The sequence below is a fragment of the Arvicola amphibius genome, chromosome 5, assembly GCF_903992535.2.
Source record: "Arvicola amphibius chromosome 5, mArvAmp1.2, whole genome shotgun sequence".
NCBI classification, from domain to species: Eukaryota; Metazoa; Chordata; class Mammalia; order Rodentia; family Cricetidae; genus Arvicola; species Arvicola amphibius.
The window spans coordinates 73783437-73840473 of record NC_052051.1 but is presented as its reverse complement, the minus strand read 5'-3'; the positions used below and the strand labels follow the sequence as shown (position 1 = coordinate 73840473).

The following is a 57037-nucleotide window of genomic DNA, read 5'->3' as shown; positions in this document are numbered from 1 at the left end:
ACTTTTATTGGTCCTGTAACACTTTATAAACAGAAAAATTAACAAGTATTACAAAATTAACCCTAATGAATTAATAAAAAAAAGAAAAATATTGGGTACATACAAAAAATAACCTTAAAATGGTTTAGTCCTACAACAGTTTAGATGTCTTTTTACCAAATTCTTCAAAGTCAAGGGCACTAATACTCCCCCCTTTTTACCCAATAGCCTCTTCCTTACCACCTACATCGCAATCATATTGGTATTTGTTGCCTACTGAGAGCTGAGACCACTTTTGAGGCAAATGGAAAAACAAGCTAAGCAAAGGACCCGGGTCCTTTCCCTAGCGACTAAACTTCTATTCGCTATCCTTTCAAGTATTTTCAATGAAATAAGCCCCACCTGGAGCAAGCCTTGACTTTCATCATAAAATTGCAAAGTCAGAGCTACATAAGAGTCTGTGTTATTCCAAGCAAATTAAAAATGGAACATGCTGACAGGTGTTGGCCAAATTTTTGCAGAAGGCAAAAACTGAAAAGGGTGAACTAGCGTCTCGACAATGTGATGCCAGACTCCAGCCTGCAGCATAGCCCTCTAGCTGACTGATTATCCATAGAGAACCCTGGAAGTGCCCACAGGTCCTTTGCTCACGGGACTTCTCCAAACATGCCTTCCTGCTGTCCTTCCTTTCAGCCTGCCTGTCCATCCAAGTCCCAAACCCTCCTGTTGCCTGCACTTATTCCCTGTGACTTCCCAAAGGCCCTTTTAAAAGACCTTTTCAAATTCAATTTCTTCCCAGACAGCGAAGAGCTCTAGTTGCTGATACCAATCAGAATCTCCCCTGCGGCCAGGGTCTGCGTAGGTGAACACCATTTCCCAGTCTTATCATAATCCAGCAGATGCTGTTTGCCAACATTGTGATTACATACATAAGTATGTATCTATACATCTCCAACTAGCAAAAGTCTTGTCTTCCAACATCATCGAAAGCCAGAACTAAAGGGAAATTTAGAGGTTATCAGGTCCTGAGGATGCATCTTGAAGGACAAAGTGCCTCCATGTGATGTCGCAGGAGAGAAAAGAACTGCAGAGAAAACAAACACTTCAGATGTGGTCTCCAGGGTCCCGGGGCAAGATTCTTCTCGCTACAGGAAGAAGAGACCTCTGGCCCTCCCGCTGTAACACCGTTTTCACTAGTTTGGGCCCGCAAAGAACTTGAGTTGGTGACAGATCAGAACCTTAACAGGTCATTGCTAAATTAGAGCCTTGGGTGGTTGTGCAAATTTGCACGCTGCAAGGGCCATGGAGAGACCAGTCCTTAAAACTGCTTTCTAATTAACTCAATGTGGATTATCCCTGTCTAATGCGTTATTAATTACTCTAAACGTCAACTGCCGCTCATTTTCAGCACTCAGGAACTAACGCCGCAGCAGGTTGCCTAGGAGCTGTCTGCATCTTTTCTAAACAACTAGTGCCACCATGTGGACAAAAATGGGTAGCTTCTTAAGGAATAGGGACAAACCATCAAGAAAACAAAGCAATTATTGGATTTCTGGACTAGTTAAGAAGAAATTGTGTCGTATTATCTTCTCCTCCTTTGTCTCCACTTCTATTTCTACCCTTCTTACCTACCTTCTCTACCACGGCTTGCCTCTCTAGGAATCCTCCCACCCCATCCCACAGTCCCTACGAACCACAAAAAGCTTACAGGATCGAAATAATTTGCCCAAAAGCTCACACCTAGTTAGCAGCAGTGTTCCACCAAAGTCCAGGGTCCAACATGGAAATCCAGCATACTGTCCCACTGCTGCTGACTGCTCCCACCCCGCAAGAACGCCTTCTCCTAATTCCTCAAACGGATAAAGTGTGAGAACTGCATCTTCGTCGGAGACGCTGCAGACTGAAAGTGATGGACTGAGCACAAGTCTCTACTAGACCAAGTTTCTAACCTGGTGACAGGTGACCCTGTCCGAACCCGACAACATAAGGGCATCTTTTCGTCTCCATCCCATTTGGTTGCCAAGCATTTATCAATGAATTCAAATGTCAGACTAGGATGGAATTGGTCTAACCTTCTCAGAGCTAGTATTCATGTTTGAGAGCCCAGCATACCTATCCTAAAAATCGGAAAGCAGAAGCAGTGTGACAGGACACCACAGGGGAAAATCCTTTTGTTTCATGCACAAAATTGTAAGTCGTGCTCAAAGCCATCTTTCAGGCATGAGGTGTGGCTAAAATGGCTCCCAAGGCATCTCATGATGCATAGATCGGTATTTCCAAAATCTGGAAAAGTGCCAGATGAAGTGACAAACAACCTTAATATTGTATTTCATTATATCAAAATAGTTTAAAGGACCACCTGAACTCTAGTGAATCTTATTTATGCCACTTTTAGATTAAAAGTTACTGTCACGAATGAAGGAGGATGCAAGGTGAGCTTAGCTGTCGTTGTCACTCACAGTTCTCTATTCTGCTATCAGTGGGTGACTTCAATTTCGTCAGGCTTCTCTGAGTCTTTCCCAGTGCTCCAGTGCATCCTCACTCCACAACCAATCACAAACCAGAACTAACAATCGATATCATTAACACGTGGCAATGGTTTGGGACAGTGTTTGAATATCACCTGTGGTTTCCTGGAACTAAATGTAATCCTCACTGTGGGACATTAAAAGGCGAGGACTTTGGGGAGTCAGATAAGTTCCCTAGAGCAGAGATCACGATTGAATGCATGAGGAAAGAAGAGAGACCTGTTAGAAACACCCGCTGACCCACGAGCTCCTGTTCCCTGTGTTATGATGCTCTGGACCTTTCAAACTTCTTCAGCAAGAACTTTTGTACCTCTAGAGCCATGAGACAAAATCAACATGTTTCTATTATTGAATAGCTTGCCCCAGTATTTTGCTATAGTTATAAAACACTACTACAGAAATATTACACATATCATACCAGAAAAAATATTAATAACAAAACAATATATAAATAGCTTCGAGGACTCCTAAACATCTTCATGGCCTCATAATTATTCATTATTCTATCTTTGTTTTATAGAGACAACATGTAAGATGTAGAGAGTGAACTCAAGATGAGGTGGTTTCTGGTTACTTGGATTCATAATCTCTTCTCTCTAATAAAGACATTCCATGAGCTTATGAAATATGTCAGTAGGTGTACACGCCAAATGTACCGGCAAAGGTACCAGCGGTTATAGGGGTTAGGGAATAACCACGATAGTCCTTTATAATAAATCAGTTTTAATACAAGGGAAAATAAGGAAACTTACAGAACCAAGGGTCCAGCGGAGCAGAAGGTACACAGGGGAGAACCAAACGGGCTCCTTCCGGCGCCCCGATCCTATTTAAGGGGTATGCTACTCCGCTGGGGCAGCCACGCCCCTGAATGCAGGGATTGGGCCAGCTGTCCCAACATCTCCCCCTTTTGTCTAAATAAGACAGATTCAGAAACCAAATACAACTATATACAATGGGAACAGATCATATAAAATTACAAGAAGTAAACAATATCAGGCGAGGAGTATATAACAAAAAAATTTTTCTAATCACTCTACTTTGGGAAGTCTAAATAATCTAGAAGGTAGCTACCATTATCTAATCTTCAACCCCATCAAAGATCTGAGAAGGAGAGTAAAATTACCAAAGCAACCAGGAAGCACAAACGAGAAACTTCCAAAATGTGCAACACAAGACAGAGACAATTGACTACCTGGGCAACCACACGAAGTCTTGAAAGCAATGTTGAGGCAACCAACTTTGGCTGAGGCCTGAAAAAACCTGACATACCATTATACAACGGCAAGGAACCTTTAGTAGAACAATCCTATCCTGTCTTGGCAAGATAAGACAATTCTGTTTTATCCACTTATGGATATTTTGTAGTTTAGTCAGTAATGGAGGTATGGGCTTTTCTTTGCCCCAAGGCCAGTTCTGCCAAGTAGAAGACAAACTCCCAATGGTAATAAAACATAATCATAGCATACCGGGAGGAATCCCACATCCACCCTTTTCTGGCTTTCATGAGTATACACACACACACACACACACACACACACACACACACACAATCCCACATCCACCCTTTTCTGGCTTTCATGAGTATACACACACACACACACACACACAATCCCACATCCACCCTTTTCTGGCTTTCATGAGTATACACACACACAGAGAGAGAGAGACACACACAGACATACACACACGTGACATACATATTAACACAGACATACACACAGATACATAAACTATGGCTATGCTTGTTGGTCTAAGGGCCTCTGTGTTGATGCCTTGAGGCCCAATACTTCAGATTGTGACTGAATCTGAAAACAGGTACTTATATAAATCAGCATTCTCCAGAAAGGGGGGGATGGGGCAAGGGAAGAGGAAGAATGAGAGTGTGCCACACATGACTACTAACAAGATTGTGAACCATGAAGGCCCATGGTATGAATCAGTCTGAGCCTGAAGGGTCAAGAACCGGGAGCTCCAGGGTTCAAGAGCAGAACACGGAAGTCTTGGCTCAAGGAAAGCAAGTTTTCCCTCTGTCTGCCTTTGTCTTCCACTGTAGATCTACACATATTAGGGGATACCCAATGGCACTGAGGAGGTTGCCTTCTTCACTCTCTTCATTTAAATTCTAGATTCTTACAAATAAGCCCATGTTTTGCCAGCTTCCTAAGCATCTCTAGCCCAGTTACGTTAACACATAAAATTACCTATCAGGACTCTCTAGAGAGGTGATTCAGCTAAAATGAAGCCATAGAGTGGTTTCTAACATACCAGTCTCACTGCTGTCAAAGGAAACATAAGGCTGGAGACATGACTTAACAGTTAAGAGCACCTACTGTTTTTTCAGCAACTGGAGTTCAGTTCCCAGAACTCACCTAGGGTTAACTCAGGACTGCCTCTAACTCCAGCTGCATGGAATCTGATACTCTTCTATTGCCTTCTGATACCTGGATACACATGATATACACACATGAAGAAAAATAAATGTTTAGGAAAAACAAGGAAAAGGAAAGGGAACACTGTGGAGATGGGGCAGAAAGATTGTAAGAGCCAGGGATCAGGGAGTTTGCTGTGAGAATGTGTCGTTTAGTAATATCAGGAGCTACATCCATGAAATCTCACCAACAGGGCCACAGAAACATGAGCTAAACGAGTACAACAGCAATAGACATGCTAAAGTGGCTGGGGTGGCAGAACCCATGAGGCCCAGCCACACATCAAAGAATTATAGGCAACTACGGAAGACTGAGAGCAGGCAGATAGTCTTCCACAGGGACAAGCACACCAATTGGTTATCCAGTGCCAAATGGTCAACACTGAAAACATAAATACATGCATCATCATACAGACTGAGCAGGTTGTATTTATGTATTTAGGAATATATATGTGTACACATATATGTGTATGCATGTAACAACAGATATTAATGAAAAATAGAGGCTATGAATTTGAGAAAGGGAAAGGAGGGAGATAAAGGAGGATTTAGAGGGTGAAAAGGGAATGGACAAATGATGTAAATACACTATAATCCAAAAAAATTTTAAATAATGTTAAAAACACAATTTAAAAAAGAACCCTGACTTTGAAATAGTACAATGCCCCCCCATTATATTCTAGCCCTACCTCTTTCTACTTGTGTGAATTTTGGTATATTCTTTAGTCTCCCTAATGCCACTTTTTTTAAAATTTAAAATTGGAGTAATGGAGCTGGAGAAATGGCTCAGCAGTTAAAAGCATGTACTCATCTCACAGAGGACCTGGGGTCAATCCTCAGCATCTACACGGTGGCTCACAATCATGAGCAACTCCAGATCCAAGAGATCCAGAGTCCTCTTCCAGCTTCTGTGGGCACCAGATGCATGTGGTACACAAAAACGCACACAAACACACGCATACATATGAAAATAATAAAACAATAACTTTTTAGAAAACTTATAAAATTGGAATAACAACGTGTACCTGGTAATGTCCTTGGAATAATTAAACTAGTTAATATGGGTGAGGTGCTTAGCACACGGTTCCCCCAAATCTCCCAGGCTTCCTCAAAACACTCTCCTTCCACAGTCTCCTTCAGTTTGCTTAGTGGCAATAACACGCCTCAAGGAAAGCTCTTGATCAGGACCAGATCCAATTGACCATTTTTCTCCAGGACCTCACATCCAATCAGTCAGTAACTTTTAATCTTCTCAAAATCATGGGGGGGGAGGATATTTTACTTCTCTGGTACAAAGCCCCTGTGCTGCTTCTTCACCTTGATTAAATCCAACAGCAAAAGTCTCACAAGAGCCAAGAGCAGATCACCTCCTCGTCCCACGGCACTACAGCTATCTGGGACTTTCTGCAGGCCTCCAAAAGCCCAGGTACACCGTCAGTGGCAGCTCACTCGCTGAAATACCACCTTAGACACTCTGGGCTAGTCAGGGAGCTCCGGAAGGGGTGAGGGGATGCACACACACACACACACACACACACACACACACACACACACACGAGGAAGAGAAAGACTGCTGACGGCTCTCTAGTGTGTGTTCCCAAAGAATACCACTGTCTCACAAGACTGGAACTGTAAAAGGCCACCATGTGACCTCATGATAAACTATGTGAGAGGAAGTCCAGTCAGACAAGAGAAAAAGGGAAGCTATTGGGGGCCGGGAGGGAGGACTGACATGAGAATATTTAAACTTTTGGATTAAATAAAAATCCATTCTCGTAGGCTTCTAAGTGATGGAAGTCATGAAATTCCATGGACTACTTTAAGTGGGGTTAATTTAAGGGTTTTCTCTTGTTTTGTTTTGTTGGCAAGGTCCTGTTAAATAGCCTGAGCTGTCCTACAGTTCACAATCCTCCTGTCTCAGTCTTCCTAATGCTGGAACTGCGGGCATGTATGTGCCATTTCTACCGGGCTGAATTTAGGTTTCTGACCCTGAAAACCACCCTAAGTCCAAAGAAACAAAGATCTTTTCTTCTATCCTTGCAAGTTTCCTTAGCAGTTTTGAGTTCCTGGAAAATCACAGCAACATCACAAACTTTCCTTCAACCCAAGGGATTTCAACATTTTCCTTGATACTAAGGAAGTTCCTGCTTTAGTACCTTTTTCTTTAAAGAAGATAAAATTTGGGTTTCTCATTCCCCCCTCCCCTTTTTTTGTAAATGGCTATGAATTCATTTTACATAGTGATATGTTTCCTAAAGATATTTTGTTCGAGTATGTCATGTATATTTTGACCCCAATATCTCTCCCTTCCTCCCATCTCCCTGTTTACCCTTCCAGCTTTTCTCTCTCTTTTTCCATCTGCTTTTCCACAGCAAGCGGTGCTCATGTGTGTGTACATACAGACCACCTTCAAGATGTTTTCTACTACTGGATTCATTATAACGTTTTCATGTCTATACATCATTGTACATGTTTGCATCAGCCTGTCCACTGTCCTACTCCAGACCTGCTGGCCACCTGCCTGCTCTTCCCTACAGTCTCCATTCTGCCTTCATGCCGTATATCCATATTTGTACATACGCTGGATTCTGCATATGAAAGCGTATGATACTTTGTTCCTCCTTACCGCCTTCTCTAGTTACTCCTCCCCTTCCTTCAACTCTTTTCTCTCACAGTCCTTCTCTTTACTTTCATGTCTGCTCTATATATTTATTTTATATGTACATTCTATATATGAAAGAAACCCTAGTACTTGTAAAGACTCTATCTTTAGCCAAGCGGTGGTGGTGCACGCCTTTAATCCCAGCACTTGGGAGGCAGATGCAGGTGGATCTCTGTGAGTTCAAGGCCCTGGTCTACAATAGTTCTAGGACAGCTAAAACTGTTACACAGAGATACCCTGTCTCGAAAAAGAGAGAGGGAGAGAAAGACTGTCTCTTTAAGAACAGACACACTGAAGATTAACTTTAACATGGGTCTTCTGAAAAAAACAGAAGTCCCTTGCCTGCTCATTTATAGCAAGTCTATTTAGATGAAGCCAGGTACAGGAACACATGCCTCGAATCCTAGCCCCTGGGCTGAGACAAGAGGACACTGAGTTTAGGGCAAGCTGGGCACCATAGGTAGCTCAATGTCAGTCTAGGGTACAAAGCAAGATCCTGTTTCAAGAAAGCATAATCACCAAAATGCAAACAAAATTATATATGTACAAGAAAATTCACTGAATCACAGTGGCAATAACAACCTAGGTTGTTATTTGTTAAATCAATTCTACTCAAATTTTTAAATTGTCTATACTGCAAACACAAAACAGCAGAAGGATGCTATCTGTATAGAACAATCCCCAGGGGTTAATTGTTGGTGGAGGAAAAAGCATGGTGCAGAAGTTATGTGCAAATCTATGACTTTCAACAGCATCACTGTCCAGCCGTGCAAGAATCGCCAACTCCTGTTTGAATTTTTAGTTTTAATTGGCTTGCAAAATGGTCAATTATTAAAAAAAAAACCTCCAGAACTGGTATGGAATACCTCCTTATAAACTATTGGTCATGGAGATTTCCATACCCTCCTAAAAAAATACAGGCTTTTGCCATTCTTATTATTTACCCACCAGAACTTGATAATAAGGCTTTGTTGCTGAAGCTAGCGTACACTTTAACTACAAGGCATAGAGAAATCAAGCTAGAAGTGGGCTAGAAGCTCCCTTCCTACTGGCTAACTTTCAGGTGTCAGAAGGAGCTGTGCAGAGTTCGAGGAAGGAAGATGTATCAGTAGTCCTGTCCAGAGGTGAACCCTATGAACTACAATACCAACCTGCTTGTGCAGGATGCGCCCACTGGTGAAGAGTGTTACCAGTGGTACAGAAGTAATCAACCACTCTCTGATGCGATTTGAGGCCGGTTCCACAGGAAGAAATTCATACCTGGGACTAAAAATTCAATCAGAAGCCCACAGTTGAGAAGGTCTTTGGCTGAAGCGAGGAACTTAACGACAGTTGGTTAGTTAAATTGTCATGGGGTCAAACCGCCTCTTACACATCTGTGTTTAAGTCCATATACAAATAATACCCTTAGCCTTAATCACAGAAGCTTCTCTTTGCAGAGAGTAGTTAATGCAGAAGCTCATGACTGCTCATGGCGCTGAAAGGAAGTGAGGCCTGGTTGTCCAGTTCTATAGAAATAAGACATCCTGGGCATTCCTACTGCTCCCTCAAAGCCTTAGTGAACAAGGAAGAAGGGGCAGAAAAACTGCTTGAGCAGGAAAGGTAGGAAAACTGAGGGGACCCTGGCCAGCTCTAGTGAGGCAAGCATAGCTCTGGAAGGCCTTGTCCTTCTCTCCCATTCCCTTCACCTTGCTAAAAGCTGGGCCCCAAGGTCTGTTCCCTTATTTGGCCAATTCCTTGTCTCCTAAGACTGACTACCAAAGTCCAGCTATCAAAGTATTGAAATTCAACAATCAAAAGCCCCCTTCAGTACACCCAATTAACATGCCCAATTAAAATTAAACACCTCATCCTAACAGGAGATTTGCCCTTGTACCTTTATAAACTGCCATTTGCCTATGGGCCACATCATCTCCTTTCTATCCAGAGGCAGTCCTTTGTGTGTCATCCCCCACCCCCAGGACAAATACCCCTATCATCTCTCCCTTCTTCTCTTCCCCTTCTTCATCATTCTTTATCTCTTCTCTTTGTCTCTTATTCCCTGCCCTCCATCACCCTAGGGCAAATAAATACCCTTTGAATCAAGATCTTGGTCTTAGGGGTCCTAATCCGATACATTTCCTTTCATAGAGGGGCTGTGGAATGCTATCTTCTGGCCAAGGTACAGCCATTGCAATCATGATTCCACAGCATCTAATGTTGCCTGCACTGGGGATGCACAAGACTGGGCCTCTCTAAAGTCAATCATGAATCAGGGAGGGTCTCCTGTGGCTCTACCCCTCCTTGCTGCACTATTGGCTACTGGTACATTTTAGGAGTCTAGCGGTCACTGTCTTTGCTGATGAGTACACCAGAATCTAATAGGTTGTTTGAAACTCATAATCACATCTACAGTCTTGTTTAAAACCAGGAGTCAAAACAAAGCAAAACAAAACAAAAAGGCATGTGTAAACGGAGGCCACCCAGACCCAAAATAATCACACAGAAACTGTATTAATTAAAACACTGTTCAGCCTATTAGCTCAGATTTCTTATTAACTAGCTGGTATATCTTAAATTAACTCATTCCTATTATGTTGTATTTTACCACAAGGCTTGTGGTTTGCTGTAAGGTTCCATCCAGCATCTGTCTCCTTTGGTGGATACATGGTGTCTCCCTGACTCCACCTTCTTTTCTCCTCTATCTCTACTTAGAATTCCCACCTTGTTCCATTCTACCCTGTCATAGGCCCAAGTTTTTTTATTCATTAACCAATAAAAGCAACACATATACCAAAGGACTTTCTATACTATTTCCTCCTTTCTGTCCAAATAAAAAGGAAGGTTTTAACTTCAACATAGTAAAATTACATATAACAAAACAGGTATCCAGCAATAATTACAGCTACACTATTTTATATCTACTTTATCCTTTATCATAACTAAGGAAAACTATAACTATTTATTCTTCAACTCCATAAAAGACAACAGAAGGATATATTACCTAAGTTAACAGGAAGTGCATTGTAAGCAACTTCCAAAACTTAGAATTGATGGAGACATCTCACTGCCTGGACAGTCACCCAAAGTTCTTTTGTAATGTTTTGGCATATATCTTCATCGTACAGGCACATAGTTTCTGGCAGACCTTTCCATGAAGCTGTAAATTTGAAGATCTTTTATGCCTCCTTCTAGCAAAGTTCATCAGCTGCTTTCTTCCATGTCCTGCAAAACATCTGGTAATTCTCTCATGAAGTAGGAGCCCCAAAGGACCATCTAACCTTCTTTTGGCAAGCTTTTTTTGTGGGTCCTGTATGTTCAGTTCATATAGCATACCATCAAGCAGTCCAGGCAAGAGCAGTTTCTTGCCTAAATGGCTAGCAAACTCCATAAGGAGCCTCTTTGATATTCATCATTCTCTTGAAGTAGATTGGTGCTGCCAGGAGCAGATGAATCTCATTGTCATGAGAAGTCCATAAGTTCTTAAAACATTTTAAATGCCATATTCTGTTACTCTTTGAAAGGTTTGAAGAATACCTATCCATCTGAAATATATTTCTGTACATCTAGAAAACCTAACTAAATTACAGGCTTGGCTATTATAGGTGACTATTAACCTGTATATCTTAATTATACATTACATTTTTAAATGAGCCTCACAAACGCAATACCTTAATCAAGAGCAGAAATAAATATATAACAAAATTGACCTTAAATTTGTATCAATAAATGAAGATCCATACCAATGCAAAGTATTTATCTTTAGAGAATATCCCCGTTTAAATGTAAACAAACAATTTTTTAGTAAAACAAAGTTATATTCTATTATGCTGAAGGTTATCACACTCTAAATTCCTAACTACAGTCCTAAGTCTATCTCCCTAAGGCTGCTCACTGGTGTGACATAGCTTAGCTGAAGATCAGGTCCATTCTCTAACAGGGGATCAGGATCCTAGGGGAGATGCTTCAGCAGCAGGTTCGATCAAGGAGGCATCTCTCCAGATGTGCAGAGCAGAGCATTGTTCTTGGCCTCTGCTTATATACTGCCCGGTAGGCTTCATGGGGTCTGGAACTGTGCCTAGTTATCTTGAGTGAGTGATGTTGCTGCATTCTGGTTATCAAGTTCAGGTAAACAAACATTTTTAAACAATATTTGGGAATTTGGGCATAGTTCTCTCCAAACTGCTTCCTGCTTTTTGGTGGGCAAAGTATTCTGGAAGCTTGCAGAGACCTTTCAGGGGGTCTTGATCCATTAAATCATATTAGCCTGGAAGAAATCCACAGGTTCTCATCTTCTGTGGAAACAAAAGCAGAACCTCTTTTCCAAACATATCCTTAGACTCAAATTTGAAGTCAAGATACCTTTGAAATAAAAATGTTGGTTTAGCTTAGCAGCCTGTACAATGAGATGTCTGTCTGTACTTAGCTCATTCACAGTAAAAAAAAAAAATTCAAAGGAAACACAATACTATACATAATCCTGATTTTCTGTGTATATTCCATCTTTATGTGGCTTATTTTTTTCTCTATTACTTTTTCTACGAGTTTAAGATTTATTTTATTATCTTTACTCCTTTAATCTGACTGTCTGCACTCTTTTATAGTATAACTGTCTGTACTCTTTTTTCCTCTCTCTCTCAGGCCTATGTACATTTATCCACCACTGTGACCCATTTATAAGTCTTTTTCATCTGAATTTATCTTTATTGTGTGCATATCTGTAATTATTTTTTGACCAGGAGTGTTTTTTCTTTAAAGCTAAGCAGGTGTAGCTATGACCAACTCTGAGGCCCTGCCTGTTGGCTCCATCCAACACAACATGGCAGAGGTCTGTTCACTGCCTCTGAGAGCCATGCACACTGCCCCAGTTCCAGGGTGGCAGTAGTTGTCACCATTAAGCAGTTTGTAATACTGTGCTCACAGACCCCATTTAAGTGTCCAGCCTCCTGAAAGAGACAGAGTTATTCATGTAACTTGCATGAACCAGGAAGCCCTCCCATAAAGAAGCCTGGCAGCCTTTTCTGCCAATGCTGACTCAGGAAGACCTCTCTTAAAAGAGCTACAATGACCCTGCTCACTGCCAACAAACAGTCCATGCCAAAAAAAAAAATGTGGCTACCAAGAAGTTGCACTAAACTCTGTTTTTTGTTTCTAGAATTCATTTTCAAGCTTTCTTGGGTTTTACGTGGATGTAGTTGGCACACGTTGGCATGCCAATTTGTGGACAAAGGCTGTTTATTTATTTGCTGGCCACCTAGACCTGATAATATAATCACACAGAAACTATACCAATTAAAACACTGCTCAGCTTATTAGCTCAGGCTTCTTACTAACCAACTCTTACATCTTAAATTAACCCATTCCTATTATTTTGTGTTTTATCATGAGGCTCATGGTTTACCTGTAAGATTCCTGGGCATCTGTCTCCTTTGGCAGCTACATGGCATCTCCCTTATTCCGCCTTCTTTTCTCCCAGCATTCAGTTTAGTTGTCCTGCCTAGTTCTATTCTTCCATGCCATTTGCCCAAAGAAGCTTTATTACTCACTAATGCTAATAAAACATATTTACAGCCTACAGAAGGGAATCCTACATCAGGCATGAGTAGAAACAAAAGGACAAATAGGGAGGAGAGAGGTTGACAGAGATGACAGGGAGGGTAGAGAAGGTGGGGTTGAAAGCAATCAAAATGCATTATATACATGTATGAAGTTGTCAAGGAAAAAATTAATAAACTTTATTAAAAATGTACAACTCACTCAGGTAAAAAAAGGGGAAGATAGTGTGTATTTGCTTATATATGCAGACATTATCCCAGGATAGATGGATGGGAACTTACTCACACTAGTTGTCTCCTGAAAGGAGACAGGCTCCAGGCTGTGCCTTGTATCTTTTAAATTTTGAGAGCCTTAGATCAAAATTAGATCACCCCCCTCCCTTCTACCATCCAGTGCTGCATTTCATCAGAGAGAACACAAATTTCAATCTTGACCTCAGGGGTCACATTGTCTTTGTCCAACATGCTATGTCTTCTCCTTCCTTTATGCAGTAATCCATGACTATAATTCATTATCTTCTTGTTTTATCCAAGACAATTTTCCCCATTACAAAATTCTTAGCTTATTCACCATCTGCAAAACCTCTGCCGTGTGGCAACATAGTCAGGTCCCAGAGATTATTACTGGATATCTCTGGAAGTCATTTCTCAGCCTACATAGCTATCCTAAGAGAATAGCTAAAAGAAGTCTACTATTTATGAACTGCAGTGAATGTCTTACACAAATATAGGCTATTATTAACAGAGGAAAATAATAGGAGGATATATGAGAATTCCTTATACACTCTTCTCAATTTCTCTGTAAATCTGAACTCATATTTTTCAAGTCTATTAAATTAGATAATACTTAATGTGTAGCTACCATGTGACCCAAGAATTGGCCACCTGGGCATTGGTCCTAGAAATATAAAATTATGTTCCTGTAAAAACTTGTCTGCTAATATTTACAGCAGCTTTCTAAGTCATCTGCTGATATTTGTTATCCAGAAAATAATTCCAAAAGAAATGCTTTGGTTTTACCTTAGAATTTCATATATCCCATAAACAACTAATGTTGATGGAATCAGGCCATCCATCCCAAAGTGTGGAAATCAAGCATTCCAGTACATGGAGAAGGATCTTGAAGGAAAGGCTGGAGGAAATGGAAAGGCCAAGCAAGACAGGGATACTGGGAAGAAGGGACTGTTTGCCCAAACCCTGAGTTTCTACGTGCATCTCCAAGTTAGTGTGCTGGGAACTAAATGTCCAATACAACATTGTTGAGAGGTGGGACCTTTAAGGATTGGTGTACACATAAGGACTCTGCCTTGTAAATGAATGATTGTATGCTATCTTGGAAGTGGCTTCATTGTCGCAAGAGTGAGTTTGTTAGGACGCAAGTTCAGCCCTCTCTTACATTCCCTCCCTGCATACCATCCACAATGTTTTGTGTTACAGCAAGAAAATGCCAGATGCAGCACTTGAACCTTGGATTGCTCAGACTCCACAATTGCAATGAGCAGTTTTATTTATAAGTTATGCAATCTATGGTATTCTGCGATTGTGAGATAAATTGGACCAAGAAATCTATAAAAGTCCAACTCAGGAAGTCACCACTGAACCACTTCCTATTAAGTTTTGGGATCCAAGAGTAGAAAGGATCTGACTTCCTCCAGAACCCCTGGGAAGAAAAACCTTTCCAGTCTTCTGTCACAAACCTGCATGAGACCTGATGGAAGGGGAGTCACTAATGTCACACTCTTGGTGGATAAGGCTGAGACATCCCCACCACAGGCATTTCAGAACTGGGATGTAAAAGTGGCACAGGCATAGGTAAGAAAGGACCTCACACTCACAAAAAGTAGGAAGCAGATGTACAGACTAATGACCAGTGAGGAAGAGTGATGCCCATAGAATTTCAGGTACAATTTCCAAGACTCTGAGAGGAAATCAGCCAGATCTCTACCTACCACCCCTCAGCCATGATGTAGAAGCTCAGGAGCAACCAAGGATGAGGGACAAGGTGGCGAGGTGGACAATCGATGGCTGAAATGACAATAACTAAGCATTGATTGGAGTAATTTTTTGCCTTCATGTTCAAAGAAAATGTATGCATTCGTGTGTGTGTGTGTGTGTGTGTGTGTGTGTGTGCGTGTGCGTGTGTGTGTGTTGAGTGAGTAGGTGCATATCATGGTGCACATGTGAAGTTCAGAGGAAAACTTCATGGAGTTAATGATCTCCTTCACCTTCGTGAAGGTTTAGGGTATCAAACTAAAGTCACCTGGCTCATGCAGCAAGTACCTCTCTTTACACACTGAGTCATCTGGCCAGACACAAAGAAAATTTCTAACACATATTCTACTGGCTTATCAAAATGAAGCAACTCATTTTTCTGCAAAAATGAACTCTATCTGCTTGGAAATTTCATACACGGTCATCCTCCAGTCCCACAGACTCTCCATCTGAGTATTCAAATAAGCATGGAACAAAAAATTATGTCTGGAAAACACATTTAGACATTGTGTCTTGTCATTAGTCCCTAAACACGACTATATAACAACTATTGACACAATACATTCTACTACATATTATACATAAATAGAGATAATTTAGCATATAAGGAGGATGTAAATAGGTTTGTGCAGGCACTACATTATTTTATGTAAAAGATTTGAGTGTCCCAACTTTGTTACTGATTGGGGCCATAAAATTAATCTACACAGATATAAACAACCATGGTATGGGACTTTTTTATTTTTCTACACAGGAGGTATAAATACATGTAACAACAACTCATTAAAGAAAAGATTAAAATATGACAAACAAGACCCCAAGTTCAACAATGGTGGCATCAAGCATCATTTTCTTCACACAGCCTTGATGGTTCACAAGTCCCTTTGATGTGACCGAAAAATCCTTGGCTTCCCATGCCTTTCAAAGTCACCGAGATCATACTCCCAATTCCCTTCACATTCTCCTCCCCATGAGCTCCTGGAGACCATCAAAGAGTGGATACATCAAAGATGTTCTCAATACACCAGCCATCATCAAGATCTCCGGATAAAGAAAAGTCAGCATTTCCTGGGGCAGCCTCTTCCTTCATCCTGAACATCCTGGTCATAGAAGATGTCATTAGTCAACTACCCCAGTTCTCTGAAGAGTCACTTTACAACACAGAAACAATAGGGAGGTGTGACCCAGTTTATCCATATCAATCTATTCACCTCCCCAGTTTTTTTCATTCAAATATACCACCTGCAGGATTATTTAATATCTCTACTTAAAGGGACTCATGTTTTTAAGTTGAACTCAGTTGCTTATTTATTAGAATTATTTTAATAATATCAAATGATAGTAGCAGAAACAGAGTGGAATGGAATGGAATGGAATGGAATGGAATGGAATGGAATGGAATGGAATGGAATGGAATGGAATGGGCTCTCTGTTAGACAGTGAAGGTAGTCAATACAGACAAAAGTGTCCAAAGCCCTGCCAGCACCACACATACCTTCTCCCATCCTAAACAAAAGGACTGAATGAACGTTGGCAATGCATGTCGCTGTTAGCATTTGCCTGATAGGAATTTGTGCTCGCCTGCTGCCACCTTGCAGGCAATGGAAAGCCATTGTGTGCACTACAATAGGGTGTTGTGAAATGTAAAAGAATATGATGTCTGAGAATCCTTCCAGTCTGACTCATATTAGCAATCACTTTGTGTCTTTGCTGTCCAGCTGCCCATTCAGGACCAAGACCAGCAGGTAGCAGGACTGAAGCACCCGTGGCAGATGCAAGACTTTTCCTGATATATTAATAGCCTGGTTGTTTACAGCTCTGCAGCTGCTGTTTATCACTCCGCAGTGTGCTCAGTGGCTCTTCCTCCTCACCTGCTATTTGTCTACATCTGTCTCTGTGTCTCCGAGGAGAACAAGAGACCAGTATACCAGGTCACGTGGGAACCAGCACTGAGGAGTCCTAAGTCTTTGTGTTTGTTGAGGGAAAGACCCCCTTAGCCTCCTCTTTTCTCACCCCTCATGAATTGTGAACTTCTAAACCTAGGCAACTAAAAGAATCAAGGTATCTGTCTAGGATTCAACTTGAGGATTTGAACTAGTCAACCGCCTAGAATTTTAAACCATCAGCACTGTGTTAGGCAGAGATCACGGAACACAATAATGTGTTGCTTGCAAGGTACAGGTTAGCTAAACAAATGGCAAGAAAACTGCTGCTATTGAAGAGAAGAAGGCTAAAGGGCATGAAAGGAGCCTTAAGAAATGCAAGCGTTCACGGGGCTGACCTAGGCCCTCTGCACATGTTACAGTTGTGTAGCTTGGGCTTCTTGTGTGACTCCTAACCGTGGGAACAGGGACTGTCTCTGACTGTTACCTGCTTTTGGAACCCTTTTCTCCTACTGGGTTGCCTCTTCCAGCCTTAATAGGAGAGGAGGTGCCTAGTCTCAGTGCAGCTTGATGTGCCATGGCTGTCTGATATACATGGGAGGCCTGCCCTTTTCAGAAGAGAAAGGAGGAGGAGTGGATGGTGGGGGGTGATGATGGGAGGTTGGGGGAAGGACTGGGAGGAGAAGAGGGAAGAAGTGGAAACTGTGACTGGATTAAGGAAAATTAATTAATTAAAAATAAATAAAAATTTAAAAAAGAAATGCAAACTTTCAGAAAGATTAATAGATGATCACATGAATCCTCTTTCCCAATAGCCCATCACAGAATCTATGAAAACATCCAACGGTAAAGAGATTTTTATTTTACTAAAAGTTAGGATTAAAAGCTTGTCATGTTCCAGAAACTCCAGAAGCAGCTGCTATATGCTAGCAAAATGATGGGTGGACACCATATGCCTTTGGTCACCCAAGGATTCCACAACTAAGCCATAGATTGTGGATTAAATAAAAAAACATTTCTTTCTGATACTTTAAAAAGCCAAAATTCCAGAGGAAGGAGTTGGTAGCTTTGCCTTATGAGTCTCCTTTTCTTGGCTCTCAAGTATTGCTATTTTGTCTTATTGCTGTTTTATTACTCATCTCTGGCATCTCTCCATCTTGCTTCTCATAGGTATGCAAGTCATAGCACATGAGGGCTTCACCTTTACCTCCTTAATTACTTCCCAAAGGCCCCATCTCTAGAGCACACAGCTTAGTCCACAAAGCTGCTCAAACCCACTCTTCAATTTTTCCAGAGAAAGCAGCTTAGAAGGAAAACAGGGAAGGAAAAGAATGAAGGGAAAGAAAGAATGAAAATAACCCTAGTGTCTTATGACAGAACTGAAGCCAACTATGAGCCGCAGTCCAGTCCCAAGGATACCATGAAAAGAGAGGTGATTCTGATTAACAGAGTCACTCAAAATAAAAGTGACGTGAGGAATGAAGCTGATTAAGCAGGCTCAAGGGCAGAAATCACACAATCATCTCAGTAGAGGTAGGGAAAGCTTTTGATGAAATCTTACATTCCTTTTTAACAAAAAACACTTAAGAGACTGGTAATAAGACAGGCTAAATATGGCATGCCTGTATACAAAGTGTCCTCGAAGCATTTCTACTTTTATAAAATCAATAACAAGACAGGAATTGTCTTGACTGGTTTTGTGTGTCAACCTGACACAAGTTAGCGTCATCAAAGAGGAAGGAGCCTCAGTTGAGGAAATGATTCCATGAGATTTAGCTGTAAATAAGGCATTTTCTCAGTTAGTGATCAGGGGCGGAGCGCCCAGCCTATGGTAGGTGGTGACATTCCTAAGCTGATGGTCCTGGGTCCTATAAGTAATCAGGCTAAGCAAGCCAGGGGAAACAAACCAGTGAGCAGCACCCCTCTATGGCCTCTACATCAGTTCCTGCCTCCAAGTCCCTGCCTTGCCAGTGATGAACAACAATGTGTAAGTATAAGCAAAATAAACCCTTTCTTCTCCAACTTGCTTTTGGTTATGGCATTTGATGGCAGCAATAAAAACCCTAAGACAAGGGTGTTCATCTTCTCCATTCATATTCAGTATAGTGCTGGCATACATCATTAGCACAATAAGACAAGAGAAGGAAATAAGAGGGACATACAGATAAAGACAGATGCTTAAAATAAATCCCACACTAGCTCAAAATTGAGTATATTAGAGGGTTATTTATTTACGGGTAGACTCACAAATTACAGCCCTCTGCTCAAAAGGGGAACAGCAACCAAATCCCACAGCTGGAAGAGAGGCCAAACACGTGCTTTACATTGGCATATATAGTATAAGAGGCCATGCCTGAGTGGGCAGGTAACTTAAAGGCTATTGGCAGTAGGAATTCCTACAGCATACAGGAAATAAAGAAGTAACCATATTTATTTGCAAATGATATGAATCTCTTAAATGAAATATCCTAAAGACTCCAAGAGAGATCGTATCTGATAAACACCTTCCGGAAAATGCCAAGATGCAAAATCAACATACAAAAATCAGCACTCTCCCTATATTCATATAACAAGCATTAACCCTCCACCACAATCTAAAAACATACCTTGGAATAGATATAACTAAGTAAGTGAAAAATCTCAATGACAGCACTAAACATTATAGAAATAAGTCAAAAAGCACATTAGAAAATGTGAAGATTTCCCGTACATATGTATTGAAAGAATTAATATTGTAAAAATGACTGTACTGTTGAAAGAAATCCACAGATTCAGTATAATCACCATCAAAGTCAAAATGCCCTACAGAGAAGAGAAAACAAAATCTTAAGTTTGGCTTTTCCCTTGCTGCTGCCAAATTGCACGGAAGTGGTAGGGTGTGTTAAAGATTCTGCCTCACCCATAATCTACCACTATGGAGGGGGACGAAATTGCTGCTACGAGTGTAACGAAGGTCAATACTGCTCTACAAGAGATGCTGAGACCACTCTCATCCACAATTGTCTCATATGTGGCATATGCGAAGCTGCCAAAGCCTTAGATAAGTGCCACACCCATCTCTGTGTTCTTGAATCCAATTGTGATGAGCATACATATGTCAAGTTGGTGGAGGCACTTTGTGCTGCAAATAAACCTAATTAAAGCTGATGGCAAAAAGAAACTAGGGGAATGGGTAGGTCTCTGTAAAGTCGACCAAGAAGGAAAACCACAAAAAGTGGTTGGTTGCAGTTAGGTAGTGGTTAAGGACTATGGCGAAGAATCTCAAGCCAAAGATGTTATCAAAGAGTACTTCAAATACAAGAAATGAATAAATAAAACTTTGGCTCATTTTAAAAATATACCAGCCAGTGGAACAGAGGTTGGTACACACCTTTAATCCCAATACTCAGGAGGTAGAGACTGGTGGATCTCTGAGTTCAAAGCCAGCCTAGTCTACAGAGCAAGTTCTAGAACAGCCAGGCCTTCACAGAGAAACACTGTCTCGAAAAATGAAAACAAAAACACGATTTCTAAACTCAAATGGAAGCACAAAAGCTCCTGGATAGCCAAAGCAAGCCTAAGTACACTCTAGCTCTCTGTGATTACTTTTTTCAACTAGTTGCCAACTCGGCCTCCTGACCCAAGGCTGATTTTATTTAATTATTGCAAATGCAAACTCAAGGTTCAGAGTGTGAGCTAATATCCCACGACATTTCTTCCTTTTGTCTAAATAAAAAGGAAAGGTTTAACTCTGACACAGTAAAACTATATAAATAAGAACAATTATCAAGTAAAGATTACAATCACAAAGTCCATTCTGTTTGTATTTGCCAATTTGGAGATACTACTCTATTTTCTATTCTATCTTGGTGAGTCCAAAGTTTTATACCTAAACCACTTTCTGTCATAATTTGTATTACCAACCTCAAAACATCTTTTTAGACCTTAAAATGTTTTCTTAGGTAAGCAACTCAAGTTTTATGTTTCTCAACCTTATAAACTTTATATCTCTTTTGTAAGTTTCTTTTCTGAATTTGGTAACAAGGAAAATTGTAAAACTATATCTATTCTCCAACCCTATCAGAGACACAAGAAGGCTACAACGTTACCTGAGGAAACAGGAAGTGCAGAGCAAGCAACGTCCAAAACTATAGAAATGACAGAAGCAGCTGGTTTCCTGAACAGTCACCCAAAGTTCCTCTGTAACACTGGAGATTGTTCTGAAAAGTTATTGGTAAGAGGAGTCAATAATATTGTAATCTTTGACCTACTAATTTCCCTTGAAGGAATCAACCTTTAAGTCACAGTGGAACAATGATTTAAACACAAAAGTTCATTATAAAAGCAAATATAGTAGAGATGACCAGACTTTGACCTTAGAGAAGTAATTAATTTACCATAGACGGCTCAAATGTAGACAAATGTATAGTCTTCAACCTTATTCTCCAACATTCTAAGCACAAAGGAAACCTTTTATGCATACATTTAGTTATATAAGCAGAAGCCATGTTAAGAGATGCAGCTAAAGCTTCCAAATTGTTCCAGCTTCCAGCTGTTTCCCAGTTGTTAATCCTTCGTTTTCTCCATGGGTTATATGATTCTTGTCACTTCCCTGCTTGGTTCTAGGGGTTTCCCATATGAAAGTGCACATGTCTGCTCCTGACTGGAAGTAACTCCTGCCTGTCAGTGTCTAGTATTCACCCCTTACAAAGCTCTTTCCCTGCTGCAGAAACCAAAAACAGCCAGTGACCTCTCTCAGAAGGAAGCCCTTAAGAGACATGCCAGCACTGCCCTCAACACTGAGAGGATTATGAATCCAACAGCATTTTATCCCCTTCGGAATCGTCTTTAAAGACAGCAGTGTCTGTACCCACTGTCTCTCAGAACATGAAAATTCTTTGTTATAAAGAAATTACCTTTCTGTGTTGTTCACTAAAGCAATATTTAGAAAGCAAGCTGCACTGTTCTAGTAAGAGTTACAATGAAAGGGATTATTTGGGTGGATAAAATGCTGAAAGTTCAATTTAGGATTGAAGATTTTGCTCTAGTATTAACAACAGCAGCTTATGAAAAGGGAAATATAGGCAGGGCTTATGGGAACATGGAAAGAGCATCCTACTGTGGCTGAAAACTGGAAACTGAATGTGGTAAGAATATACACACACCCCACAGACTCTGCCATGTTTCTAGAAGCAAGCATTTGCGATTCACCTAATTTTACCATTGCAATAAACATTCTAGCCTGTTCCAAATTTTTAAAAATTTTGTACCACCTCCCTCCGCTATTTATTTAGTTGGCTAGAACAAAATGCACACTCTCTATAAAAAAAAAATAGCATAAATCAGTACTAGTTTCCATGTCTATCCCAATAAAAGACTTCTGAGTTTATATTATATCTGAAATGTTTGCAATGAAAAGATACAATTACGGGAAATGATATTATTGCAGGAAAAAGGCACATTATTTCAGCCGTGTTGTGGGTAACTCATGGACACGAATTCTAAATTCATCACCTTTTGGGGACAAATTACAAATCCTAACCAGCACTGGCAAGATCCCTTCTATTCTTCCTACTCAAGACAAGTCCTGCTGCCTTGTGCAGATGGTCCCTGCTTTCACTGTTTCAAAGATAGCACCACAGGCAGTCACTGGAAAACCACACACGTCACATTCTGGCATCTGGGAAGTGACTCTGTGTATAAGAACACTTGCTATGCCAACATGAGGGTCCAAGTTCATTGCCCAGGGACCACACAACAGAAGGCAGCCTCACATGGCTGTAGGTGCCTTTATCTCCAGGAGTGGGGAACAGAGACAGACTCCTGGGAGCTTGCTGGCCTGCCAGGCTAGCTCAAAGTGAGCTTCTGGTTCCGTGAGAGGCTTTGTCTCGGGGCAATGGGGCAAGAATGATAGCGAAAGGACACCTGACATCTTCCTCTGGCCTCTGCACCCAAAGGCACTGACATGTACCACACACGTGCACACACACCCACAAACATGCACTCACCATTCACATACACATGACCCACACCACACACACACACACACACACACACACACACACACACACACACGCCATGGGGCTATAATCTATAATTCAGACACTTCCATTCTTCAAACTGAATCAACCAATAACTTACCAAAACCTCTTTTGTGTTATGCAGCTATCCATGTTGAAAATTTATTATGAGGGTTCCAATACTCTGAAAGACACAACAGTATTGGACCAGTGGGTCCCAAACATCCTGCGAACCTTAGACTGACTGACAGAACACAGTTTATTCCATGACGAACACTGGGAAGAAGCACACTGAATCACGACGCAGCCACGCAGAGCACTTTACAAGTAGTCGGATGCAGTTCTGATGTGGACTGGGCAGAGACAGGGGTTCTCATCTTACTCAACTCAGCAGTGCGTGAAGGAACGTATGCGTTGCTAAAACTAACTCAAAGGAGAACCAAAGAATGGAGGCCACCAGAGAAACGAAGAAAAGAAATGCCTGCCTAATAGATACAGGCCTAGTTAATATCCTACAAGGATATCAACTTCGGGTTTGGATAGTTGGGTTTTTTTCCCTAGGATGGCAAAAGGCTGTAAGTAAATACTAGCTTCGATGTCTGGTCTCTTAGAAAATATCACTAATAGTAAAGTCACAGTCCTCTACTATAAAATACTAAATAGTTTTAAGTAAGTGTATCAAAAATTATATAATTTACTTCAAGTTTTGGTTGAATTATTTTAATGTTAGTAACTTTTAAAAAATATGTCCAGAGAGGAATGTACCAGAAAGTGTATTTTTCATTTTGCTGAATGTGACCCTTGATTCCATCCATTCAAAACTCGAATTTCTCCCCACTATGTACCAGAACACTAATTCAGCTTACAGTACACATATTTAGATCAGACAAAAGCTATTCATTCATACCAGACCCATAACTCACAAGAAGAGCAGATACTCACATCCTCCAGTGGTTGTATTCTTGCCCTCAAGGAAAGCAGTTAATTGGATCAATTTATCATCTTAATGTGGCTGGATGAGTTGGGACAAAACTAGGGGGGAAAAATTAGCTCTGATATAATGGAAATGTGCTTGCTCACACACTCTTCCAAATAATAAAAGAAGGGAGAGGGAGGGAAGGAACAGGAAGAAGGAAAAGAAATGAAAAACAAAACAAAAAACTCACCAGAGATTTTTTTCCTTGATTGTAAAGGGGAGAGAACGTGGTCACAAAAGCCTCCTTTGTACATTGTGATTTGAAGAAGAGATTCTTATACCTCAAAGGAGTAAGGTTTGCCAGAGACATCTCATGCCCTGGGCAATTTGGGGAACTTGTCCTCTAAGATGTGACATTACTGTGGTTTGGGTGCTGTTTGTCCTCTTGAATTTACACTGACCTTAATCCCCGTTGTGAGTTTCCAGAGACACAAGACAGTTAATTCACCTGTGGTGTGCAAAGGCAGAATCATTTGGGTAGAGCCCTTGTGACTGAATTCTGGGGTCTTTATGGGAGCACAATAAACTAGAAAACCCAAACAGACACATGGAAGCTCTGTCGTTTGCCATGTGATGCCATTTGCTACCTTTGGGTTCTGCCAGAAAGGTAGGCATCACTGGATATGAATCCTCAAACTTCTGGAAGTGAGAGTTTAAAGATTTTATTTATTTATTTATTTATTTATTTATTTATTTATTTATTATGTATACAGTAGTCTCAGTATTCTGTCTGCATGTATGCCTGCAGTCCAGAAGAGGGCACCAGATCTCATTACAGATGGTTTTGAGCCACCAAGTGATTGCTGGGAATTGAACTCAGGACCTTTGGAAGAGCAGGCAATGCTCTTAAGCACTGAGTCATCTCTCCAGCCCCTGATTTCCTTTCTTATATTATCTACTAGTAGATCAGAGTCTACTCTCAGACAGGACAGTTGCATGAGGCAAAAACTCAGCTCCAAAACCCATTACTACTCTCTGCGGTGTCTCCAGGAGCCTTCCTGCATGTGTCTGTGCTTCCTATGTTCCCTTTGTCACCCCACCTCAGGACTTCACGATCACTTTTCCCTCCTTTGCTCAGAGAACTTTGCCTCATTTTGGTAGCTATGGAGAAGGGTGTAGAGGAGACAGGAGAATGGTAGGGGCTACCCTTTATCTTACTGTGTGTAGGATGCTTTTCCATTGTCCAAAGTCCCTTTTGAGGAATGTTCCTTGTGGTGCTTCAAATAGGAATGTCCCCCATAAACTCGTGTTTGAATGCTTGGCCATAGCAAGTGGCACTATTAGGAAGTACGGCCTTGTTGGAGTGGCTGTGGCCTTGTTGGAGGAAGAATGTCACTGTTGGGGCGGGCTTTGTAGTCTCAGATGCTCACGCCTGGCCAGTGTGTCACATTCAGTTCCTGCTGCCTGAGGATCAAGATGTAGACTCCCAAATACCTCTCTCACACCATGTCTGCCTTCATGCCACCATGTTCTCCACCATGACCATAATGGACTAAACCTCTGAACAAGTAAAATGTTTTTCTTTATAAGAGTTGCTGTGGCCATCATGCCTCTTCACAGCAATAGAAACCCTATATATTCTCCCTGCATGATACCCGTCCTGTAAGCTAGGAGAGTGTACTTCAGCAGAGTGTACTCTCAGCCCCTCTCCCAGCTTCAACCACATCAACTTTATCGATGCTGGGAAACAAATCAAGCTCACTTCATCTTAAGGCCCTGGCAGCAGCTGCTCCACTACCTGGGCCCCTCTGCTTCAATAGCTTTCCGTGAGGAAAATACACAGAATTTTAGTTCAGCTCTTAAACATGTTCTTCACCCATCACTGAGGTGACAGACAAGTGAGTAAAGTACCTACCTCGCAGGCGTGAGGACTTAAATTCAGATCCCCCAGCATCCACAAAGGAGGAGAAAAGCTGGACGCGGTGGCGTGTGCCTGTAATCCCACCACTCCAGGCACAGGAACAGGAGAATCCCAGGGACCCCGGCCAGCCCCTCTAGACCTACCAGTGAGACCCAGAGCTAGTAAGAGACTGTCTCAAAAAATAAGGTGAAATGTGAGGGTGGAGACATGGCTCAAGCAGTTGAGAGCATTTTCCATTCGTTCAAAAGGCCCAAGCTTAATTCCTAACACCCATATCAGATGCCCTCTTCTGGTTTCTGTGGATATGTGCACCCATGCGATATATATTCATAAAAACTCACACACAAACACATAAATAAAATAAAAATAATGATAAAAAAGTAAGGCTAGAGCAATTGACCCATCATTGACCCCTGACATTCACATCAGTGAGAGAAGGTCTACACATACACACACACACACACACACACACACACACACACACACATGCACACACATGTGCACTCACACACACATATATACACACACTACACTCTCAGGGTTTCCTGAGACTTTCATATGAGTTTCAACTATTGAAATTATCTCAGTTGTTCTGTCTGTCTCTTCACACACACTGGTATGAGTTTTACGGAGAACTTATCTAGGTTATTTGTCTACCACCGTACTTCCTGGGCTTTAAGGAATACCTATACCTTCCATTTGCTACCTGTTACTGCATAATAAATTATCAAAAATTTAGACACTCAAGCAAATACAGGTCTCACAGCTTCTGTAGGCCAAGAATTCCACTTCCAAGATGGCATACTCACAAGGCCTGGGTAATCCTCTGACTGTTTAGAAAAACTAAGCTCTTCATCACATGAGCCTTTTCCTGAGCACTGTTCTGGTGTCCTCAAGACAAAGCAAGAGCTCCCTTTAGGATGAGTAACTATGAGAACAGTTCTCTCTCTAGTCTTCAGTTCTGCACGCTAGCCCAGGGGGCCCCCTTCTGTCATTTCCACACTATGCGAATAGTTATGTGAGTCAGCCATTGTCATTGTGAAAGGGGTTTCACATGGATCTAAATGTCATCTCCAGGGATGCCACACATAGGTATTATTATTATTCAATGATACATTTGACAGATCCCAAAGAAACCCAGGACAACTCTCACTCAGTACCTGTGGCTCCTCACACCACTTCTCAACCTACCCCCTACCCTGAACCTCTTCAGTCCAGGGGCTGAGCTTTGCTTCCCCCAGCCCCTTATTCCTATATAATCCAGCAATGTTGACCGTGCACTGTCTTGGTCCTTTGGTTCTTGGCTTCTCTCTTGATCTACTTGCCTTCTCTCCTCTTTTCTTTTCTTCCTCTCTTACTCCCCTGCCTCCTTTTAAAAAGAGACTGAGTTTTCATTTCCCAGCCACCCAGACCCAAATAATCAAACAGAAACTATAATAATTACAACACTGTTTGGCCAATGGATCAGGTGTATTCCTAACTAGCTCTTACATCTTAAATTAATGCATTTTTATTAATCTATATATCACCACAGGCTGTGGCTTGCCAGAACATTCTAGTGTCTTTCTCCTTCAGCAGCTACATGGTGTCTCCTCAACTCTGCCTGTTTCTCTCTCTCTCTCTCTCTCTCTATATATATATATATATATATATATATATGTATATATATATACATATATATATATATATATATATATATATATATATCTGTCTCTTTCTGTTTGGATTTCCCACCTGGCTTTACTCTGCTAAGCCATTGGCCAAAACAGCTTTATTCATCAACCAATAAAAGCAACACATATACAGAAGGACATCCTATATCACCTCCTCATAGCTCACTTCAGTCTGTACCCTTTCCGATGTCTCTGACTGTATCTCCCTCATACCAACAATAAAACCTTCTCTTCAACCATATCTACGAGCAGGCATGTCCTCACTTTCATCCAATATTAAACTATTAAATTATCTTAATTTTATAATTTAACACTTCAAGATATCTTATTTTCAAATGTTTGAGAAATACTCTTACTATGTCAGGCCTATTGCCTGGATGGAGTATCCTATTTTCTTTATAAAACAATGTTTATTGTATTTTTACTGTATTATTATGTAATTGGATTATTGTAATGTTTGTTTGTGTATGTGTGCACACACACGCACACACACATGCACACACACATATTCCACAGCACACGTTTGGAGATGATAGGACAACTTGAGTCTTTTCTCTTCTTCTACCACGTGGGTCTGAAAATTGAACTCAGTTCACCAGGCTTGATGGCAAGTACTTTTATCCACTAAACTACCTCATCTGCATCTCCTCCTTTCATTTTTTAAAAAGAATGAAAAAAATGACAACCTATGCATGTTATGGGACTATCCTTTTGTACATGTTCAGCTTATTTGTAGGACAATCAAATGGGGCATATTCAGGTAGCAGCGTCTTAGAGAACCTGAGCACTGGGGTTGCTATAAACATCAGGACCCTGCTCATCAGCACATCTGGTTCCTCTGTCTGGACAGGTCTTCCCAGTCAGCAGAGTGTATTCACTAGGTCTCATCTGAAACCACTTCAACCATGAGAAAAATAAACAAAGCAGATTTTATTCAAATGTTATAGATGAGGTCACCTGATCAGGATTCAGTTTTACTGATAAGCAAAACCAGAAGTGCAACTTTGGCGTTCTGATTGTTCTGATCAGAAGACCAACTCAGAAGGAAATGTGTCTAACATGGACTGGATTATATTCCAGAAATCAACTACATCATCTCAATGGCTTCAAACAAAAGAATTGCTCACGTAAATCCAAAGTAGGGGCTGACCTTCCAAGGTGACTCCTCTCCACACAAGGCAAGGACTCACCTCTTCCTTCTGGAAGACTCTTCATGGCCTCCAGGGTTGTGTTGGTTAATCTTGACTGTAAACTTGATCCTTAGGAAACTAGTAATGATGCCATGAATTAGAATCTCAATAATCTTCTGAGAGGGGATGGTACTCTGGAAAGTGGGGTCTGGATGGAGAAGGTTGCTCATGAGGCTGAGAGGCCTGGCCTTACGGTCGGTGTCTTGTTCTGACCCTTTCCCCTTCCTCCCCCTTCCTCCTCCTCCCTCCACTCCCCGTCTTCTGTACCATGAGCTGCTCATCCTCTGCTCTGCAATGCACTTCTTGCCATGGACTTACAGGTCTGAAACAAGGAGCTAAGATTAAATTTTTCCTGTTTAAGTTCTTTCAGACATGTATTTTGGCCACAGCCATACAACAGGAGCTAATAAGGTGATCAAACATAGGCAGCAGAGCGGAAATCAAATGTGTTAGCCCCAAATGCCAAGCATCCGTCTCCATCATAGCTCATGAGCCCTTTCTCACAGCTATCCATACTTGACTGCAAGCAGACAGAGATGTGTAAGTTTCTTGTGTCCAGGGCACAGGTGAGCTCAAGACTCTCTATGTACAAAAAGTCGTAAAGTATGTACAGGATTTATAGAAATAAGAAACTACTCTTGAGGTCCCTCAAGAACACTTAGAAAAACAGTGTGAAGAAATAAACCCAAAAAATCTTCTGTTTTTGAAAGCCTCTTGCTAGTTCTCTGTGTTCTTTTACTAGTTCACCTTGACAACACACCTGGTTAACGGAGACACCATCCCCTTTCTCTGGCTTAGGGAGATGAAGATTGATAAGTAGCTAATGTGCCCAGAAGTGACACTAATAAATTGTCGAGGATTGGCCCCGACAAAAATATCTCTTACCTGGGTAGGGGCATGCGAATTTTAGAAATACAAGTAAAGAATATGAAGATGCATAAAAACAATAAGACAGAAACTGTAGAAGAGTACCGGGAAGGTGTTCCAATTATAACTGAAATCCTGAAAATCCCTGTGTTTATTTTTCCACAGCTTTTATACTCATTGTAAATGGCGGCGGCGGGGGTGGGGGGGGCAATAAAAAGACTTTATTAACATGATACAAAGGAAAACTCAGTCAATCACTTTAACACTCTGAGATAGCAAATCATTAGCATCCTGTTGTCTAGGTAGCGAAGCTGGAAGCTGCTTTAAGCTGAAGACAGCCCCTCCCCAGGTGACCTCATAGTTACAAAAGAAGGAGCAGAAGTACACTGGCATAGCCTGACCACCTGTCAGGTTGGCATGGAGCTACTTGAATGAGATGTTTCAATGTTAAAAGAACCAAGCAATCACATCCTGAGTTGGGGACCTGCAACTACACTGGTTGGTCATTTTGAGTGAACTCCAAACTATCTGACCGACAGACAAGGTGAAAATAGGCCCTCATTTTAGGGCCTCCACAGTAAATGGAGGAAATCTGATGCCCTTGTTCTTTCTTTTTCTTTAAGTGCATGCATATGTTTGTGTATGTGTGTACACACATGTGCATGTGCATGCCATTGTGTACACGTGTGGTTCAGAGGATAACTTTTGGGAATTGGTTCTTTTCTAAAATGGAGGTTCTGGAGTTCCAACCCTTAGCGTCAGGGTTAAAGGTGTGCTCGTTACCCACTGGGCCGTCTGACGCTCTCCCTGTCTCTTGATTTTGTATAATGACCTGTTTTCCATCCCTTCAGGAGCTTGTTTATGTAAGTGGACGAGGCAGATGGTGGAGGAGGATGTGCAGAGAGTAACGTCGGCAGGCTCCCTTTACTTCTTACACTGTAGGACATGCTCACAGACGCTTCCGTGTAACTCTTTACACATTTCATGCCTTAACTATTTCAAGGCACGTTTTTTTTCTTTTTTCTTTTTTTGGTTTTTCGAGACAGGGTTTCTCTGCAGCTTTTTTAGAGCCTGTCCTGGAACTAGCTCTTGTAGACCAGGCTGGCCTCGAACTCAGAGATCCACCTGCCTCTGCCTCCCGAGTGCTGGGATTAAAGGCACATTTTAAAGGGCAGACTGAGTCTGAGTGGTGACAGATTCTTACGCTGGAAAGAATACGTTTGTTAAAATGTCAGCAAAAATGGACAAAAATGCGGGTTGTTAGTATTTATTGCACTATTATTTCCTATATAACTTTAAACCATTTATTTACGTGTATTTACTTACCTTACCTAGCAACGTGAATGTGAGATGAGAGAGTTGAAGCTTGCAAGTATAGATTAAATAACTTGATCTAAAGTGACAAGATTTTGTGTGTGTGTGTGTGACAAGATTTATATATGGGAAAAACTGGTTTTGAAAGCACACATCTAGTTTCAGGATGTGCACATGTGACCCTGCAATACCCTCCCTATCGAGTGGAGAAGATGAGTCAGATCTTCAGATGAGGGTGAAAATCTTTTGGGCATCTATCCCAGGGTGTCTGTTACAATTCGTAGATTCCATTTAAACTGGGAATTCAAAACAGCTTTCCCGTGACAATGCCAGAGAATGGGCTAGTGCAAAGGCAGCAATTGTGAAGAAATTTTTCATGCATCGATGAGAGGAAGAACTACTTGATTAATTAATGTAGGGTTCTACCTATTGGTAGGAGTAGGGGGAGAACTGTAAAAAGTCTGAGAAAATATAATTTTGGATTGTTGCTATCCACGCTGTTGATGCCCCCATCACCATCAAATTTCTCTTTTTAACACACACACACACACACACACACACACACACACACACACACACACTTCAATTAGTTCAGAATTGCAAGGCGGGGTTGACAGCCGCAGAGTGGAGGACCGCGGCCAGGGGGCGCCCTCACCCCCGGGGCCGCTCTGTCTCGGGACGGGCTCCCCTCCCCTCCCTGCTCCTAGCTGGCTAAGAAGACGGAAGCAGCGACAGCCGTGGCTGGGGCTGAGGCTCCGGCCGTCGGCGGACGCGGCGGCTGCTGCCCTCGAACCCGGAGTCTGGCGTCGGAATCACTCAGTCTCTGAGCGCCGCGTGTGTTGGCGACCGGGAGCTTTCCCGGTCGGCTGTGGCGTCTGTGCGTGGACGAGCGGTGAGTGAGCGGCTTCGAACTTGGGTTCCGGCGGCCTTGGGCCCGGGAGCGTCATCCCGGCGGCTCCCCGCGGGACGGAGACGTGACGCCGCGCGCCCTCGCCTGTCACAGACCGGCGCCGCCCTGCCCTGGTCCCCGCACGGGTCCGGGACTCCTCTCCTCTCCCCTCCAGTCTGGGTGGCCCCGGGATCCCCGTCTAGGCGCGCAGCCGCCTCTGCCCTCGGTGCCCGGCGTCTAACAGGTGCCGGACGCGCCCGCCGCCCTCCCACAGGCCAAGGACGCCCTCGTGCCCTCGCCGGGACTGCACGGCCCCGGGCCGCTCTCGCTCCAAAGTCCTGGCCGGGCCCCTGGTCTAGGAGCCTCTTCCGCCGATCCTGTCCCTTCCCGGCTCACTGCATCCCACTTCCTCAGCCCGGCTGATCCTCACCCCGTGTTTTCCCTGCCCAGGGAAGGAAATCGCCCGCTGGATTTTCCCGTCTCTTCCAGCTTAAATTAAAAAGAAAATAAATAAAAAACCCTTCAAACTTCCAGAGTGCAGGGGGAAACTTTTTGTGTTCCCTGTTAAATTCTATAGAAGTCCTAAGCCATTAGTTAGAAAGAAAAAGTTCGATGACAGCAATGTTCCCTCCCCACCCCTGCGCTCTAGCGATTGTTCCAGACGCTGTGTGGATAAAACTGTTCCTAGTATTTGACTTCAGGGGAACTCCAGCTGAGACTTAGACCATCGTGTGTGAACCGAAAGCACCTAAAGCTTGGATGTATAGGATTTGCGTGTGTCTCTGAGAGCAAGTAACTAGCCTGCTGCACAAGTCTAGAAACGAGAACAACTTGTCACATCCGAAGTGTAGGCTTTGTGACTTGAGCTGCTGGCATTTCACACCTCCTTTCATGAAAGGAGCTTTTTTTTTTTTTCCTTTTGGGGTTTGAGGTGGAGGGTGGAGTGTAGACGGTTTGGTGTCATGTGACTCAAAGAAAGTGTTTGAGCTATGGTTGTCCACATGATGCATACAAGAATCATATCTGAGTTTCAGCCTTGATGCGCTGTATATATACTGCTTCAAAATTATAGCCTTGTTTGTCTATGATAATAAATTCTGCTGCTAATCAATTTTGGTCACTTAGTTTGTATAAGAGATTGTCCAAAAATCCTTAGCTTTTCGAGGAGCAAACAATGCCTGGATAAGCAAAATCACTTTGAATTTGAGTTCAAAACTAAACTACAACCGTCAGATATTTTGTAGCATTTCTTAACCACTGTACCCCATTTTCAGGTCTTTGTATTTTAAGAATGAGTTTGTTATTGTTTTGGTTTTATGTTGTTGTTTTTCAAGACAGGGTTTCTCTGTATAACAGCTCTGGCTGTCTCCGAGCTCACTCTGTAGCCCAGGATGGCCTTGAACTCACAGAGATCCAACTGCCTCTACCTCCCAAGTGCTGAGATTAAAGGTGTGAGCCACCACCACCCAGTAAAAATGGGTTTTTAAGGACTCGGCACACAGTAAAGAAATTTGGGGTTTGCTTTTACATAATTATTAAGTGTGTTCCGGTGTGTGTATACTGGCCTTCATGCCTAAGCTCATGTGTAGAAGTCACAGGATAAGTCACTTCTCTCCTTCCACCTGGTGAATCCCACCAGGTGAGTCCCTTGTAGAAAGTTAAATTGTCAGTATTTTCTTTTATGTGGCTTTGATTTATGAATTACATGTTTACTTATGTGTGCACCCCAGCTAACATTTCCTAGCATTGTCTTTGTGGGTCACCCTGCCCTTCACATAAGACACCTAACTTCATTGTCTTTGATTATAATATATACCTAGGTACAGATTTATAGATACAAGCCATGATTTCTGGTAAGGCTCATTTCATTACTTACTCACTGTGTAGTTGAGGTAAGTTGGTAATGGTTACCTCTGTGGCACTTCACTAAAGTGCGCCTTACTAGATTCTCAGCAGCAAACAGGATTGTAGTCATGAGGTACAAGATAAAGAATGACATTAATTTTATTCTGCCCCCTCTATCCTGGAGAAAGTCACCCAAATAACTAAAAACTATGCTGAGAAATACTTTGTAGCAAAGCATAACTTACTCAGTGAGTCTGGAGTCTGCTTTTGTAGCAGCTCACGGATTGCTCAGAGCACCGTGTTCTACACACACACACTGTATTCTCACCTCTGTAGCTGACTCAGGACACTTTTCCTTCTTCTCTAAGTGTTAATAAAGACAACTACTCACTGTTGGGAAATTAGCAATGTGGCTTTGTTACTTAAGTCATTGCAACACATAAAAGTAGAGGTAAAATATTTTTAACTTGCCTCAGAAAAGGTAGCTGTGCTTGTTGTAGCTTAACTTCCCTAGTAGTAATCAAGTTTGAGTCTAATTACTACACTATGTGTTAAAATATTGCAGTATATGTTAAACACACATACACACATACAGATGCACACACACACACACACACACACACACCTGTGGACCTTCAAGGTGTATGTATTATCTGGAGTATTTGGAAGACATAGAGCTTCTCTGTTCTTAAAGCATGGGAAGTAATGAAAGCAACTTGATATTGGTAGTTTTTTTTTCTAATAATGCCCATGGTGTTTTATACCCTAAGAGCGGATATGTATGTATGTTCATATTTGATAAACCCACGAGTTTAATTAGGGTTGCCCTCAGGACATAGGTAACTTAACAGTGACTGCACTACTGCGGAAAATGTCCCTCCAGCAACCTTTAACTGCAAGTCAGACCTTGGGAAAGGGTGGTGCTTTGTGAACTCTCCCCCACCTTGGCAGTGGTAAGGGGGATCTTTATCTTTTTAATTAATTAATTCTATTTAATGTGTATATGCCTCAGGTGTGTAGCCCACGGAAGCCAGAAGAAGGTATAGATCCCCAGGAGCTGATAAGTGGTTCTCAGACTCTGCTATGGATGCTGGATCCGAACTTGGGTCTTCTAGAAGAACTGCACTTGTTCTTAACTGCTGAGCCATCTCTGCAGCTCCCAAGGACGGGCCTTGAACAGGTAATGGCTGCTGAGAGGGTTCAAGAATGCCACGGCCCCCTTCTCGCCTTCCTTACGTTCTCTCCTCGCCTTTGCCCATGGATGCCCGTACAGGTTTTAAGAACGCACTGCAAGTGCGCTCCTTCAGTGGAAATTCTCTTAAATTGTTGCTGTCAAGCGTGTTTTACTATGAATGTGTAGTTCACAAAAGATCTCTTTAAATCAGATGGCACTCAAGTCTTCAAGTAGACAACAAGAAAGCAGTATAGGGCCTGTCCGTGGCTGAATTTTAATTTGAACATTTGGCAGGAAGGGCAGTCTTAGTTCCCTCAGGTTCGCCATACAGATACAGCTAGCACTGTGATATGTGCTGTATAGCTCAGCAATGAATATCAGTATCTCAGAAATTACTACGCAAAGCAGAACAAAACAGACAAAGATCTTAAAGGCCTGTTCTTATCAAGGGTGTATAAAATGGACACTCTGGTACATACTGTGTGGGATGGAGATTTGAAAGCCTTCGATATATACTGGGTAAACAACGTCATGTATCAGAAAATTTTGAGAATTGCATGCTCTTCTCCTGATAGTCTACTTTAGAAACCATGACTAAAGAAGCAGAGGTAGGATGCAGTCCGCGCAGAGAGGCACAGCTGTCGCTCGTCTTCCATATAAAGGCAGTAAAGGCGAGCGGTCTAACACTCGATCTTTGCCTAGTTCTGCTGCGTGCCACTGTTTCTCATTCTTTCCTGTCTTCCAGTCAGAATGGGCCTGTCCTAGGAATTCACGTTAGAAATGGCAAGGCTTTAGGAGGTGATTTCAAGTTTTCAAAACTGTATCAAAAATAAAGTAAAATGGTATGAGGAGTCAGGTGACTTTTTGGAGTTAAATCAACTCAGTGTAATAACACTGGACAGCATTTAAAAAGAAATAAATCTTAAATTATTTTGTCAAACCACAGATAAACATAATGTAGTGCAGAAGGTTCCAGGGTCAGGTAGACTTGTGGTTTGATTTCACTCTGCTACTTAATTGGTGATCTTAGGCAAGTTGACCTTTTTAAACTCTATGGTTTCACTCTAATAAGTGAAGACAATCCTGTGTAAAACTGTATGAAATAATAACTTGTTCTGACTGCAGCTACAGCTCTCAGTGTTCAGTGTGTATTAGCACATGTCGTCCTAGCAGGAACTCTAGATGGAACTCTCACTAATAAGAGAGGAAACTGAAGCACAGGGTTATCCGCTTTGCCCCAGTCGTGATCACAAGACTAAGAAAGGCCTAGGTGCGGACTGCCTAGCCCCGAGGCTGCACTGCACCACAGCTCTGCCCCTGAAACCAGAGCTCTGCACTTCGATGTTTTGGTTTTTCTGTTTTGTTTTTTATGATTTATTTTATTTTCTGTTATTTTTACATGCAAGTCCAGGTGCATAGAGAAGCCAGATTCCCCTAGAGCAACCCCGCATGGGAGAAGGGCTCCAGCTCAGATCCCCTGGAAGGGCAGGAGCTCTTCACCTCTGAGCTGTCCTCCAGCCCCCTCCTGCTTCTGGAGGAACCTGTCAGACAGTGACCGAAAGACTTGGGGCATCCAGAAAGGTGTTTGTTTCTAGGGGTGCAAAGACTGTGAGCCCTGTCTTTATTTCCAGTTCAGGGGGTTGAACCTAGAACCTCACGGTGGCCAAGCAAGTCCTCTGCCACTGGGCTGTTTCTCAACCCTCTTTTGACCGTTTTAAAGCGGGCTCTCACTAAGTTGTCTAGGCTCATCCAGAATCCATCCTTCTGCCTCAGCTTCCCTAGTAGTTAAGATTACAGACCTGCCCCCACCAAAACCAACAGAGAACTCCTTTTGTTGTTGTTGTTAAGGGTTTTATTACTGTTTAATAACATTTGTGTACTGCTGTGTGAGATGCGTGTAGGTGGCACCTGTATAGAGGTCACAGGACAATTTATGGGTTCCAGAGATTAAACTCAGGTGGTCAGGTTTAGAGGCAAGCACCTTTACCCACTGAGCCATCTCACTGACCTGGTAGCTTAATCTTCCAATTGGCAAACTGGCAGACAGGATTTTTATGTAGACAGGCATGGGGGTTGTTGTCTGCTGCATTGACTAGAGGTTTGCATTCTAGAACTATAGTTTACATTAGGAATTTCCTCAAGGATAATTAAGCTAAAGACATGGCTGGTTATAGGTATTATAAGTTGCTTTTAAACATTCATATCTCATATATGTAATATAACAGTTTAGAATGTGAAAGCATCTATTTGCTCCTAATACAATAGTTTTCCATAGGCAAAGACACCTCACATGTTTTTCCAGTCACTAGCAGTGAAGCATGGTCATTTGATCTGACACTTTTAAATTCCATTCTTTCTATATAATAGAAATTGCCATGCTGAGCATCTAGAAATCCGCATGGAGTTTAGGATCAGAAGAAGAAACAAAGTTCTGAGTGGTCCAGATCACACACGCACCCAGTACTGCTGTTCCCTGCAGGCTGTACTCTTCAACTAAGAATACCTAACGGACCTTTGATTACGTGAAAACCCTCCTCAGTAGATGTTTAGTGAGCATCTACCATTAAGTGGAAAACTCTTGTGCTGGGCATGGCAGTGAACACTAACTTCCCGATCTCAGTGTAAACAGATGCTAGGGCGTTGTAACTGAAGGGCTTTTCTTTTCCAACCTTCCTTTCTCATTGCATAGACCGGGAACTTTCCTTTGTATTCGGCATAGGTGATTCATAAACATTTTGAAGGAGGGAATCAGATAACTTACCATGAAGTGGTAGTCATATGAAACAAAGCTCAAACACTTTAGAAGTTATTTGTAAATAATATTAAAACAGTATTTGTGGGCTACTAGGTGACTTGTATAGGTAAGCTATGTGTTTGCATGCTGAAGCATTTTTTCTCGCTTTGTGTACAGATTGACTGATAACACAGCTACTATGAGTCTGTTAAACTGTGAAAACAGCTGTGGGTCCGCCCAGTCCTCAAGTGACTGCTGTGCCGCCATGGCCGCCTCCTGCAGTGCCACAATGAAAGATGACAGCGTGAGTGGTTCCGCCAGCACGGGGACCTTCTCCAGCTCCTTTATGGAGGAGATCCAGGGGTACGATGTGGAGTTTGACCCACCTTTGGAAAGCAAGTATGAGTGCCCCATCTGCTTGATGGCGTTGCGGGAAGCAGTGCAAACACCATGTGGCCACAGGTTCTGCAAAGCCTGCATCATCAAATCCATAAGGTATTTGATTTTAAGAAAGAACAATGCTTATAACAACCAAATACAAAGAGCATGTTAGAAACAGGCCATCCCTAGAGTGGTGGTGGCAAAGGCCTTTTTTAATCCCAGCACTTGGGAGGCAGAGGCGGGAGGATCTCTGAGTTCGAGGGCCAGTCTGGTCTACAGAGCAAATTCCAAGACAGCCAGGGCTACATAGAAAAAAAACCTGTCTCAAAAGAAAAAAGGAAGGAAGAAAGAAAAGAAACAGGTCATCCTCAGAATAGGCAGACAGAAAAGGCTGCTCCGAAAAAAAGAAGAAAAGTGAGTGAGTTAGGGGCCTATCCCAGTTTGTGCTGCAGTATGAAAGGAAGCTCCTGTGTTTCCCATCCCTTACCAGGCTAGGCTTTGTTTTTTTTTTTTTTTTTTTTTTTTTTTAACCTCTAGCATTTTTCCCTTAAACAATTGATAACTGATGCGTTTGGGGTTTTTTGTTTTGTTTTTTCTGCCTACAGCACTGGAAAGTAGATCCTTGAGACTGAGATGTTAAATTGGCTTTCTCTAGTTACAGCAATAGTGCCTTCCTCACAGTAGGTGTTTGGTATATGAATGCTGTAACTGGGTTAAAATATACAAGACAAAAAGATCCTCATTCAGTTCCGCTAGGTCTCACCTCCTGGGTTTCCATTACCTTCACACTGACCAACAGACTGAACCCTCAAATGGATTAATCCACTGAGGAGGTCAGAGTCCTCATTGAGTTCCAGACACATCTCCAAAGCTGTTTTGAGAATTGCTGCATTAGGGACCAAACTGCAATGATTCCTAAGTAGACTAAGGCCATCTTGGGATACTCAATGGTCTATGAATTCTTACCTTTCAATTTCTGTACCAGCTTTTCAATAAAACTCCATACTTGGGGCTTGAATTAAGTAACAAAGGAGCAGCACATTTTTTTAATTGAGGGGAAATGTGTTGTCTGGCATTGAATTAATAGGAACTGTAGAGGATAAGGTTATATTATGTGTTTGTTTCCCAACCTTGGCGCTGTTGATATTTTGAGCCAGATGATTCTTTATTGAGGCAGGACATCTTCCGTTAGACCCTGAGCTTCAAGCCTGCTGTGTGTCCACTGGATGCTAATAGTACCATCTTCAGCCCAGCCTGTGAGGTCACAGTGTCCCCTGGGGCAGTGTTTAAGGCTCATCCTCCTGTCCCTGTTTTAATGTAGTATAATTAGGTAAAATGGTAGCACATGTGGCCTGCTGATTTCTATAAGGGAGAAATGCACACTGTTTTATCAAGTGTCCAGGAAGCTAGCTCGCTAATCTTTGTAGCAAAATGTTTTGAAAGTTGTAGGATAGTGATAAGAGAAACAAATCCCACAAAAGGAAACCTGAGGCCTTAGTCCTGTTTCCCTCGAAGCTAGAAATGACGGAGTACTATGGTTTTAACCTCTTAAAAGGAACTGCTGTAAAGTCTTCACTGACTATCATTCAAGAAATCAAAATGGGTCTTGGTCTAATTCATTTTCTTTTGGGTTTTCTAAAACTGTGGGTAATGGTTTTAGATTTACTTTGTAAAGTTATTACTTTCCCTTAGATATGCATGTTTTACAAGGTTTGTTTTCACTTTCTATGTTTTAAAAGTATTTGATAGTTTATTATGTAATTTTTTTTTTTTTTGAGACAAGGAATATAGTCTTAATTGTCCTGGAGCTCCCTGCGTGGGTCAGGTTGACCTTGAACTCACAGAGATCCCATACCTGGCATGCATTATGTAATCTGAAACAGAACCCATAAAGATCAGCTCTGTCTTTCTTAGTTCTGTGCTGTTTGACAGCAGATAGCATGTCCAGTGTTGAAGAAACGTTTCAGTGATTGATTAAGGCTCCCGTGGCTTACCTGATTATCACATTTTGTGACACAAGACTGAGACATCTCTGGATGGCTGGAGAGATGGCATCTACTGCTCTTGCAGATGACTCAAGTCAGTTCCCAGAACCCCCAGCAGGTAGTTCATAACTATACCTACAGCTACACAGGATCCAATACCTCTGACCTCCATAAGCACCTGCATTCATGTGCACATACCCCCACACAGATACAGATACATAATTAAAAATAAAATATCTTAGAATGATATTTTGAAAATCAAAAAGTTCAAAGGGAATGGCAGACCCCCAGTTTTCTGAGGCTGATTTTTCCCACCAAACATGAGGGGGATGTAGAACACTGGGAAGTCCACCATAGAAGTCCTTTAGCTCTGCTGTAGTTCACCCTCGATATGCAAATGACATCATCCTTTTGTGGCTCAGGAGATGGTGTTATCATAGACCTCATTTCAAAGCTTACCAGAAGCCTCAGACAGGTTCTGCTAACCGGTTTGACTTCTGGTTGTAACACTATGAATGTGTTGCTAAGACTGTAAGCCGCGTAGTCTGACTTAGTGGTCGATTGTAGAGGTGTTACAGAGCACAGACGGCCAGAAGTCTTTCCTGGCTGACCTTCACTTCATTTTTATGCCAAACTATAATTTTATTCAGTGTTTTGCTTATTTTCTAGCTGGAATTTATCCTACAATCTACAGCCCATCTGCTTTTGATAAATAGTGCAGCGCTGGTTTGCATTCATTTCATAAGTGAATTCATAAACTCTACAGTGCACTATGATTCTGGTGTTGCTGTGAAATATAATGCATGTCTTGTTTCATAAGGAGAGCTGCAGTCAGTCTTCCAAGGTGAACGTTTCAGGCTGCTAACTCTAAGTTCCTGCTTCTTTTAGGGATGCAGGGCACAAGTGTCCAGTTGACAATGAAATACTGCTGGAAAATCAACTGTTTCCTGACAATTTTGCAAAGCGAGAGATCCTTTCCCTGACAGTAAAATGCCCAAATAAAGGCTGTTTGCAAAAGATGGAACTGAGACATCTCGAGGTATTAAGGATGTTTTCTAGCTGTTGTCACTACACAGTGTAGTCTCTAGAGCATAACGACTTTGCCCTGTTATGTGTGTGTCATTATAGCAGATCAGGATGGGTGAATAAATTATTGCCATCATCAAGTGTAAAAAATAGAAAATGTTTTATTCTTTCTACTTTGACTTTGTCCCCACAATAAAATAAGTCTGTGCTCTTGGGAGGTTTTCAGATTAAGCACATCTACAGTTCAGCAGTTGAAGAGCTCCTTGGTTGCAGATTACATCTTAACCTAGCTTCATTCCTCTCACTTTGAAATAAGAAACAAAGTGTCTTACAGCCACCGTCTCGGCACCTTCGTCTTACTTTCTCTATTTTTTTAAATTGCACATTGTTTTATTCCCTGGATCAAATATTCATATAGTTTATGAATGTTTAGGGTGGGTTTCAAGTCTGTCCCTTTTATTTTGTTCTTTAAAAAAAAAGATTTACTCATTTCAGTGTGTGTGTGTGTGTGTGTGTGTGTGTGTGTGTGTGGTATGCGCAGGTGCTCATGGAGGCCAGAAGAGGCACTGGATTCCCTGGGGTTACAGGCAGTTGCTTACAGCCCAGTGTGGGTGCTGAGAACAGAACTCTGGTCTTCTTGAAGAACAGCATTCCATTTTAACCAGTGAGCCGCCTCTTTAGCCCTTTTATTGGGAGTTATGCTTTGTTGTGAGCCATGCCACGGTGGGCTGCCATATGTCTGGAACTACTTTTATGGGGTGAATACTGCTGTGATCCTAGCCATGGCGGGTTCGTGTTCCAGGGTAGGGGCGTGAAGATTAAAAAGGTTGAGGAATCACAGTGACACAGGATAGTAACAGGAGGGCAACTTAGCGAACACTGAATGCTGAATTTTTCTGAGTTCAAGTTCTGAGTTAGCCAGTGTTTATTTTTCCATGCACTTTATACCCCAATACAAAAGGGGGACAAAGGCAAAAGACTGCTTCAACTGATACAAAGGACAGCCAGAACAGTTACTTGCCTCAGTGCTTGAGACATCAAGCCATTAATTCATGAGAAAAGCATTCTGTTGTTTAGGCAGTGAGCCCACCCTAGACCAAGTATCCTGAAGGCAGCCACACCATAGATCAAACCTATTTCAAAAGAAGTAAATTCTCTGACCTTTGGTCAGGGTGGAGTGGATCTACCTGTATGGGCCATATTAATGTCCAAAACACCAAGCAACCACACCCTAGGTCAGGGTGTGTAGACACAGTGGTTGTCAACAACTTTGAGCAAGCTCAAACTCTCTGACCTTCAGACAAGGTAGAATAGGCTCACATTTTAGGGCCTCCATAACCCTTTCAGCACAGAAAAAATTACTAATCTGGAAATCTAACTTCTTTCCAAAACTTCTCTAACTGGAAATTTAACTTGAGACTTTTTATTCCTTTTATAAACTTGACATCACAATTATTGTTTGAAAGACTTTATTAAGGCCTCCCTGCTGTGAATGTGGTCTTTAGTTACTGCCCATATTTAGTCTCTATCCTGTGATGATACTCTCTGACCAAGCAGTTTAGAGTAGGACAGGCTGCGTTTGGCTTATAGTTTCAGATCGTAATCTGTTGTTGAGGAAGTCAGGCCCAGACTCCCTCCCACAGGAACACGATTTCCTGGCTAGCTCAGAGGCCCTTACTCAGCTAGCTTTCTTATACAGCCCAGGACCACCTGCCCACAAAATGGTGCCACCCACAGTGGGCTGGGCCCTCCTCCATTAGTTAACAGTTAAACAGTCCCCTGTAGACATGCCCAGAAGTCAATCTGATCTGTGCAGTCCGTTAATTGAGACTCCCTTCTCAGGTGACTTGTGCTATGTCAGATTGACGGTTAAAAGTAATTCTGAAAGAAAAAAATTGTTTTCTTAGAAAAGATTATCTTTAGAAAACATTTTTAGGGTTTTCAGATACTAATCAATTATTTTTCCTTTATTATAGGATCACCAAGCACATTGTGAATTTGCTCTTATGAATTGTCCTCAATGTCAGCGTCCTTTCCAAAAGTGCCAGTTTAATATGCATGTTATCGAGGATTGTCCCAGGAGACAGGTTTCCTGTGTAAACTGTGCTGTATCCATGCCATTTGAAGAGAAAGAGGTATGTACTAACTTAGATTTGTTTGTTACATTTAAAGTACATATTTGAAGGGGTTAGCATTAAGATAAGGATGTAAATAGAAAAATTAATTTATATTATCAGGTTTTGTTTTGGATTTTTTTGTTGTTGAATTCACTCTGTAGTCCAGGTTGGCCTCAAACTCAGAGATCTGCCTCCCAAGTGCTGGGATTAAAGGTATGCTCCACCACCACCCAGCTGTATTATCAGTTTTTAAAAGCTAAATTTTAAGAAAGAAATGAAGTTTCAGGGAACCCAGGGGCTGTAAATGTGGAGTTTATATTTCCGTATCCTTCGAAAGCATTAGACTAATTACTGAGAGTAAACAATGAACAGGAGCTGCTAGGAAAGATACCTGCTGCTTTCCTCCCTGTCCAGGAATGTTAGTGAATGGTCTGACGGCAGAGACTGTGGAAGAGCATACAGGCTAGTTTACAAAGGAGTCAGCTATTGCATCTGTAAGAAAGAATTTATTAAATACAGCAAAGTGTGTTCCACTGGTACTAAGCCATTGGCTCCATTCACTTTTCAGTGTGTATATTGCCCTTCAGTTGAAGCTAACCTTTAAAAAGAAGAAACAGTATGGTGCCTGGCAGCATCATGATGGGAGGGCAGTTGTTCCCATCCAGCTGGGTTGTAAAGAGGCTAATTAGTTTCACCCTATTGTTTCAGTGTTTGGGTGACATAGAAGCCCTACCCTTGTACTCTTTACTAAAATAACCTGCATTAGTTTATCTTCCTCTATAACTGATGCTTAGTTACCTCCTTAAATTTATACTCTTCTAAATTTGTTTCTTATAAAATTGAGCATTTTATATTAAGTGTGTTGATAAAAATAGTCAAGAAAATTGTTGGGCGATGGTAGCGCACACCTTTAATCCCAGCATTCAGGTGGCAGAGGCAGGCAGATCTCTGTGATTTCAAGGCCAGCCTGGTCTACAAGAGCTAGTTCCAGGACAGGTTCCGAAGCTGCAGTGAAACCCTGTCTTGAAAAACCAAAAAAACATAAAAATAATAAATAAAATAGTCAAGAAAATTCAGCTAACTTGCTAATAATAGATATGTAAAATCTCAGTCATAATTGGAACAGATTTGGTGAACTGATGAGGAAGGTTTGTCTCTTTTCAGCATATCTATTAAACCAGAGTTACTGTGTTCTAGAAAGTGGGACTCCTTCTTCTGAGAGCTTAAGTACCAAAGCCTGTGCCCTAACACCTTTTGATTGATGGCTTGCTTGTTCTAACATTCTGGAAAGAATTGTAATTAGCTTGTTATGCTGCTGCTGAAACTTTTGCCCTTGGAGAATTACACCAGCCAGGGATATCCATGCTACACCGGGGTACTCTGCTTCAAGTTCAAAAGGAGTCATCTCTGTTTTGCATGCTAACAAATTCTTTGAAGGAGATTGAAGACTGAGTCTCATTAGCTAGCAAAAATCTCATGTTGAGACTGTACATAAATGTTCTTCATTTGCACACAGTGAAAAAAATTACTGTAAAAATTAGTCTTTTTACGTTTTCAGACTTTCTTATACATTTCTTAATTCTCTCATACAACTTAGATCCATGATCAGACTTGTCCTTTGGCAAATATCATCTGTGAATACTGTGGTACAATCCTCATCAGAGAACAGGTAGGTGTCTCTTTTGCAAATTACTGTGTCCTTAAGAGCTTAAAGAAGTGCTACAGTTTTTTTTAATTGAGAATATAAAAAATAAGGCAAAATCAGTATATGTTGAAGCATTCTGCTGTACAAAAAGTATATAAGTTAATGTAATTGAATAAATATTTAAAAGGAACAAAAATTAGTATTTGTAGATGCTTAAATCATGGTGGCTGGTGTACACCTTTACTCAACACTCAGGAGGCAGGAGCAGGTGGATCTCTGAGTTCAAAGCCAGCCTCATCTACATAGTGAGTTCCTGGACTTCATAGAGAGACACTTCTCAAAAAATAAAAAATAAAAGGATTCCATTTGGCTAGGGATGGAACTCAGAGGACTAGAGACCCTACCTAGTGTGCCCAGCACAGACAAATAAATCAAAACTGAACCAAAACAGATGAATTTCAAATAAAAACAATTGAAAGTGAAGGGGGCCCCACTTAAAAAAGACTCGTAGAAGAACACATTTACACATTGGCATGAGGCCTGGTTGTCCGGAGGTTAACTGAGAGAACAAGGAAGCAGAAGAAAGCTCCGGCTCAGCAGCACAGTGCCGTGCAGCATCAGCTCCTGCAGCATGCAGAGGGCTTCCAGCACCACTGCAGAGCATCACCAAAGGCAACAGTTGTCATAGAAAACTGTCATACTTTAATTGCTAATAAAGAAAGGAAAATTCCATCAGATTGCTCTCTGTTGAAAGTTAGGTTGTTTACCACAGAGGATGAATATTAGTCACTAAATCTGTGGGAGCTGGAAGTCTAGTGAATACCTCACTGACTGCCTTACTTGGTAAGACGTTGACTAAATGTTCCCATGTAGTCTGTTTGTAGTGCTTTTCCCAAGAATCCTAATTTGAAGGTGTTAAACGTTTTGCTTATGAAGTCATCTTGTACCCCTGGTTTTCTTTTTTGTTCTCAATTAATATTTAAAGGAAACTATGCTATGCTAAACTTATAAAAGCTCAATTTAATAAAGACAAAAACCATAGTGAAACTTCAGAAAAACTGAACTTTGGTCCACAACTATGGCTCAATTTCTAGTGAAAATTGGACCCAACTTTCACATGACTTCTTTCTTCCCTCTTTCTGTCTCTCCTCCCCTTTCTCTTCCTCCTCTTCTCCTTTCCTTTTCTTTTTCCTTTCTGTACTGGAGTACACCCCAGAGTTGACGCATACTAGGTGAATGTACTCTACCAATAGTGAGCTGCCTCTCCAACCCCTTGGTAGCTTTCCTGTGTTTGGTTGGTTGGTTCTGGTTTTTTGCTTTTTTATTTTTAGCTTTTGAGTTTGTTTGTGGCTGGGTATGTAGCACTGGCTGGCCTGGAACTCACTGTGTAGATCAAGCTGGTCAGACTCAGCAGCCCATGCCTCCAAATGCTGGGATTAAAGGCATGTACCATCACACCCTGCTCCTTTGGTACTATTTTAAAAAGATGACCTCACCCTAAACTAAATGCTGAAGTGTCTTCACCATCTTCCCTCATGGAGCGCATGAATGCACTGACAGGTGCTCTCAAGAGGATCAGCACTGCTGAGAAGAGAGGCAAATGCCAGGCCCTTCTCAGGCCATACTCTATATTCCGTTCCTAACCGTGGTAGTGAATCCTGGCCACACTGATGAATTTGAAATCATTGATGATGACAGAGCTGGGAAGAATTCTGTGAACTGCACAAGCAGGTTGAGCAACTGTGCAGTGATCAGCCCTAGATTTGAGAGCCCAAAGACCTAGAAAGATGGCAGAATAATCTGCTCCCATCCCGTCAGTTTGGCTTTATTGAGCTGACAACCTCAGCTGGCATTATGGACCACAAATAAGCAATTTGGAAACACACAGGAGGGAAAATCCTTGGATTATTTCTATAAATGTTGAAAAGCCTCCGTGGACTGTGCTCAGGGTCAGTCCTATTTCCAGAAGAATAGCAAACGTCAGGCAGCGTTGACTGTGCTGACTGGTGACATTCTGTGACCACACGGTCACTTGAGTCGAGTCTGGGGTGCTGTATCCAGCCAAGGATGGTTGTGTCTCTACCATATAATAACCAAGTTCCCCAGTAGAGCCAAAATAAATATGCCCGGGTTTCAAAGATAAGATGATTTATAAAAGATTGTCATATGGGAAGTAATAGGTCTGTTCAGAGGCTTTCATGAATGTATGACTGGTCCCTGGGTTTGCTGTGGAAGTTGTTAGGGTGTGTATTCTTGAAAAATGCCACAAGAGGGCACCCGTGTTCTATCATAGAAACAAACCCATTTTAACAAATGAAGTTTAGTGAATTGAGTGATGTAAGAAGTTAATATTTAATTTCTCTCAGAATTGTGAAAAAATATAGATAATACAGAGTTTTGCTTACTTTAAGATTTTAAATGTACTATCATCATCTAGAGCATGCTATTCAGGGAAAGACATTTTTCAGCTTCATTTTGATTTTCAGATGCCTAATCATTACGATCTGGACTGCCCAACAGCACCAATCCCTTGCACCTTCAGTGTTTTTGGTTGTCATGAGAAGGTAAGTTTTTTTTTTAATTCTGCAATATGAATTCAGAAATATACATATTATACACACACAAACACACACCATACTCAGGTCTATACTGAAGAATACCAACAAATTTAAATTTAAGTGTTTAGAAAACATTTATATATAAACACTGTTATTGTAAATTATTGTGAATATTAATGCTGTTACACATGTAGTAATGGCTTAAGTATTTAGGTACACATGAATGAACATATTTAACTGAATCTTTGTCCTTTTTAATTTGTGTGTGTACACATACGCACATCAGTATGCATGTGGGTACGTGTGTTCCATGGCATACATGTAGAGGCCAAAGGATAGCTTATAGGAGTTGGTTCTTTCTTCGCCCATGTAGATTCCAGGAGATCAATCTCAGGTTGTCAGTCTTGGTGACTGGCACCATTGCCGACTCACCAGCCTGTGAACTGAATCTTAACAGGTAGAGAAAACAATGTTCAGAGCAGCTCTGCAAGATGGCTCAGTGGTTCCTGGCACCTACCTACATCATGTGGCTCACAGTGGCCAGAGACTCCAGCCCCGGGACTCCTACACCTCTGGCCTCTGTAGCACCTGCATTCACGTGCATCCACAAACTCAGACACACACACCTACCTGTAGTTTAAAATAAAAATAAAATTTTACCAAAAAAATATACAAGAAGATGAGAGAAAGTGAGAGTAAGTTTGGTGACTTATTTTTTCGTTTGGAGGTTTTGGTTTTTTTTGGTTTTTTTTTTAATATTATTCAATCTAGCAACAACAAGGAAGATATGAAGTAGAATCAGGAAAGGCAGTATCTGAACTTTTTACTAACAACACTCAAAATAAGGCCAGCATGCATAATGAAAGTGAATGAAGAGAGAGATCTAGGAATCCTAGACACATCTAGGAGGGAAGGTGTAATAGTAATGAAGTAGGCACGATAGGCAGAGAAGGGGGGCATCCAGAATGACTGTAGGTTTATGGGCTCAGTCACTGGGTTGGGATAAGAGACTTGAACAAAAAGAGTAAACACAGAAAGAGCTCTGCAGCTGAGAGCTTAAAAGAAAGAAAAGGTGTTGTAGTGGCAGTGAGTCTAGCCAGCTCTGCCCATTCGAATGGAGATGGCCCTTGTGTAGCCTAGAGCACTGATTTGGAAGAGTTAGAAGGAATGGAAGCAGTATTGCAGTGCTACAGAATTTGTCTTACAGGAAAGAGAGGTAAACAAGGCAAGAAACCTGAACAAACAGTATTCAAAACAAGCGCATGGTAAGAAAGAAAGTCCTGCGTTGTCTCCCAGGTTAGCTCCAAGATGGGGTCACAGTGTGAAGTGTCTGACAGCTTACTATGTGTCACTTTTACTATGGCCTCGTTCTCTCTGGGGTACATAATTACATGTTTTTCTCTGCTCTACTTTTACAGTACTTAGGATAAACATATTTCACAGCTTAAAAGATAAAATAGAACGGTAACTCATACTTAAAGGTTATGAGGAAGTTCTATATTATTTACATAGAGAAAAACTGAAGGATATCAAAATGCTAAGACAGATAATAAGTAGCCTATTTTCTTTTTAATCACCTGTATTTTCTATTTTTCTGTAATATACATTATTTTATAGTTATGATTATCATAGAACATTAGGATTTTTGGTGGTCTTAGAATGCTGTGGAGGTGGCAATTTGCAGTAAGTCAGCACCATAAGGGGAGCTGAGGTAGGCACAAGTGGCTTTAAAGGGGAGAAAAATGATACTGACTAAAGGAAGCATGATCCGTAGAAAGCTTTGCCTTGTTTTCTAATGCAAAAGTATTATTAGCTGTACTCTGATGAGAGAAACATTAGAGGAAGGAACATGGGGGAAAGAGACCTGGGTGTTTGCTGTCTTCAAGTCAACAAGAAGGATGGGTGTCCGCTACCTTGACAGAAGGGAGATTAATTGGAGTAACAGCTGAGAGTGCTCTTGAGTTAGCACCAGTCAAATAAGAGAATTATTTCATTGGATCAGGTAACAACACAGGGAAGTGATAAAGATTTAAGAGAAATTGTGATGCTACTTTTCAAACCTCTTGTCTGCCTGACTGAGTCCTTTTCTTCTTCCTCAGTGAATGCTCCCAACTTGTGACTTGTGCTTTGTTTCAGATGCAGAGAAATCACTTGGCACGACACCTGCAAGAGAATACCCAGTTGCACATGAGACTGTTGGCCCAGGCTGTTCATGATGTAAACCTTGCTTTGCGTACATGTGATACTTCCTCTCCGTCCCGGGGATGTTGTCCAGAGGACCCAAATTATGAGGAAACTATCAAACAGTTGGAAAGTCGCCTGGTAAGACAGGACCATCAAATCCGGGAACTGACTGCAAAAATGGAAACTCAGAGTATATATGTAAGTGAGCTCAAACGGACCATTCGAACCCTTGAGGACAAAGTTGCTGAAATGGAAGCACAGCAGTGTAATGGGATTTACATTTGGAAGATTGGCAACTTTGGGATGCACTTGAAATCCCAAGAAGAGGAAAAACCTGTTGTCATTCATAGCCCAGGATTCTACACAGGCAGACCTGGGTACAAGCTGTGCATGCGCCTGCACCTTCAGTTACCCACTGCTCAGCGCTGTGCAAACTATATATCCCTGTTTGTCCACACAATGCAAGGAGAGTATGACAGTCATCTTCCCTGGCCCTTCCAGGGCACAATACGCCTTACAATTCTTGATCAGTCTGAAGCAGTAATAAGGCAAAACCACGAAGAGGTCATGGATGCTAAACCAGAGCTGCTTGCCTTTCAGCGTCCCACAATCCCACGGAACCCCAAAGGTTTTGGCTACGTAACATTTATGCATCTGGAAGCCTTAAGACAGGGAACCTTCGTTAAGGATGATACGTTATTAGTGCGCTGTGAAGTCTCTACCCGCTTTGACATGGGTGGCCTTCGGAAGGAGGGTTTCCAGCCACGAAGTACTGATGCAGGAGTCTAGCATCCATTTACTTGTGTTAAAAATAACTACAAACCATACGGGAAACCAGTTCCTTCCTTGCCAGCTCCCGGTAAACAGTATTGAGACAAGCAGTGGGAAAGGCGTAGCGCCAGCAGCAAGTGTCGGCAGTGTGGTCCCTCCACTGCTTTCTGTTACAAATACCTGAGGCAGTCTTCACGGGAATCTACAAGTCTACATGTCCCTCATGTCTTCAGAAACCTAACATTTGTGGGGCCTATGGCTCATCTGTTTGTCAGTTAGTATACCTCTCTGTTGTACTTCATGGACTTTTTCCGGGTACTTCACTGTAAAGGAAAAAAGAAAAAGGCCAGAGTTAGTATGCTGAAGCTGAATTGTTTAATAATGCTGGGTGCCGTAGAAACGTGGGCTGGTTTTAGGACGTGTAGGTACTATATTAAGCAGAATCACTACTGCCTGTGCTGACACCAGCGAGAATGTTGCTGCTCTGGTGCCGAGTTCTCATTTTAGTGGACGCCTGTGAATTTCAGAAGCTTTGATCCATGGCCCTGGAAAGCCTAAGTTCTCATGTGCTCCCTTCCATTGTTTTCTACGGGTCCAGGGACTGCTGTAGCCTTTCCTTACTTAGTGTGAGCATTTTATCTGTTGAGCACTGAGTACTTCCTCCCTGCTTCCATATTTTGAGGCTCAGGCAGCAGCTTCTCAGTTTGTAATACTGCGGCAGTGTGGTTGCCATATGTCAAGTGCTGTGGCCATGTAAGTTTTCTTGTCTTGGCAGTGTAGCTCGGTGTCCACATCCCTGTGCACGTCTTCTGTCGCTTGCAGACAGAGTCACCAACATAAACATTGGAGGGGATTCAGCTCACCAGCCAGTAAACATCATCTACAGATGACTGCAGAACTCTTACAGCCAGGAAACTTGCCAGCCCTCTTGACTGCCTTTTGATTTAGCTTAGTTAATTGAAATAGAACTGATTTTCTTAGCGGACTGGAGAGATGGCTCAGTGGTTAAGAGCACTGGCTGCTCTTCCAAAGTCTGGTTCAACTCCCAGACCCTGCATGGCAGTTCACAACTGTCTGTGACTCCAGTTCCAGGGAGTCTGACACCTTCATACAGACATACATGCAGGCAAAGCACCAAAGCACATAATTTTAAAATTAATAAATAAAATAGATTTCCTCAAAATGGAGTTTGTTAAAACTTGAGAAATTGTAGGTCCTTGAGAGATGATTAACCCAAGGCTGGCAGTCCAGCATAATGGTTATATGAACACCCTGCTCAGTGCCAGCCTCAGCACGTTCTGTCCAGTGTCGTGGTGTGGAGAGGGGATTGTTGTGCTGTTCTGTGTCTGCTAATGGCCTGTGCATATAAAATACTGTGGAAGTAGTTCTCAGGGAGTCCTACAACTAATTAGAGCATTGGTAAGGAACCTAAGTGAATCTGTCTGCTGCTGTTTACACAAGATTGTTCAAGTTTTCTGGTAGGAAGAAAAGGCACTTCTGTCTCCGGCCAAATCAGAGCTACTGGCCAGCGCTAGATCTGCCCTGCATCCCAGAGGACGTCAGAGACCTCGGTGGAGGAAGGAGTCTGATTTTCACTTGTAACCTGTCTGCCGCAAGTGGCACTTTGACCTCTTAATTTTTCTCTCGTTGCTTCCATTCCACCCATAAAGGTAAAGGAATGGCCTTGTCCCCTACCTTACACAAGCTCACCATGCATCACCGGTTGCTTTCCTGGTGATGTGGGTCTTAGCTGCACCTCTAGCAGCCCCTGAGCCTCTTGCAACACCTCCCACCTAGGGGAGTCTGCATTGCCCTATTCCTGCAGTTGTTTCCCACTGAAGAAATGTGGGGTTTCCTAAAAAAGCAAGCAATAGTTATTTTTTATTTACTTTTGAAAATGTACTCAACTATTTGAGGGTCTATTTTCTGTGTATATTCTATTCTTAATTTTTTTTGTATTCCATAGTAAGCATTTTTTTATCAGTTAAGTGTTACCACAAAATATCAGCCCCCCCTTCTCCTTTCAGTTTTGAAAAAGGAAATGATATTTAAAAGCTTCCTGGTCTGATTTCTATTTAAAAGATGTCTGTATTAGGTACTAAGAACAGTCATTTCCTGCCTTGGTTTTGGCCTTTTTTTTTTTTTAACTTCAGCGTCGTAAGTTTTTTGCCTAAGTTAAACTTTTCCCAACATGGTGATGTTCCTGCCTATGAAACAAATTGGACTAGCTGTCTCTAGCGTATGTGTAGAGGAGTTCAGTGCTAAGCCACAAAACACTGACAGTGCTGGCTTTACCAGTGGAAAATTGGTGTGACTGTCCCCACTACTGACGTGAACGCTTTACTTAATGTCCATCCGCTGAAGTGCACCTTAGCATAGTTTTATAACTTCCTGCATTTGGTGTTTGTAATAAACCAGCCAGCTAGTTTATGATACTCAGTCACCATGGATACAGTGTAAAAATAATCAAGCTGATATTAAAAGACAGCCGTTGACAAGGTCTACTCAGAATCAAGTTTTAACCGAGAAAGCTGGTTTCTTTATATACCCTTCTTAATTGTCTCCCCACTCCTGAACATTGAATCTGTGAGAGTCTGACCTGTGTCTCCAGTGTGTTGGCCATGGTTTCTTAACAATCTAGAACATTGCTATTTTTCCAAATTGCTTTTTCTTCCAAAAATGTCCAACTTATTATTGGAGATTTTTTTCCAAGCCAAATATCCTATTAGAAATCAAGCCTGTTGGTGATTGTAGTTTGGTAATTGGCTACTGTCCTTTGGGTGTGACCATTTCTGGCCATTCAGCTTCCTTTCAGAGACTGAAGAGGGAGAAACGGTGAATTAGAATGTACAAGTGCTTTTTCACCCTAACGAGAACTGACAGGCGCTGGAAGATTTCTGTTAAATCAAGCAAAGTAAGACTAACATGTGAATTATGTGTGCAATTAGACTGCTGCTGCTTTACCTGGAGTCTCAATCTCTTGTGACCAGAAAAGTTTTAATTACTAGAGAGCTTATTCTAAATTAAGACTTTGAAGGGCTTTTTATTCCTTTCTCTTTCCTGTTATTAACCCACTTCTTTTCTGACATGCCTAAAGTTCTCTTCATTGTCTTAACATAAAGTGTCATTACATTTTTTGTGGGGTGTTGCGTGGTTATTTTCCTAGATGCCCTAAGCGGGTGACTAGGGCACAGTCAATAATCATTTGATTGTCTGTTGACAGAGCTGTCGTTTGTCTCACAGTTGATGTAATTGTCTGTGGAATGGATTGGTGTTTCCCAATTCCCAGAATCCAGAAAAATGAACCAAATGTGATCAACCCGAACAAGTGAACACTTTGTTCACATGCCTTGAAGTCATTCGAATGTAATTAACCTAGTTATTTCTCTGAATGTCACCTGTGCCCTTGATGTTTTAAACTGCTTAACCCCCACCAAAAAAATTCGGGTTAATAAAAAAGATAAAACTGGAGAATAATTCTAGTTGAAAGCATTGTGGAGAGGTGTTCCTTGTCCTGCCCAGTGTCTCCTTAGCAGACACTTAGTGTCTCCTGGGTAGCCCTACATGGCAGAGAAGGGAAAGGGTGGCCTGCCGGACACTTGCCACTCAGAATGTAGCACTGTCTGTCTCCTGGAGCCGCAGTTCCCTTCTGTGCAGGACCCAGCGAGGGGCCAAGGTCCTGTTCTAGTCACTGCCAAACCCCCTGTTCCTAGCATACTGTGCATGGGCCTGAGCAGTACGTGGCAACACCTAGTGGAGGCCAGCTTATGTGAGGTGGTTGCTAAGGTGAATGTTGTGGTTTTGCGTTTTCCCCAGCATGTTATCATAGCAGTTTTCAAATACGGAGATAGGTATAAAGCCAGTGGACATCTGCCACCCAGGACAGTGTTACCCTCCGTGCAGCTTCTACTTCTCTTTAAGACTGTTCAGCCCTCAAATAATTAAACAGCTTGGAGTTGTCTCAGATTTTCCTTGGGAACTTGTGATATTTTATTGTAATTCAAACTGTATCCTCTGCTTTTTGTCATCTTAGAATTTGTGCGAATGTTGTGTGGAGCTTTAATCTCTTTTTGTCTACAGGAGTATTCTCAGAAAGGGTTTACTTGGAGGTTCCTGGTTATGCAGACTCTTCTAATGTTACTTTCTTACTTGAGTTAATTCAGTGGATAAGAGTGTAATTTGGGGCACATTTTGCTAATATATATGATTTCAGGATTACGTTCCTTGGGGACTAAAGTGATTTAGCATAGATACTATATTTGGAGTGAGGAGATAAATTGTTGCGGGGCTCTCTGCCACCTCTCTGCCTAGCATCGTGATGGTCCTCAGGAGGCGAGAAGACAATTCATTCAGTTCAGCATGACTGTGCAGTTGTTATTAGTTCAAACTACAGGAGCCTGACCCCAAGTAGTTTTGGGGGGGACACATTTAAGCACAGCACAGTTTGATGGAAACTTTTCCAGTGAAAATTAATTCAGCCCTGTGTATACAATAAATCATACATAAATCTCTTTGAGGAACAAAGTAAGCTAAATAAAGATTCAATGTGACCACATCAGTACTTTATAAAGTACACATGACACCTTCCATAATGGATCCTGTAGACTTGCTGCACAGAAAGCTTTGGATAGGGGTCTGGAGGAGGGTCAGATGTGGTCTCCTGCCACACAGATTGCACAAAGGTCACCAAGCTAGACACTTCTGTTCCCAGCCTTCCAAGTGGTTCCCATTCCTTGTCTTGAAGGAATAGCCCTGTGTGCTGACATTCCAGGTTCCCCTAGTGCTTGTCCATGACTACTGGCTGGCCATGTATGTTCAGTTTTATTCTGAGTTTAGCTGCCTGTAAAGTGGGAATTTGAAATATTATGGAGTAGGTAGCATTATTAATGCCCAGGTCTGTTTTTGAGGGTATTTTATAGACTTAGGGAAGCCTCTTATAATTTTATAACTGAAAACTAGCATGAAATCCAACTTTAAAAATCAAAATGAAATGACGAGATGGTCACAAGCCTGCTGTGCCCAGAGTGCTGCTGTGGAACTGGTAAGGGGACTCAGAGTTTCACTGTGTGAGGGGATGTAACAAGGAGGTGTGCGAGGTGATGAGCTTAGGTTGCGGCAAGCAGGCTTGTTTAGGAACACACCAGGTGCTATGTAAAGCAGACCCTGCCTGGCCCCCACCCACTACCTTGTCTCACATGGTCTCCCTCAAGCCAATGCAGCTGATTGCAGGAGTCAGAGGGAAAGTCTGAGGTTACTATGCCGCAGACTCTGTGCGCCATCTCATAGATAAGTGTGACATCTTCCCAAACCCAGGTCACACATGTGCACTCCCGTTCATCTTGTAAGGGACACCTGGAGTCTGACTTTCATATGTGCCTTAGCTGTAAAGATGCACCAAAAATGTATGCCTTGAATCGTTTTGAATGTGTCGACTGACATACCTCCTTCCCTTCTTCCTTATCAGCCTGTATATTGCACACTCCTTACAAATAAATACTTAATTGAAATAAAATATATATGCAAATATCACAATGGTATTAAAATAACAAAAGTGTCGGGTAATGGTGGTACATGCCTTTCGTTCCAGAACTTGGGAGGCAGAGGCAGGTGGACCTCTGTAAGTTCAAGGCCTGCCTGGTCTACAGAGTTAGTTCCAGGACAGCTAGGTCTGTTACACAGAGAAGCCCTGTCTTGGAAAATCAAATAATAATAATATAAAATAATATGATTGATTTGCCTTAGGGTTATTCTGTTTAGGGTACTGGGCCTCACTATGACAAGAAGAAAAATAACCAGGCACTAGTTTCTATTTAAAATAAGAAATCATGAATACCTTGACCCTTAGGAAAAAGTAAATGAGGACTCACTGTATTTCCTGATTCCAGCAATGATTTCTGACCTGAAGATTCAAGTTTGAATCTTCCAGAGAGTTTCTACACTGTAGGCCCAGTGAAAAACGTGACCACATGAATTTATTTTAGACAGAAACTGGCAGGGTATCCATTCTCCCCGATTCCAAGCCTCTGGATTTGCTCTGCCATCCCCTTAACAAACTCCCCTACTGTTTTGTTTCTATGTACAGCGTGTACGCCTGCACATCGTGTGTGCCAGGTGCCCTGAGAGGCCAGAAGATGGCATTGGATCCCCTGGGACTGGAGCTACAGATGGTGGAGCTCTCGTATAGGTGTCCTCCAGAGGAGCAGCCGGTGCTGTTAACTGAGCCGTCTCTCTGTTAGAATAAAGCTGCTCCCGTTATAGGGCTATTAAAAGTTTTTTGGAGCCTTTCTACCTAAAATAGACTCAGCAACCCTGAGGACAATATGAAGATGGTAGGGCGTGTAAATGCTTTAAAAGATGCCACCTTAATTTGAAATTCCAAATACAGAAGGCTGTTAATCCTAGAACAGGCTTTTTAATTTGCATCCCACTTCTATTTCGGTAAGCTGCTCACTCTCACTGTTTCCATGTGTGTAGTTAATTTTTTGATTCGTGTGTACATGTTCATGTGGGGGGATATGCATGTACATAAAGTGTACATTGGAGATACATGTGCACATATGTCCATGTTGGGGTCAAATCTGCAATGTGTGCATGTCAGGGCCAGAGCTCAATGTTGGGGTGTCTTCCTTGATGGCTCTCCCCATTAGTTTTTTGAGGCAGTCACTGAAGCTGGAACTCACCGATTTCACTAGACTGGCCAGTGAGCTCCAGGGATTGATCCACTTTTTCTTGGTCTCCATCCCCCACAGTGCTAGAGTTACCAGTCCCATGCCTGGCTATCTTACATGGGTGCTGGGGATTGAACTCGGGTCCTCATGCTGTGCAGCAGGCCTGTCACCAGC

General features: G+C 41.9%; 1 protein-coding gene and 2 pseudogenes across 1 annotated transcript; all 3 read left to right on the top strand.

Annotated features, from left to right (window-relative positions):
* Nucleotides 1–19920: 19920 nt before the first annotated feature.
* On the top strand, nucleotides 19921–20313 carry LOC119815497 (annotated as a pseudogene).
* An 11293-nt stretch (nucleotides 20314–31606) lies between these two features.
* On the top strand, nucleotides 31607–55724 carry Traf6 (TNF receptor associated factor 6). The gene is made up of 8 exons (XM_038330928.2): nucleotides 31607–31778; nucleotides 34633–34800; nucleotides 37706–38023; nucleotides 40783–40933; nucleotides 42897–43055; nucleotides 44635–44706; nucleotides 47169–47246; nucleotides 49377–55724. The coding sequence occupies exons 3-8, from the start codon at nucleotides 37728–37730 to the stop codon at nucleotides 50211–50213; spliced, it is 1593 nt and encodes a 530-aa protein (XP_038186856.1). The 5' UTR covers nucleotides 31607–31778; nucleotides 34633–34800; nucleotides 37706–37727; the 3' UTR covers nucleotides 50214–55724.
* On the top strand, nucleotides 46206–46599 carry LOC119814859 (annotated as a pseudogene).
* Nucleotides 55725–57037: the final 1313 nt, after the last annotated feature.

Coding starts and splice junctions, on each gene's coding strand:
- Traf6 (XM_038330928.2), top strand. CDS start 37,728: ATGAGTCTGTTAAACTGTGAAAACAGCTGTGGGTCCGCCCAGTCCTCA. Junction 44,707..47,168: donor CAATCCTCATCAGAGAACAG/GTAGGTGTCTCT, acceptor TTTGATTTTCAG/ATGCCTAATCATTACGATCT. Junction 47,247..49,376: donor TTTTTGGTTGTCATGAGAAG/GTAAGTTTTTTT, acceptor GCTTTGTTTCAG/ATGCAGAGAAATCACTTGGC.